The sequence below is a fragment of the Dama dama genome, chromosome 2, assembly GCF_033118175.1.
Source record: "Dama dama isolate Ldn47 chromosome 2, ASM3311817v1, whole genome shotgun sequence".
Taxonomy (NCBI): domain Eukaryota; kingdom Metazoa; phylum Chordata; class Mammalia; order Artiodactyla; family Cervidae; genus Dama; species Dama dama.
The window spans coordinates 13,278,818-13,350,906 of NC_083682.1; the positions used below are offsets into that span (position 1 = coordinate 13,278,818).

The 72,089-nt window shown below is 41.6% G+C and overlaps 1 protein-coding gene and 1 pseudogene across 1 annotated transcript; both read left to right on the top strand.

Annotated features, from left to right (window-relative positions):
- Positions 1-19,284: 19,284 nt before the first annotated feature.
- On the top strand, positions 19,285-28,008 carry LOC133072827 (pregnancy-associated glycoprotein 1-like). Its single transcript, XM_061166366.1, has 10 exons — positions 19,285-19,337; positions 20,387-20,537; positions 21,508-21,625; positions 21,724-21,842; positions 23,035-23,228; positions 24,211-24,321; positions 25,831-25,972; positions 26,057-26,155; positions 26,526-26,538; positions 27,872-28,008. Exons 1-10 carry the CDS (start codon positions 19,285-19,287, stop codon positions 28,006-28,008), a joined length of 1,137 nt encoding a protein of 378 aa, XP_061022349.1.
- Positions 28,009-65,388: 37,380 nt separating this feature from the next.
- Positions 65,389-72,089, top strand: part of LOC133067931 (pregnancy-associated glycoprotein 1-like) — a 16,615-nt pseudogene continuing 9,914 nt past the window's right edge.

Genomic DNA, 72,089 nt, shown 5'->3' on the forward strand with positions numbered 1-72,089 from the left:
GCAAATTAACTCAAGAGACCCAGGACAGTTGGATTAATGTCCTACCCATAGCTTTAATGAGGGCTCAAACTGCCCCCAATAAGGAAGGACTGTCCCTCTTTGAATGTATTTATGGAAGGCCTTTCTTATGCACAGACATTGTTATAGACCCTGAAACCTTGGAATTAACTAGTTATGTAACTCAGCTCTCAGTTTTTCAACAGGTATTAACAGAACTCCAGGAGATGACTCCTGACCCAGCCTCTGAGTCAAGCAAGCCTCTATTTGAGCCAGGAACTGAGGTCCTCATAAAAACATTGGGACCTAGGGGCCCATCCCTCGAGCCCCACTGGAAAGGCCCTTACCAGGTTATTCTTTCTTCTCCCACAGCTGTCAACGTGCCAGGAATTGATTCCTGGGTACAGCACACTCGAGTTAAGAGGTGGCACCCTGACCAGAACTAAGTGACTTCATTTTATGTCTTTATTGTCTATGCTCTGACTTTTTACTTTTCAGATGGGCCTGATAATCTATGTGAGCCTACTTATGCTGACTCCAAAAATCCTGAGTCTGCTGTTTGATTCTCAAGAAAATGCCTTCCTGTCCTGGGCTCACTTCTATGCAGCATTTCACAATCAGTCTAACTGCTGGGTCTGTGGAACACTCCCCTCCTCATCAGTGGAAGGTTTCCCATGGTGGACATCTTCACTTCAAGAAAATACTTTCTCCAAGTCTGCGAATACCTTCGACAACAATCATATGTGATACCTCTTCTTCATATGAAGACATCTAACAACCCTAAAATGGACGTGTACAACAAGTTGTACTTTAACTATGGATATAATGTGACTTTTAATTTTGATTATATATTGCCTCAGTTGAATGACTATTTTGCCACATATAAGGCAAATGGGTCTAGATCTAATGGTTTTTACCTGACGTTTATCAAATATGGGATGAGGTTATATGGTTAACTCCTGAAAAAGGACTTCTAATTTCTATTATTCCTATATGCTGGGAACAAATAGAACCATCCCCAGAAGTTAGTTGGCAACTTAACCATCCTGATTGGAAACACTTGAGATTTTTGCCTCAGGAAATATGCAATGTAATCATTCCCATTTTTTCCAACCCCAATTCAGGTCCTCCCTTTGTCTGGCCAGGCACTGATTGGGACTGGATATCTCAGTCATGCTGGCTTGCTCCAATCGGGATTTATTGGATATGTGGCTCTTACCTATGGGCATGGCTTTCCCCTGGTTGGATAGGGAGATGCACCCTAGGTCTAGCCTTTACTCACGGCTTTATATATTCAGAGCTTCCGGAAAAGCCTGCTAATTTACCCCAACTTAAAAGTCAGTGGGCAAGGCCTGTATTTCACTAGTATGATTATTTGGCTGCAGTGTTTGTTCCCTCTTTGGGAACTACAGACGTTATGCTATGAGTGGATGCTTTGACTAATTTTACTCAACAGGCATTACAAGATTCTCAAAAAGCTATTTCAGCTCTTAATGCTGAACAAGCACAAATTAGAAAGGTGGTTTTACAAAACAGATTAGCTTTAGATATTCTGCCATCTGTGCAAGGAGGAACTTGTGCCATTATTCACACCCAACGCTGTACTTATATACCTGATATGAGCACTAATGTCACTCATTTTACTAAACACATGACCAGGATGATTGGGGCTATGGATACTCCTGAAGCCTCATTGCCTCACTCTGGGAGACATTAACTAGTTCTCCATGGAGGAAAACTATCTTAATGACAATAATTCTGATTGTTCTATTTTTGATGTTTGTTCCCTGCATCTGTAACTGCATAACTGGATTTGTTTCTATTCACATGAAGGCTTTTAAGTTACAAATGGTTGTCTCAGCTCCTTTGAGTGCCACAGCCTCCTCCAACTATTACTTGGGGTCCCTGGGTCAGAGATCCTCAAGATGAGGGTTTGGAGAATATGTTACCTTAACAATTTAGGGACCACACCCCTACACAGCAGGAAATAGTTATGGAATGAAAACAATGCCCCTTTCCCTTGGAAACACAATTCTCCTAAAAGAAAAGCGGGGAATGAGAGAGTCAATTCCTAGGCAGATTGATAAGAAGTCCAGGGGCCCACAAGGAAATAGGAGTCTGGAATTCTCAACGAGGAAGAAAGGACAAACTTTTTTGTCCCTCTACATTCCTTAGGATTATATAACAATAATGTATCCTGCTTGAGGACAGTCTCTGGAAAAAAAGTCTTCTGGCTAATCCTGTTATCTTAAGGTGGAAATTATGGGAGTAGGTCTAGTGAGGTCTTTACAACCTCCATACATTCCTTTGATTCACTGTAATAACTAATTAGAGAGTATAGCAAGGTGATACTCTTTCTGCCCCCTGCTGATGCCTATGTCAGAAGCTTTCTCTATCTCCTTTACACTTAAATAAAACTTTATTATGCAAAAGCTCTGAGCGAACAAGCCTCATCTCTGGCTCCAGATTGAATTCTTCTCCTCTGGAGACCAAGAATCCCAGCATCTTTGCGTGTTTCAGCAACAACCTTTCACTGTCACCTTGCTTATTTAAATTATATGCTGAGTACAACATGCGAAATGTCCAACTGAATGAAGCACAAGCTGAAATTACGATTTCTGGGAGAAGTATCAATAACCTCAGATATACAGATGACACCACCCTCACGGCAGAAAGTGAAGAGGAACTAAAGAGTCACCTGATGAAAGTGACAGAGGAGAGTGAAACATCAGGCTTAAACACCACATTCAGAAAATGAAGATCATAGCATGGGTCCCATCACTTCATGGCAAATAGATGGGGAAACAATGGAAACCATGAGAGACTTTATTTCTTGGGGCTCCAAAATCACTGAAGATGATAACTGCAGCCATGAAATTGAAAGATGCTTACTCATTTGAAGAAAAGTTATGACAAACTTAGACAAAATTTTTTTTAAAAAGAGACATTACATTGCTGGAAAAGCTCAGTATAATCAAAGCTATGATTTTTCAAGTTTTCATATATGGATGTGACAATTGGACCATAAAGAATGGTGAGCAATGAAGAACTGATGGTTTTGAACTGTGGTGCTGTACAAGACTCTTGAGAGTTCATTGGACTATAAGGAGATCCAACCAGCCAATTCTAAAGGAAATCAATCGTGAATATTTATTGGAAGAACCGATGCTGAAGTTGAAGGTCCAATATTTTGGCCAACTGATGTGAAGAACTTACTCACTAGAAAAGACCCTATTACTGGGAAAGATTGAGGGCAGGGGGAGAAGAGGACGACAGAGGATGAGATGGTTGGATGGCATCACCGACTCGATGCACATGAGTTTGAGCAAGTCCAGATGTTGGTAAATGAAGGGGAGTCCTGAAGTTCTGCAGTCCATGGGGTTGCAAAGAGTCTGACATGACTGAGTGACTGAACTGAACTGAACATACCCCATAGCAAATGCTATTTGTAATTGGTGTGTTTCTCCAGCAAGACTGGGTCTCCCCAAGGCCCCAACACACATCCCCAATCAAGTCTGCACCCAGGCACAGAAGTCAGTGCCTAGCATTCTCAAGGCATTCAATGAGTTCTGATTGCAAGGGGACCTCCATTTTAGTCGACATAAAGGAGTAAAGGAGACATTTATCCTCCTGTCTCAAGCAACTCCAAAGTAGACAAGATAAATGAAAGAGCACTTTGTTACATCAAACATCAGGCAGCAGAGAATGGATTCCTGAGCGGGGGAGCAAGCAAGGTGAGTTCTACAATTGCCCCAACTCTAGAAATAATTTCCAACACATCCATGGAAGTGGTATCTAGGCAGAGACAAATGGTCTCCCCAAGAAGAGAGATTTGAGACTCTAGATAGTTAGAGTTCACAGGAGAGAGCTACACACAGAGATTTGTGGCAGTGTACAGGGGATACCCCTCCAGGTTTCAGCAGAGAGTTGATAGTACTTGTCAGTATTATAGGGAGCAATCCTTGAGTCTCAAATTGAGCCAGGTCTAATTGTGTCCCCACTGACTAGTGTGCAAATTACTCATAATCCCCATGACACCAGTATGGCCCTGAAGACAATATTGCCTTGCTAGTGGAGAGTTGTAAACCTGGTCCAAAGGCTGGTCTCATCTCAGCTAAAAAAAAAAACTGAACAGCAAGTCTTCAAAAATACAATTGTTTCCAAGAAATTAACAGTGTTTGCAAACAGTGCCAGGAGTAATTTATGAAAATTAAAAAATATCCAGCATCCAAAGGGTAAAAATGGCCATATCCAATATCCAATTTAAAATTTCCATATGAATTGTGAAAGTGTTTGTCCTAGGTCAGTCACAATATTGTAAAGTAATTATCCTCTAATTAAGATAAATAAAGACATTAAAAAAGAAAAAAAATTCTGATGTGCAAAGAAGCAAGAAAATATCCATAATGAGGGGAAAATCAATTAGTAAAAACACAGTTAAATATACATTACATAATTAGCAGGGAAAGACAGTAAAATACTTACTGGAACAATAATCTTTATATTCATGAAGCTGAAGAATACTGAGTATGTTAAATAGAGACATGGAAAATAGGAACGGAAAGACTTTGGGAGAAAATTAATTGTCCATCACAGAGATTTGAAGCTAAATATATGTAAAATATATGTAAACAATACTAAAATATATGTAAATGGAATCCCACAGGAAGTGAAAGGAGAATAGAGAAAATAACTTCATAATTACTGGCTGAAAATTTTCCAGATATGATGAGAGCTTTAAACCCATTCACACAGAAGCTCACTGAATTCAAGGACAAGAAATATGACAACTATTCAAAGGCACATCATTATTTATTGTTTAAAACAATCAACCAAAGAAATGTAACCAGAAGGAAAAACAGACGAAGTAGAACAGAAAAATGGGAATGACAGCAGATTAGGCATAGGAAACAATGTTAGCCAGAGGACACTGGCATCACATCTTAGAGTGCTGAGAGAAATATAATTGACCCAGAACTCTATACCCAAGAAAAATACATATCAAAAACAAGATAAAATACATTCTCAGGCATACAACAACTACAAGACTGCATCACCACCAACAGACCAATGTAATACATGTTTTATAAAATGTCTCAAGTCAGAATGAATTTGAAAGGAAGTGGAAATCTGGATCTACAAGGAAATGAACAGTACCCAAAATGATGAGCATGTAATATGTGTAGTAAAAGGTAAGTATAAGGACTTCCATGGTGGTCCAATGGTTAAGCAACTGCTTCACAATGCAGGGGATGCTGGTTTATTCCTTTGCCAGAGAACTAAGATCACTGAGTAACTAAGCCTGCATGTCTCAAACAGAGTTTACATGCTGCAAGTACTGAGCTTGCCCTCCTCAAATAGAGAATCCCTACCACAGGGAAGACCTGCATGCTACACTAAGACCCAACACAATGAAAGAAATGACAAATAAATATATAATTTAATAATTATTAATAGTTATCATAATTAATATTGATAGACTGGCAAGTTATAGATGCATACCATGGATCTTATAACTACTTAAAAAACAGTTATTGTTAATAAGTGACAATGGATATAAATGGGAATCACAAAAACTACACAGTCACAAAGAAGTCAGGGATAAAAAGAGAAATGGAAAGAAAGAACATGGGATGAATTGAAGATAAAGAGCAAGATGATAGAATTAAACCCAACTAGAGTTAACCCTCAGATGTGAACCCAGACTGAAGATATAATCCAGGGCCCAGACAGCAACAGATCCCCATACACTGCACCCGGCAGCCAAAACAGAGCCTGCCAGTCTCCAGAACCCCATGTGCCTGGGCATAGAACAGCCCCAAAGGTTTATATGGGACAGTAAATTAGAAGTCTTCCATCATACAAAGTATATGCTCTGTTTATAAAGAAATTGCATTAGAAATCAATGTTCACTGGACAGAAGAAGAATTAGGTGATAGCATAGTGCAGACCTTCCCTGTTTTACTACTCTAATTCTTCTCAGGAGGGAGCAGATAAATTGACAAGACTTATGTCTTTTCAATATTAGACATTCTTGACCTGGGATACATGTTTGATTTTCACAGTTCAGTCTCCTCTCTCTTCTCCTCTCTTGCTCATCTTGGGCAACAGGGACTGCTCCCCTAAGCCAGAGCTGAATCACTACAAATAAATCTGGATGATATTTGCCAAGTCTTTCACATACACCAGTGAAAACTCATTTCCTATTATTTTGCACCTCTGGATCTTTTCAACGAACCATGTCTCTTGTCCCACCTCCTGATATCCATGTCCTCTCTCACTTGCAGTGATGTTCACATACACCAGGCCTCAATTATACTGAATAAAATTCCTACTCAGAGTGGCCAATAATACATGAAAAAGGACAATAACAGGCAGCTCCGTACTCTCCTCTCTTGTTACTTCACTACACACATTCACTGAAAACCTGTGTAGTGAGTCTGTTACATACAACCTTCAAGTTGAAAACTTTCAAACATGTAAAAGTGCATTTGCATGTGCAATCATATCAGTTAGTTCACAGATCTGATACACATTGTCGTGGGCACATCCCAGACAAGTGGGTGTGCTTTGTGTACTTTATTGTACAGAAGTGTATGGAGGACAATAGTGCAGTGTTTTTATTTCAAGCCTACAGTGTCTGAAATGAAGCATAAATGCAGTAGTGATGTAGATGGTACTACTACTCTACTTTTAAAGGTGTGCTTAGTTGCTCAGCTGTATCTGACTTTTGCAAACTATGGACTGTAGTCCAGCAGGCTCCTCTTGCCATGGGGATTCTCCAGACAAGAATACTGAAGGGGGTTGCCATGCCCCATCCAGGTACTGTTTGTTTGGTTGTGTGTTTCTTTTTTTATGTATTGTGTGAAAAGTATCATAAAGCTATTAATCTACAGTAATATATGGCCATTTGTCTTAGTTGGCTACCTAAGTAACTTTGCTAGATTTATGAAGAAATTGTGATTTTTGAACACCCTTTTGAAATGTACCTTGTTCATATACAGGGGACTTACTGTTCTGCTAAGACCTGTGGATGCAAAAGTGAAAACATCCCATCCAGGTCCAAGGAAGTCACATTCTTGGTTGGGATTTTAGAGGAAACATGAGATCTCCATGATTCTAGCCATCTCAGTCTTTCAAAAGACCTTGATCAGGACAAACAAATACCAAAGTAGAAATAGTCATTGTGTTTCTACCCATTTCTAGAAGGTATTGCTAACTCCACAGTACTGAATCTTGCAATGCTGGTGGACTAGATGGAGAAGTGATGTGAATAGAAATAAGGAAGGTGAGACAGGTAGGTCAGAATGTGAGGTAAACAAGACAAGGTATTTAGAAGCTGAAGAATTGAGAGAGATTTGGGAGCTGAGTTGGAAAAGCAGTTTTTGAAACAAATTGGGTCATGTGGCATGTATAATCCTCACTTCAGTCCTTAGAAGATCTCTACTGACCAGTCTATCTCTTTCTTCTGGTGCACAATTCAGATACATCTAGCTGTTTCTCATTGCATCTCCTTCCTCCTGGCTCCCACACTGTGCCCAGTCATTCAGCCTCATGTATTCAGAAAAGTTTTGTACTTTAAGGCAGGCGCTTGTGGCTACCTACAAAATGATCTATTCTCTGCTTCTCTTTTGAAACTGAAAATAGTTTGTTATATAGCCATGATCCCAGAAGTGACAGGACTGCATTTCCTGCCCACCTGTTCTCTTAGTTATGACTGGTGACTTTGAGATGCAATCTGATATAGGAGAGGGATTTCTTGGGAGACTGGTTTCAAGGAGCTGATTTAGCTAAGAGATGAGACTCTTCCCTTCCCAACCTGTTTCCTAACTGTTGTCTGGATTTCAGTTGTGATGGCTGGAACTCCTATAGTTGTATTGAACAATCATATAACCATCGAGATGGATACCACCCAAGCTCTGGCTGGCCCACCTCCAGCTTTGTTTCAGTTGGAGAAAAAAATCAAGTTTATATTGCTAAAATTATGGTTGTTTTCATTTTTTGCAGTGTGCATCCAACTTAATCCTGAAAATACTATGTGTTTAATATGATAAAGCCTTATTAGTTTGTTGGGTTTAGTGAATATATTTATATTTTATATTTCTCATTTTTTATTTTATAATTGATTCATAAACTACAGGTATACCTAATTTGTATAAATGCAAAATTATGATTACAAGCATGCTTTCTTATAGATTTGATTTTTATTCTTTCTTGTCTTCTTTCCTTTCTTGTTTTCTGCACATTTGTACAGCCTGGGACATTTCCTCTCTTACAACCTCATCCTTATCCATATCTGCAAGCCAAAACAGACTGAGAGCTGTGTGAGGAAAACCAAAGAGGAATGAATTACAGGGACATGAATGAAGGTTGGTGGCCCTTGTTACTCATCATGAATGCTCTATTGTAGGAACATATTCCCCTGCCCTTCTGTGGACCCACCATCCCCAGGTTTTCCATGACCATGGAAGATACTTTGGCCAATAATTTGAGTAGAATTGATAAGTCAATTCCAAATGAAAGTATTATTTTCTGTCCCACTACCTGGCATGCAGATATAAAGACGGGAGCTGGAGTAGCCATATGAGACCAAAGGTAAGTAACACAGGTGGAAGATGCGACAAGAAATAAGTGGGTCCCCATCTCTGTGGAGAGACCTGCACTAACATTATATGAAAGAGAATTGAAATTGTATTCTACTTAAGACAATGATATTTAAGGTTTGATTGCAGTAGTTGAACCTGTAACCTGACATTCATAATAGAATAACTGATCTTTGTGTTAGCCTTGTCTTGACTTTAGAGACTAGAAAAATGAGACAATATCTACTGATGTATACTTACAAGTGAATCAAGTGACAGCCCTGCCCTCTGGAAGCTGTGGTCTAGTGTGGGTTTCACAAACTCAAGCAAGAACAAAGCCACATGGCAGGACAGTCAAGATGCTGTAGGAACAGTTGGGAGGGGAATCTAAATCAGTCCTGGTCTCAGGAGGTCGTTTGAAGCAGGGGACAATCCTCTATCAGTCTCCCCATAAATAGGCCATGATGCCAAGTTTCATGTAAAAGTTATGCATTTCTAATTCCTTCCAGAGTGTTTTCCCTTTTGATCCAGTGTTTAAGATATGTGTTTGAGACCTGATTTGGGAAGATCGCAGATGTCCCATGGCAACTAAGCTGCTGGGCCACAACTACTGAGCCCGAGTGCCCTAGAGCCTGTGATCTGCTCAAGAGAAGCACAGGATTGAAAACCTGTGCACTGCAATTACAGAGTAGACCCTACTTGCTGCAAATAGAGAAGTCCTGAGCAGCAATGAAGACCTAGTGTGGCCAAAATTAAATATATATATATATATATATATATATATATATACACACACACACACACACACACACACACACATATATATATATATATATATATATATATATATATATATATATATATATTTCATTCTCCCAGAGAAACCAGTGAGGTCTCATGGGAAGCAGGACTTGAAAAAGGATGAAACCTGTCTGGGTCTGATTTCATGCAGGTCATGGAGAGGGAAGCTACAGCCTGTTTTCACAGGGAATTTGGGACATAAGTTGTGCCTCAAACATGCCCCAACCCAAGGCTAGGGAGCTGGGATTTCACTCTCCTACAGGCACCGCCCTCTCATCCTTCAACTAACACCCAGCTGGTATCTCCAAGCCCTTGTATTAGATCCTCCAAAGACAAATCGAAGGTGACACTAGAACCAAAAGGACGCCAAAGCTCAGGAAAATGCAACATCAGATAATGTCTTGATTTCTGCACCCACTCTGCCATCTCCAGCATCATATCTGGAATCCTGAGAGTCTACAGAACTCCATGGGTCTCTACATGTAAGCATTTTTTTAATTCAGCTTTAAATTTATATAGGAGTATAGTTGATTTACAGCATTGTGTTAATATTAGTTGTATGGGAAATTAATTCCCTTATACATACACATGTATCCATTTTTTCTTAGGTTCTTTTCCCATACAAGTTATTACAGACTATTGAGCAGAATTCCTGTACTGTACAGTAGATCTTTGTTGATCATCTATAAAATAAATTGGTATGCATATATTAATCTCAAACTCTCAATTTATCCCTCTCCCACCTTTCCACTTTGGTAACTATAATTATAGTTTTGATGGAGGGAAGCGTCTAGGCACTTTTTGGATCAGGGTCTGTGCTTGTGAGATTGGAGTGGCCAGGGAAAGCAAGCCTGAGAGAGACTCATTTGAGAAGATGCTAAATGTTGAGAAGGACCCGGCCATGCAAAAAGCTGGGAAAAAAACATTCTAGATGTGGGAAGTAACAACTGCTAAGGACCAAGGTAACCAAGCTTAATAAATGGCTTCCCTTTCGCAGCCAACCTTCCTTCCATGCTTGAAACTTGGCCTACAGGTCAACCACCATGACTTCATCCCATGCATCAGTTATGAGTTACCAGCAATGAGGCATATCAGCCTTCCCAAGATGGATGAACCTGGGGCTATCACAAGGCTAAATAGGCTCTGGTCTCAGTGACATTTACACAAACTGGTTATCACCAGGAGCATCACGTGCCAGGGGCACCACCAATGCCTTGACTATCTCCATGTACTTGTGCTCAGGCATAGAAACTGCAAGGAACTGATAGAGCAAAGAAACAAGTGATCAGTCTTGTTTCAACTTGACCTGTGTGATTCCCATGGCCCTTTGACCACAGTGCTCTTGCCCAAAAACTCTTTCCTCTATTCCTTCTTCAAAGGTGGCTTGAGAATAATATCAGCACCTGACTCTGAGGTCTGTTGGCTGGAACTCAACTCACAATCAGCTGAGACCCAGAGATGTCCAGCCTTGTCCTGTGTTTCTGTCCTTTTTCTCCAACCAGATTAAAAAAGCAAAGTCCCTAAAGAACATAGGTGTGATTGTAATTATCTCAAGGCCTTTGAATCTCCAAGGTCTATTTTGAGCATCAAAGTGGGAAAACATTCCCTGCATCAAGGCTAGTCTCAGACCCCAGCCTCACTCAGCCAGGGGTTCCATGAGGAAACATAAGACACTTATCTAAGTTGCCAGAAGGCTGAGTAGAGAATGCTTCTCTCTGTGAATGCAGGTCCATGTTATCCAGTCACCAAAGGGTCTGTGTTGTGTGAAGGAGGAGCAGGAGCCCTGGGAATGTTGAGTTGGGAGTGAGTCAGTCACCTCCTGCATGACTGCCTCCTGGGGTCACTACAGCTGGGGTCCCTCCACTCTGCCTGGACCCAGAAGAAACAGCCTGCTGTATTGCTTTCCTGCTGCTACAAGAAGGGAGGTTTGCTGATAAAATTAGAACCAGACTTGAGGGGCAATGGGAAAGGAACTTCCACTCTGGTGCCTGCAGAAATCTGAGAGCTCCCCAGCAGTGGATGCAATTGAGCTTTCTCTCATCTTGCCCTTCCTGAAAGTCTCCTAGCCTAGAACCAGAGTTCCTGGGTCCCAAGTCTTCACTATTTTACCTGCTGCCTAAGGTGAGACATACACCCCAGGTTTCAATTTGCCATCTCTTGAATGAGGGAGACTGGACTTGCTCCAGAACACTTGTTCCAGACTGAAGCTCAGTGCCAATCAGTGGAAAAGTGGCTCAGAGGTGCATGTTGCTGAGGATTCTGAGGCTGCCTCTGGTGGGTAGGGGGCTGTAGCTGTCTGGTGATGTTCATGGGTCCTGGGCTCAGGACTGGGAGTGGTAAACCACTTGGCACACAGCTGCTGCAACACCCAGGACATTAGAGGCCTTGCCCACTGGAAGTTACCATCATTTTCATTCTATGTGATGAGATTACGTAGCTATAAGTCAGAATTTACCAATGGGGAAGTTTGTAGCTTCCTCAGCAGAAACCCAAATTAGGCTGATCAATCATCTCTTCTAAAAAGATCTGGTAACTAGATACACCAGGACTCTTGGACAAATTTTGTAGTATTTTAAATACTATTCATAGTAGGTCAGAAATGGCATGGCCCTAACAGAAGCAGAAGATATTAGGAAGAGGTGGCAATAATACACAAAAGAACTATACAAAAAGGATCTTCATGATCCAGATAATCACGATGGTGTGACCACTCACCTAGAGCTAGACATCCTGGAATGTTAAGTCAAGTGGGCCTTAGGAAGCATCACTATGAACAAAGCTAGTGAAGGTGATGGAATTCCAGTTGAGCTTTTTCAAATCGTGAAAGACGATTCTATGAAAGTGCTGCACTCAATATGCCAGCAAATTTGGAAAACTCAGCAGTGGCCACAGGACTGGAAAAGGTCAGTTTTCATTCCAATATCAAAGAAAGGCAGTGCCAAGGAATGCTCAAACTACCACACAATTGCACTCATCTCACATGCTAGTAACATAATACTTAAAATTCTCCAAGCCAGGTTTCAGCAATATGTGAACCATGAACTTCCAGATGCCCAAGCTGGTTTTACAAAAGGCATAGGAACCAGAGATCATATTTCCAACATCCTCTGGATCATCAAAGAAGCAAGAGAGTTCCAGAAAAAACATTTATTTCTGTTTTATTGACTATGCCAAAGCCTTTGACTGTGTGGATCACAATAAACTGTGGAAAATTCTGAAAGAGATGGGAATACCAGACCACCTGACCTGCCTCTTGAGAAACCTGTATGCAGGTCAGGAAGCAACAGTTAGAACTGGACACAGAACAACAGACTGGTTCCAAATAGGAAAAGGAGTACATCAAGGCTGTATAGTGTCACCCTGCTTATTTAACTTATATGCAGAGTACATCATGAGAAATGCTGGGCTGGAGGAAGAACAAGCTGGAATCAAGATTGCAGGGAGAAATATCAATAGCCTCAAATATGCAGATAACACCACCCTTAGGGCAGAAAGTGAAGAAGAACTAAAGAGCCTCTTGATGAAATGGAAAGAAGAGAGTGAAAAATTTGGCTTAAAGCTCAGCATTCAGTAAACTAAGATCATGGCATCAGGTCCCATCACTTCATGGCAAATAGATGTGGAAACAGCAGATGACACTATTTTTCTGGGCTCCCAAATCACTGCAGATGGTGATTGCAACCGTGAAATTAAAAGACGCTTACCCCTTGGGAGGAAAGTTATGACCAACCTAGACAGTGTATTAAAAATCAGAGATATTAATTTGTCAACAAAGGTCCATCTAGTCAAGGCTACGGTTTTTCCAATGGTCATGTATGGATGTGAGAGTTGGGCCATAAACAAAGCTGAGTGCTGAAGAATTGGTGCTTTTGAACTGTGGTGTTGGAGAAGACTCTTGAGAGTCCCTTGGACTGCAAGGAGATGCAACCAGTCCATCTTAAATGACATCAGTCTTCAGTGTTCCTTGGAAGGACTGATGTTGAAGCTGAAACTCCAATACACTGGTCACCTGATGCAAAGAGCTGACTCATTTGAAAAGATCCTGATGCTGGGAAAGATTGAAGGCAGGAGGAGAAGCGGATGACAGAGGATGAGATGGTTGGATGGCATCACCTACTCGATGAACATGGGTTTGGGTGTTCTCTGGGAGTTGATGATGGACAGGGAGGCCTATCATGCTGCAGTTTATGGGGTCACAAAGAGTCGGACACGACTGAGCGACTGAACTGAACTGAACTGAAAGCAGGTCATCTTTTGGATGACCTGCCATTTCCTCTCTGGCTTGCGATGATAGCCACAGTTACAGTGGAATCAAAGGGCTCCTTGGGGAGGCTGTCCCTCTCCCTGTGACTCATTAGAAGTGAGTACAGCTCTCTCCCCTCCTTTCTGGGCCAGGAATTCCAGCAGGAAGGATGTGACCTCTAAGTTTAACCAGAAGACTCAGGTAGATCTGGCCCTCGGGTAGGCACTATTCTTTTTCCAATGCTTCTTCCTTCCTTCCTGGGTCCTGAGCAAGATGCCCACCTCCTGGTTACTGTTTGTGAATTCCTCCACCCTTCTCTTACAAATATCTATGGAGTCCCACTTTTGGCTCCCTCTCTACCCAGGCCCAATCCCTCACCTGCAGATGGCAAAAAAGAAAGGAAAACCAAGGAGGGCCTGCCCAGTTCATTCTTTCTAAAATGGCTGCATTCCTTCTGCTTCCAGACCCTGTCCTGAATCATCAACATTTCCAGCTAGATGACTCAGCTTAGCAGAAGAATGGAGATGCAGATGGGTGTGGGTGGGCAGTAAGGTTGTCAGGTGTGGGGGATGGTTTTCAGATGACGAGACATGAGTTGGAGTAAGGAACATGTGGTCCTCCAATCACTCATTCATTGGGGACCTGCCTGAATCTGCTATCTTGGGCTCCTCAGGATATCACAAAGACAGAAACTTCAAAATGGACTTTCTATAAACTCCTGTAGTAAGAAGTTTTTGTAGTAAAAACAATTTCAAACATAACAAATATAAGAAAGAAGAGTGTCATGAACCTTATCTTTCATCATTTGGCATCAATAACTATAAAACTAACCTCTTAGTCCCACAGGTTGTGATAAACAGGAGACTATGCAATGTCAAGGTGGTGGACAATTGAGTTCTTAGTGAAGATATTCTTGACTTGTATCAGGTCTTTCTCTTCTTGCTATGTTCACACGTGTAGTGGGTGAAGGAAAGGAGGAAGAGGCAGAGAGAAAAAGAGGGAGAGGCTAATCTCATCATGAGGGACCACCATCAAAACCCACCATGTCAATTTGTGTACCTTCCAAAGGCCTTACTTTCTACTACCATCACATTGGGAGTCAAGGGTGGACACAATTCAATCCATAGCAGCTATGCAGATCTCTTTTTTTTTTTTTTTTTTTTGAAAGCTTTTTATTTATTTATTTATTTTTTCTTTTTTTTTTTATTATTATTTTTTTTTCCAGTGGGTTTTGTCATACATTGATATGAATCAGCCATGGATTTACATGTATTCCCAATCCCGATCCCCCCTCCCACCTCCCTCTCCACCCGATTCCTCTGGGTCTTCCCAGTGCACCAGGCCGGAGCACTTGTCTCGTGCATCCCACCTGGGCTGGTGATGCAAATCAAAACCACAATGAGGTACCATTACACGCCAGTCAGGATGGCTGCTATCCAAAAGTCTACAAGCAATAAATGCTGGAGAGGGTGTGGAGAAAAGGGAACCCTCTTACACTGTTGGTGGGAATGCAAACTAGTACAGCCGCTATGGAAAACAGTGTGGAGATTCCTTAAAAAACTGGAAATAGAACTGCCATATGACCCAGCAATCCCACTTCTGGGCATACACACTGAGGAAACCAGATCTGAAAGAGACACGTGCACCCCAATGTTCATCGCAGCACTGTTTATAATAGCCAGGACATGGAAGCAACCTAGATGCCCATCAGCAGATGAATGGATAAGGAAGCTGTGGTACATATACACCATGGAATATTACTCAGCCATTAAAAAGAACTCATTTGAACCAGTCCTAATGAGATGGATGAAGCTGGAGCCCATTATACAGAGTGAAGTAAGCCAGAAAGATAAAGAACATTACAGCATACTGACACATGTATATGGAATTTAGAAAGGTGATAACGATAACCCTATATGCAGAACAGAAAAAGAGACACAGAAATACAGAACAGACTTTTGAACTTTGTGGGAGAATGTGAGGGTGGGATATTTCAAAAGAACAGCATGTATACTATCTATGGTGAAACAGATCTCTTTTTAAATCAAGACAGACCCTCATTTCATTCTCTCTTTTACTCTTTATTCATTTTTCCTGAAGTATTTTAGGGACGAGATGAACATTTCGCAAAATGTACATAATGAGTATTTGTGGTACAATGATAGGATATGAAAAAAAAAGTCCTTTTGTCCCAATAAAATGAACATCTTATATCCAGCCCATGTGCAAATTTCCCTGATTTTGAAAAAGCAGTTGTCTTTTCACAGTTTATTGAAAGAATGTACTCATATGTTGCACTTGGTTGTTCTCCTTTAAGACGAAATACTTGTTCCTCTCCCAATTTTAATGCCATTTATATGCTCAGAAACTGGGAGGAAGCAGGGTGGTTTGTCTTACAGAATGTCCCACTATTGGGTTTAGAGCAGGAGTCCACAGTATCAGCACAGTGGGCCAGGACAAGTACCAGTCCTTGGTCTATTAGGAACCAGACCTCCACAGCAGGAAGTGAGCTTCAGGCCAGTGAGTGAGGCTTCAACTATATTATAGCTGCTCCCCACCACTCTCTTATCACCCCCAGAAGGGGCAGTCTAGCTTGTTTTCCTGGAACTGTTTGTAGTTGCATAACATATGCTTAAAAGAAACAAAAATAACATAAATGCTGATGATTATTTCCTTTCTCAGTGCTCAGAATGGTGAGTTAGTGCCCTAGCAGTCTATCACTGTGACAAATTAGATGCTGCCCATTAACATTTGGACACATTCGGCCAGCTTAAAATTAAATATGAAGAAACTCTGATCATGGGATCCAGCCCTATCCTTCATGGCACATAGAAGGAGAAAAAAGTGGAAGCAGTGACAGATTTCTTCATCTTAGCCTCTACAACCACTATGGATAGTGACTGCAGCCATGAAATCAGAAGATGTTTGCTTCCTGGCAGGAAAGCTATGACAAACATAAACAGTGTGTTGAGAAGCAAAAACATCATTCTGCCCTACAAACTGGTAGATTTTTGGCCTTTTCATTTGGATTCTTAAACTTTCTGTCCAGTTCCCACTGGTCTTTGAAGTCCTTAAGGTTTCTGGTCCTCCAAGACTCCCAAGATTATTTTGTGCATTTCTTTACCCAGTCCTAAAATCAGCCAGCTCTTTAAGATGGTCTGATGGGAAATTATTTAGAAGCTACATGTTAGACCTCAGAATAATCACTATTATCAAGTTGTCATTGCTTCTAGGCTTTACAGCGGTCAGAGGAGGAAGTACACATTTTCCTTAAAAATTAAAATAAAAAGGAATATAATTAATTGGTACAAACATATGATTTCAGTTCAAGATTTAAGGCAGCAGGGTTTTAATTAAACTTCTTCATGTTATGTGTAACCCTCTTTTTCTAGCCACTGAAAGGCTTACTTCAGAACATTAGTTTTAATTATTGACTTGTTTTACCTGTTAGCATACATACCATTCTGTCATAATAACAGAAGCAATATCAGGAACAATAAGTTGTTGCATATAGCTTCAGATTTCTTACCTTTTTTTCTTTTGGTTTTGTTTGGTTTTGTTTTGGATGGGCAGTATTTTTGTTTTTCCTTAGAAGATATTCCACTCTGAATGTAGAGACATAATTCTGAATTTTAAAGCTACTTAAGTAATGTGTTGTAACGGGCAGCTAGTCACCAACTTGATGCAATTAGATTTATCAGTTTTGCTCTCAGTTTGTTCAGTTCAGTTCAGTCACTTAGCTGAGTCTATCTCTTTGCAACGCCATGGACTACAGCATGCCAGGTTTCCCTATCTATCACCAACTCTCAGAGCTTGTTCAAGCTCATGGCCATCGAGTTGGTGATGCCATCCAACCATCTCATCCTCTGTCTTCCCCTTCTCCTCCTGCCTTCAATCGTTCCTTACATCGGGGTCTTTTCCAATGAGTCAGTTCTTCCCATCAGGTAGGCAAATAATTGGAGCTTCAACTTCAGCATCAATCCTTCCAGTGAATATTCAGGACTGATTTCCTTTAGGAGGGACTGGTTTGATCTCTTTGTAGTCCAAGGGACTCTCAAGAGTCCTCTCCAACACCATAGTTCAAAGTGCATATACGTGTGTCATTTGTCAGTGACGTCATATTCCCCTTTTGGGATTTAACCACCAAAACTGAATTTAAACAATATGCAAAAATGAGGATTAAGACACAGTGCCCCATCTATACACACGTGGCAATCAGGAGAGGCTCCTGTTGTATTCAAGGGACAGGCCTGGATAGATCTCATGCAAGAATAGGCCCTGGGAGTCCTGGATGAGTCATTAAACATGATTGTCTTTACTTTGGCTGCCACAGTTGTTTTGTCTTCTTTGATTGGGAAGACCTTTCAAAATTATTTTTTTGTATGTTTGCTTTGGCAGACAAAATTTTTCATGGCATACACCCTATAGGGAAATTTTATCAGAAATATATCCATTTATGTTCAGCAGTTAAATGTGTTGTTTTGTATGTCCCTGATGATCTTTCTTTATAAATAGAAAGGAAACAAACATGTTCAGTATGCATTCAGTCTCTGTAAATCAACCAACTTGAATTAAATTCCTCTCTGTCCCCACTGCACTCCCATCTCTAGGCCAGAAATAAAAACCTGCAGAGACTGAAGGCTGGTTCCAGCACATCATTGTGGGGATTGTGTTCCCACAGTTTTCTTGGGGGAAAAATGTATTTGCTAACATTAAAATCAGTAGATTGTACATAAATATACAACCTTCTGATTCTCTTGAAAACATGGCCAACTGGCCTGCTTTCCAGCATGGTTGAAGTGGAGGAAAGTCTGCTCCCAGTGGTCAGGCCTGTGCTGCCCAGGGTCCAGCACAGCCATCTAGTCCTACTATCATTTCTCTTGCCTCCTGGGGCCATGAGTTTGTGAGAACTAGACTGCTAGCTCATGGAAAGTAAAGATTACTTTTGTCTTGATCAACTTTGACTTTGAAGCCTTTAACCCATAACCCAGCACACACTTCTTCCTTGTACATTTGTTGGATGATATAAAATATCTTGTGGATGTATATGACATTTCTTCCAATACTGAAACCATGCCATTGAACTACTGCTCTGTCCTAAATCTTTGATGCAGACTGGCATCCTAGATGATGCCCCTGATCTCTGCCATTAGACCCACTACCTAAAGCCAGTTGTATCTCCCTGAGCTGCCCCTGAAGTCTTCACCTTACCATGTGACAACTTATCCTCCTAGCAATCTCCTCTCCAATGAAGAAAACAATGCATATCTCATGAAGTGGCTAGGAAGATGACACGAAACCAAGAATGTTGAGCACAGCCCCTAGTTACCATTTTCATGATGTTCTTAGCAGTTGTTTCTCTAAGTAAGCAAAGTTCTCCATCTTCTTAGATGTCCATACAGATCAGTTAGATTTTCCAGCCAAGATTCAAGGAAGAGATTACATTTCAGTTATCTGTATTCTGAGAAGCTTCAAAGTCCACTCACCAAGGACACTGAAGAAGGTAAAGATTTTATCAAGAGCTTTGTATTTTGTTCAGGTCTATTAGTGGCCTAAAGGGGAAAACAAAGGCATGTCAGAGCATATATAACTATGGGCTCCCGGTCACCACTACATGCTAAGAACCTGAACTTCCCTGAGTACTTGGAGCCAGGAAACAGCATGAAGTGGTTTGTGCTTCTCGGGCTGGTGGCCTTATCAGAGTGTATAGTCAAGTAAGTAAGGGGACTGTAAGGTGCATAATCTTCCTCTCTCGGATTTTTCTTTTCATCCGATTCAAGTTTAGATGGGAATGGAATATTTCCCTGACAGTCTTAAAGTTCAACTCTTACTTACTGATAAGTACTTTGCTATAGGAACTGTGGATCCCAAGGGTCTTAGTGTACATTTGCATGGTTGCACAACTCTTGGGGTCCAGCCATCTCATAACCTATTGAAAATGGAACTCCTTTCAATTGTTCAATGCACAGTCTATGCAGATGTAAGTGTGGTCCTGTGGAATAGCACTTTTCTACATTTTTTGTAATATTTCCTCTTTTTCCCTGTCTACTTCAGTGGGCATATGTCTATGTCTGCATCTCTATATCACCATCATTGATCTCTCCATCTCTTTGGAAGTCTCTGTGAGTGTATTTCTCTCTGTGTTGTTTTCTTTTAATTTTTCATTTGACTTATCCTTCCTTCTCAAGCCTCTGAATTTCCCTGAAGTTCCCTATCTCCTGGATTCTTCTTTCAACTCTCTTCTCTTTCAAACTGGAAAAATATACACAGTTTTATATACACTGTTTTATATCTGACAAGCAGTGAGACCACAGCCAACTCAGAAACCTCTTGCATTTCAAATTGCTCCCTTGTAAAATAGGATAAAAGTCCCCCTTCTACCCCATTCTCTGAACTTCTATGAGAAGGATACAGCAGGATGGCATTAGTAATGTTACTGGCTGCCATTGCTGAGACCTTATATCCATCACTTCACTTATACCCAGGATATTCTATTTGGATGGTTTGAATTGTTACATTCCACCATTTCACTGACAGGAAGACTGAGACCCCACATGGTCATATGGTTTATCCCAGATTGCAGGACAGAACCTGTAATCAAACCTATGTCTTTGCCATGGTATATGCATAAAATTCTGATAATAAGGTGACTCATAAAGATGATTGGAAAATACACAGGACCATTACAATGACAGTTATACCTCAACATTGACAGCTAATTGTAGCTTCTTTGTTGTTTTCTTTGTCAAATGCTCAATGAAAGAATACCTCTAACGAGAGTGAAGACCATGAGAAAAATCCTCAGTGAAAAAAATATGCTGAACAATTTCCTGAAGGAACATGCTTACAGACTGTACCAGATTTCTCCTCCTGGCTCAAACGCAACTATTCACCCCCTGAGGAACATCATGGATGTGAGTGTTTTAGGGATGGTGTTCCACAGCACCTCCTGGTGCTCTGGCCTAGCACAGGGGCTCGTCTGGAGATGCCATGTGGGATATTGGGGTTGGGGCTCCTGCCAGAGGTGGAAATCCTAGGCAACAGGGGCCCTACCCAGAGGAGACCACATTCACATCCTCACCTCTTGGTCTTGGTGACTGGGCCCAGCAATTATCAGGTGACAGGTAAAGATCCATTTCTGTGTCAAAGATGTGTCATTAGTTTGAGGGAGGTTTTTCCTTCTGAACTGAGTCACTCAGTTACAGATGAAGAGTGAGCCATCTCTGATCAAAAGGTAGAACCAACCAACTGCAAAACAATGTGAATCCCCAGGCAGAGGAATTCAGTTTCAACAGATGCAAAAACCACAGCAGGAAAAAGTTACTGAACCTATCTTCCGTGTAAGGCCAAAAGAATCGAACACTGTGGTTACTGTTTTTAGATTAGAAAAAGGGCTTATATTATCTTCAAGAATGTCCACACCAGCCTGAGAGATAGGAAAAGAGTAAATACATGTCATGAGAGGGTCATCTGTGTGGTGTTGATTGGATGTGGTCTGAGTTTAGAGGGAGTGGCTAGTGTTGATCAAGAAGGACCTCCTGGAGAAGGGGGTGCTGAGGCTGGGTTTGAAGAGACTACAGAGCTTTTCAAATGAAGGTGCCAGGACTTCCCTGGGTGTCCAGGGGTCCTGGAGGTCCAGGGGTTATGACTCTGGGCTTCCAATGCAGGAGGTACCACTTCAACCCCTGGTCATAGAGTCAATATCCTGCATACCAGGTAGCATAGAAAAGAAATATCAAATGCAAGCACCTCTGTGATCAAAGGCTGTGAGCTGCACAGTGGTTCAAAAGTGATCTCAAGAGATATGTGACACCCAGAGGGAGGCAGTGTGGGAATAGAGGGTAGCCACTTCTGTAATAACCCACTCCCTCCCTTTCCCTGTAGATGCTCTATGTGGGTAAAATCACCATTGGAACACCCCCTCAGGAATTCCAAGTTGTCTTTGACACAGGCTCATCTGAGTTGTGGGTGTCCTCCCTCTTTTGCCCCAGTCCAGCCTGTTGTGAGTATAGACACCCGGTTCCTGGACCATCTTTCCCTTGCCCTGCCACCCTGTTTTCCACCCTTGGCCCTGATGACATTCATCTCTTGTGTCTGCAGCTACACACGTTAGGTTCAGACATCTTGAGTCTTCCACCTTCCGTCCTACCAAAAAGACCTTCAGGATCACCTATGGATCCGGGAGCATGAAGGGATTTCTTGCTTATGACACCGTCCGGGTAATGTGTAAACAGAAGCTGAGGCAAGACTGGCTATGGAGTGACCACTGCTTACAAAACAGATGCAGGACCATCAGGCAGGACCCTTTCTAGCCTAACTCCCATTGATATTGGCCATATTACCCATAGGATCCTGTACCTGGGGAGGCAATGCCCATGTTGACACACGAGCACAGATTAGCTAACCCAGAGTGCTTTGAGATGGGGACTTGCAGCTCTTCTGCCCATGAGCAGTTCAAGGTTCATTTTGCTGGGAGAGAGAAGACGGGAAAACATCACCCACTTATATACTCTGAGACACTGTTCCAGGCATTTTCAGGTAATAACTGGTTTAGTCCTGCAACAACCCCACAGAGCAGTTACTCTGACTAGCTCATGAGACATATGAGGAAACTGAGGTGCAGACAGCAAGGGCCTTGCTGAGGTCACACATGTGGTAAACAGTGGAGCTAGGCCTGCTTTTCAGGACTGCAGGTGCTGTGGGGTTTTTGGGATAGGATAAAACTAATCTAGCGACCCTGGGGATAGTAAAGTGCTCAGGTATCCAGACTGGGAAACTGCAGGCCTGAGATGTCAGGGGCCTGATAAATGAGTTCTCATTCTAGAGGACCCTCGAGAGTCTAATAAACTTATGGCCTGCCTCCCAAAAGTAGTTGAGTAGTTCCCCTGTCTCTCTTTTTCTCTCTCATACACACTCACACAAAGACACACATATCCCCAAAAGTGAATTCCGCAGGCAGTAATTTCATAGATCCCTGCAAGCAAGATTGTGTTTTTGGCTTCTGTCTTCTTGGACAGATGCAGAATCCACAGTACCTTACAGAGAATGCAGTCCATTCCTGTCATTAGGTCACAGTGATGCCAAAGAGAAGGCTACCTTGCTCTCGACTCATTTTGTCCACAAGGGGGAACTGATGGGACCTGGCCTGACTCGGTTGCCCCACCTGTACAGAAGCCACGAGGCCAATTGACTCACTCAGTTGGTGTTTTTCAGATGGGCAGATGTTTTAAAATTTATAGCCTCTCACAAATGGAACCCAAATTCCCCTCCCAGCTTGGTCTAACCATCTGAGGCCCACCAAAGACACAGCCCAGCTCAACTCTTCCCTGAGGATCTAATGGCAATGCACCCCAGCCCAGTCCTAGCCCCAATTCACATATCTGTAAGTGGGAACACTCTTCTCTCCCACAGATTGGGGACCTTGTAAGTACTGATCAGCCATTTGGTTTAAGCTTGGCAGAACACGGGTTTGAGGATGCACCTTTTGATGGCATCTTGGGCTTGAGTTACCCTGACATATCCCTCACTGGAGGCATCCCCATCTTTGACAACCTGAAGAAACAAGGTGCCGTTTCTGAGCCTGTCTTTGCCTTCTACTTGGGCAAGTAAGTCTGAGATGGACAATCCTTTTCTCCAAATTAACTGTAAAGCGCTTTCAGTCCCATGAAAATTATAGAACACTTGAGAAAGAAGTGTCCTGAGAGATAATCTAATCCAGGGTAACTATGGCCCCAGGGCCATACCTGGCTTCACCGCTGGCTTTTATAAATAATGTTTTTGTTTTTTGGGTTTTTTGGTTTTGTTTTTTTTTGTTTTTTTTTTTTTTGGGAGCACAACTGTGCTCCTGGGCTCAAGACCATTAACGTGGTCTAGGGGGGTGAGTAAGAAGGAAGCCTAATGGAAGGCAACAGGAAACAAGTTGGAGGTAAAGGCAATAGGATTTGCTTATGAATTTGATAAGGAAGGAAGGAGAAGGATGGTGGATATCTTTCCTTCCTCATTAGCATTTCACTGGTAACCCAGGACCAGCTACACAATTTGCAGGAGCCAGTGAGAAATGAAAGTGTGGGACACAAAACAAATGTGTGGGACACCTTGTTCAAGAAGTATTAGTCATTTTATGTCAGGGAGGACAGAGGTGGGTTCCCTTCTGATTGTGGGGCTGTTTGGACAGTAGAGATCACAGGCCAGCAGAGCCAACTCTGGGTGACCTGTACCCACACAGTTAGCATTCCCAGGCCTTGATTTTCCTGAATAATGACAAGCTGGACAAGGGGAAAGTCAAAATGCTACAGCACCCTATCCTCTGAGGGTGTCTGAGCACTCAGATCACAGGAGGTCCAGGGCATCTTCAGAAGACATAGTGGGTGGAGCCCAGCCAGGTGACTCAGCTTCTAACCTCCTCTATGCCACTCATTAGCCAGTAACCGACCTCAGTCTGTTTCTCAATTACTCCTAGCCTCGACTTCTGCATCTGTAAATGGGAACCTTATTAGGGCCTTGATGGGTAGACAAGCACAGCTCTCAGACAGTGCTGTTGTTACCATCCTCCAAAGATCCCCTCCTCTCTTCTCTCTACACATGCAGGACGAAGGGCAGTGTGGTGATGTTTGGTGGGGTAGACCACCGCTACTACAAGGGAGAGCTCAACTGGGTACCATTGACACAAGCAGGTGACTGGCGTGTACACATGGACCGGTAAGCCTCTCCCTCTGAGGGTCAACCCAAGGGATGCTCCCACTACTGTACATGGACACTGGCAGGCACACACAAATGGATTCTCAGACACATAGTCACACAAACATATACACCATCCACACTGACACAGACAGACACACAGACATATGGAAACACACAAGCAGACACATATACACAGAGACACATATAAACATGCATAGCTCATCAACGACACACAAGCACAAATAGAGACATACAAACACACAAGCACATAGATACACAAACAGCCCATGAGTTCATAACCACCCCAGGCCTCCTGACCGGGGCTCTACCCAGGGTCCTCACAGTGTCCAGAGAGGTCTGTGCAGCTGGGAGAGTGCTGCACCCGCTGCCCTGTGAGGCGGGGAGCATGGTCAGAAGACTCTGCAGTGTGGTGAACAGAATCAGGGAGGACTTCACCAGCCTGGACAGCATTATAAGGTGACCAACTGTCCAGGGCTACCTGGGACCAAGCAAGTTCTCAGTACAGATAAATGTCAGTTTACAAACAGGGAAAGTCCTGAGAAAATAGGGAAAACTGGCCTCCTTATGGAGAAGCTACCCAACAGTGGAGAGAGGTTGGCTGCAGTCTTAAGACGTGAAAGCAACTAATAAAAAGACAGCCCACAGCCTTGGGCACAGAGTGGGGCAGGGGCTATAACAGAGAATCAGAAAGGTGGGATCCAGGAGTGACCTGAGGACAAGAGGCAATAACTGATAGAATTCTGTGTGATACCCTCAGACAAAAGCTGACCTGTCCTTTGGAGTTTCCATGGGCTAGTCATGTATTTCCTGGCCAGGGTCTCAGGGTCTGAGCTGGTTGTAGGAGTAGTGATGGGAGACACCCTCTCACAGAAAAGCCCCTCTCTCCCACCACTCTGAGAATCTGCTGCCCCCATGAATCTCCATCTTCACTCTGCAGTTGACCCATTATTTGTTCCCCACCAGATACAACTCTCTGATGTTTCTCATTCATTATTTTCACAGTCTTCATCCACTCATTCAACACACAAGCATTGTGCATCCACTGTGTGCCAGGCACTTTAGTGAGGCAATGAGAATAAAACTCACTCTCACATCTAAGAAGGCAGATGTACAAGAAATGACTCACATACATAGTGAATTTTCATTTTGGTGCATGCTAGATATGAGGAAGGGTCTACAGAAAGTGACTAAGACAGGAGACTGATAAACACTGGGGGAAAGACTTCCCTGAAAACAATACAGTTAAGCTGGAATCTGGAAGATGAGAAGAAATTTGCTAGTCAAAGAGAAGGGGCTCTTCTAGGAAGGAATACCAGTTGTGTCAAGGTGCAAAAGAGCCTGATGTATTCAGGTACTGCATTCAAGGATGTCAAGAAAGATGCTGTGTCTAGAGCAAAGTAAAAAAAGGCAAGAGACAAAGGGATGTTTAGGAGACAGTTGGGAAGGGGGTCACTCAGGGGAGAATCAGAGTGACCTTGATACCCATTTTGTCACACTGTCTCTCAGCATCTCCATGAAAAGAAAGGTTATTGCTTGTTCTGGTGGCTGTGAGGCTCTTCTGGACACTGGGACATCACTGATCATTGGCCCAACAAGACTGGTGAAAAACATCCAGAAGCTCATCGGCGCCACACCACGGGCTTCCGAGGTGAAATGTGACTCCAGGGTCACTCCCAGTCTCCACACCAACAAGGATCTCCAGGGCCAACCTCTCTCCCTCTCTCTTTAACAGCACTATGTTTCTTGTTTTGCGGTCAATATCCTGCCTTCTATTATCTTCACCATCAATGGCATCAACTACCCAGTGCCAGCTCGAGCCTACATCCTCAAGGTGAGGGGAAAACCCTGAGGGTTGGTTCTCAAATAGGAACTTGCAGGAACACTGGGCTGCTTCTGGGAGGAGAGTGCCTTCTTCAGGCTATGTCACACCATTGCAGATGCTGCTGAGCCCCTGAGCCCCTGTGCCTGGGCCAGAGCCTGCCAAAAGACCAACCTCTTGAAAGTAAAGGGCACTCTGGGACATTGGTCATCCTGAAATAAATGTGGAGATGCCACACCATGCTGGCATGGTGGGAGTCACAAGGAGAGGGAAACACTAAGGTCCTCAGTCCTCAAAGAGCTTCAGTTCAATCTGAACCCTCAGATGCAAGAATATGGAAAGTCAGCTCTAGCAGTCCCTGAATAGGCCATGTGACAGTGAGAATGCCCGGGACAGTCCCAGTGTGATGTCCCACAGTAGGGATTAACAGTCTTCTTTCCCTTCTCTAAGTTTTCCTGGTTTGGATGATAAATTACATGGTCACCCTAGTTCTCGGCTGCTTCTTCCTCTTGCTCTGGCCAGGTGTCCCCTCTGTGAGTTGGGATACCGACTCCTCTGTGGGGAGGTTGGATGCTAAGGTGAATAAAGGGTGCACAGTCACTGATCAGCCCTGGCATAGGGTGGAAGCTTCATGTCAGCTCCCTGTGGGAGTACGTAGCAGGCTGATGGGCTCAAAGAAGGCTTTGTGGAACAGAGGGAATTTCAGGAATTCTAAAACAACAAACTCATGGAACCATATGGAGGGTTGCTTGGTTCTAGGCAACACTGCCCTGGATTCCATGCAAAAGACATCCCAAGGTGCTCTGCATTGGGTCACTGGGGACTTACTAGGGGTGATGAGGGCTATGGAATGATCGGTAGTAATGGGGAACCAGAGTAAGTTACCCAACCAAGCCTGGAGTTGTCAAAGAGGGTAAGTGTTGTCTGAAGGAGGCTTCCCAGAGTTCCTGAGTTAAGTCTTCAAGATCTTGTTGTGGGCACTGTTATATTCAAGATGGATAACCAACAATGAGTTACTGTGTAGCACAGGCAACTCCGTTCAGTTATATGACAGCCTGGATGGGAGGGGTATCTTTGGGACCAGGATATATGGATACATGAGGTTGAGTCCCTTTACTGTCCATCTGAAACTCAGAATATTGTTAATCAGTTATACTCCAATAAAAAATAAAGTTTTTTAATAAAATATGGATTGTGGGGATGCAGGAGGAGAACTGACATTCTCTATAGAGAAAACAAGGAGCAGGAGTCAGAAGGAAAGAAACAGGGAGTGAGGAGAGCCAGGGGACACTCTTGTTCCTTTCTAAAAATTGTATTGAAGTGTGGCTGATCTTCAGTGTCGCCTTAAGTTCTGCTGCACAGCAATGTGACTCAGTTATACACATAAAAAATATACATTCTTTTTCTTATTTGCCTTCAAGTGGTTTATCACTGGATATTGAATATAGTTCCTTACTCTCTACATTAGGACTTTGTCTTTTATCATTCCTCTGTATCCCCAACTCCCAGTCCTCCCCTCCCCGACACCCTTCCTCATGGCAACCTCATATCTTGGCCCTTTTTGGTTTGGATGAACTTTCATATCCCCTGCTGCTGAGAAAATCCCTTGATACTTACCAAAAGAGGGAAATAAGACCAAGAATTGTGCTGGGTTGGATATTGGCGGGAGTCTCAGGTAAGACCTCAGGCTGACTGGTGTGTGTCTCTGGCTCCCACAGGATTCTAGAGGCCACTGCTACACTGCCTTTAAAGAGAACACAGTGAGATCTCCAGAGACTTGGATCCTGGGTGACGTCTTTCTGAGGCTGTATTTCTCGGTGTATGATCAAGGAAATGACAGGATTGGCCTGGCAAAGGCATCGTAAATGCTTGCAGTGGTTCAGGAATCAGTAAGGCCACTTTTAACACACACTCACTCACGCTTAGGGCACTCCTGCCCAGGATGGTGATGAACTGTATTTGGTGGTCTGCAAATCATATTCTCAGTAAAGAATAAAGGGTTTCACTCTTAATGGTGCTGTGAAACAAATGGGTGCCTATGTTTGAGTCTGGGAGGTGTACAATGATCAGGAAGGATCTAAAACAAAGTCTGAATCACAGTTGAGAGGAGACCACTCCAACTGGATTTACGGAAAGTGGAGACTCATTGAAATGATTCTGGGAATCCAGGACACAAGAATCAGAGCAAATAAAAAATCTCAGTGACTGGAACCAAGAAATTAGAAGTCATCAGTTCTCTCTTTTTCACCCTCAGTCTTTCCTTTCCCTCTTCTTTGATGGTCTTAGCCTGACAACTTTCTTCCTTAAGGCTTCTACACCTAGTGAGGGATTCCAAGCTACCTGCCTTGGGCTTTATATCCCGAAGGCATCACCTAGTAAGGAAAGAAGCTCCAGCCCCAAATCAGCCATCCTGGCAGGGCCATGGGGTCCTATGACTGGTTTTACATGGTCATTGGCCCTGACCCAGCAGCACACATGATTGTCAGTTTCCTCCAGAACTACATGACTGAACCTGGGGAGAGGCAGCCCCAAGGATAGCGACTGGGGGATGGTCTAGGCCATGGAAGAGTTCGTGATGACCCACCAACTCTACCACCTCCTCACTCAGAGGAATTCTAAGGGGTAATGAAATAGACTCTCTTTGTCACATCTCAGAAGATCTTATCACTGGGCTTCTCCAGGGTAGTTTGGGAGAGGTACTTCATGCAGAGCTGGTTCCCTCTTGTTCCCACACCCCAGTCACCAGCTCTCTACCACATATGCCTGCTCTGTCCTTTCCAGTACTACTTGGTAAGTGATGGCCCCAGTGGATCCCTGAGCCATCCTCCTCCTCCATGGCCCAAAATGCCCCTTCCTTGGCCTCCAATGCTGCTGGGGAGAATGCAGTGCATGGATGGGGGAACCCAGGGTACACAGAGCCTTCAGCCTTTCTGAGCTTCCTCCAGGGGTGGAGCTACAAACTCTTTGCTTGGAGCTGCCATGTTTAGGCACTTTTGCAGTGGATGCATCGGTTCTTCTCACCTGGAGGCCCTCAGTAGATGCCTCAGCTGAGACAGCAAGGGTCAGAGGTTGATTTCCTTTCAGATTGACTGGTTTGATCTCCTTGTTGTATAAGGGACTCTCAAGAATCTTCTCAAGCACCACAGTTCAAAAGCTCAATTGTTTGGCATTCACCCTTCCTTATGGTCCAGATAGCACATCTGTACATAATTACTGGAAAAATCATATCTTCGACACTACAGACTTCTGTAGCAAAGTGAGTCTCTGCTTTTATTACACTGTCCAGGTTTTTCATAGCCATTCTTCCTTCCAAGGAGCAAATGTCTTTTAATTCTACGGCTGCAGTCAAGGTCCATAGTGATTTTGGAGCCCAAGAAAATAAAATCTGCCACTGTTTCCACTTTTCCTCATCTATATGCCATGAACTGTGGGACTGGATGCTATGAATGTTGAGGGGTTTTTTTGTGAATAGTTTTTTGAATGTTGAGTTTAAGCCAGGTTTTGCATCTCCTCTCCTCATTAAGAGGCTCTTTAGTTCCTCTTTGCTTTCTCTTTTAGGGTGGTATCATCTTCATATCTGTGGATGTTGATATTTTTCCCAGCAATCTTGATAGCATCTTGGGATTCATCCAGTTCCACATATTGAATGATGTATCCTACATATAAGTTCAATAACCAGAGTGACAATGTATACCTTGTCATGCCCCTTTCCCAATTTTAAATCTTTCCGTTTCTCCATGTCTGATTCTAACTGTCACTTTTTGACCTACACACAGACTTTCAGGAGACAGGTAAGGTGATCTGGTACTCCCATTTCCTTAAGGATTTTCCACAGTTTGTTGTGCTTCCCATAGTGAAAGGCTTTAGCATAGTCAGTGAAGCAGATGTAGATATTTTTCTGGAAATCCCTTGCTCTCTCTATGATCCAGTGCATGATGTCAATTTGATCTCTGGTTCCTCAAACCAGTTTGTACATCTGAATGTTCTCAGTTCATGTACTGTTGAAGCTTAGCTTGAAGAATTTTGAACATTACCTTGCTAGCAAGTGAGATGAGCGCAATTGCATGATAGGCTGAACATTCTTTGAAATTGCCTTTCTTTTGGATTGGTTGAAAACTGACCTTTTCCTGCACTGTGGCCACTGCTGAGTTTTCCAAGTTGCTGACATATTGAATGCAGCAGTTTTACAGCCTCATTCTTTAAAATGTTTTAAACAGCTTAGCTGGAATTCCATCACCTCCACTAGCTTTGTTTGTAGTGATGCTTCCTAAGGCCCACTTGACTTCTTGCTCCAGGATATCTGGCTTTACATGAGTGACCCCAGCATCATCCCTATCCTGGTCTTTATGACCATTTTTGTACAGTTCTTCTGTGCATTCTTGCCACCTCTTCTTAATCTCATCTGCTTCTGGTAGGTCTTTGACTTTTCTTTCCTTTATTGTGCCCATCTTTGCATAAAGTGTTCCTATGTTATCTCCAACTTTCCTGAAGAGATCTATACTCTTTACAATTCTATTATTTTCCTCTAATTCTTGCACTGTTCACTTACAAAGACTTTCTTATCTCTCCTTGCTTTTCTCTGGAAGTCTACATTCCACTGGGTATATCTTTGTCTTTCTCTTTTAGCATTATCTTCTCTTATTTCTCAGCTGTTTTTAAGGCTTTCTCAGGCAACCACTTTGCCTTCTCACATTTGTTTTTCTTGGGGATGGTTTTGGTGACCACCTCCTGTACAATGTTATAAACCTCCATCCATAGTTCTTCAGGCTAACAGACCTAATCCCTTGAATCTAGTTTTCATCTCCACTGTAAAATTATATGGGATTTGATTTAGGTCAGAGTTGAATGTTCTAGTGGTCTTCTATACTTTCTTCAATTTATGCCTGAATATTCCTTTCTTCTGCCTAAGCATTGGTGCCAGATTAGCACCCACCACTCCCAGTGGGTGTGGAGTAAAAACACACAATTTGAGGACTGTTGCCTTGGATTTGTGCTTGGTTTTTCACATTCATAGGTGTGTGACCTAGATCAAGTCCCTTCAGCTCAGTTTTCTCATTTGGAAAATGGGCACCATGATGATAATTCCACCTTCTAGATTGCATGTGTGCCTGCTAAGAACAAGTGGCCCTTAATGGGCTTTCTGGGTACCTGAGTCTGGACAAATATGAATTATTCTCCTACATGGGGAGAAGGAAATCTTCTGTTTAGAGGTTATGGCTGCAATCCCCAAGGCTAAATATTGCTGCAAGCCAAATGACATCTATTTCTGAACCATGACACAGAACTCTAACTGATCTGTTGCTTCTGTTTTCTGGGTTCCAACAAGAGCTAATGATTATTGGCTCAGATTACTCCCTTCCTCAGCCTTACCAGTCAGCCCTTCCTTGTCAACTACTTCTAGCCTGGAATTACACTGCAAGGAGAGTTGTAAGGTTTTGGTCTCTTGTTGGTTTCCCATATCTCCAGCATAGCAACAAGTATCTGTTATGGCTACTTGTCATAGCAACAACTATGGCAATCTGTACAGTCCAATCTCAGCCTGTTAAATGAAACTGTCCCCATTTGGCCCTTCATGATTAAAATACCTATAGTTGCCTTAGTAACCTTCCTTTGCCTGCTGTTTAACAAGGAAATATATGTGGACCTCATCTAGTTTTCTTTCCCAAGCACGATTCCATCCATGTAATGAAGTAACCATTGAGTCATCTAAGTACCCACAGGAATTGACAAAAGCAAACCACCCATTGTGCATTTCTCGCTTATCTCAAAACATTGAAGTGATCTGCTGCAACAATCTGATACATTGGCATGTACACTCCAGATGGGACACTTTATCTCTGAATTCATTTTTCACCAGTTCCCTTCCATATCCCTCAGTAAAACCTAGAGGACAAACTCAGTCAAATCTCTCACTCCTGCAGAAAACAGTTTTCTGCTTTTTAGAAAGCAATCTTTGGTAACACATTCAAAATTTTGTGCTGATTGCCTTGGATTCAAGGACCTGTACCAGAGGATGAGAAGCCTCCCCTTCCACCTAAATCTTTCTGCACTCCCACCAGGGCCAGAGGCTTCACTGGAACCTCTGTTCTCTTTGGTATCATTCAGTTGCTAAGTCATGTCTGACTCTTTGTGATTGTATGGCAACAAAACAGGCTTCCCTGTCTTTCACTATTTTGCGGAATTTCCTCAAACTCATGTCCATTGAGTTGGAGATGCCATCTCACCATCTCATCTTTTTGACCCCTTTCCATCTGCCCACAATCCTTCCCAGCATCAGGGTCTCTTCCAATGAGCTGGCTCTTCACATAGGATGGCCTAAGTGTTGGAGTTTCATCTTCAGCATTAATCCTTCCACTGAATATTACTCTACCACTTCCAAAACAAAACTCATGTTTCCAATCACTGAACAATATTGAGCATTAATAAAGTTTAATAGAACAGGGATCTTATCCTCTGAGAAATCTCAGCACTGCTTCCCTGCCTTTCTCTTACCATTCTCTCCACCTGGCATAGAATTGCTTCCCTACAGCTTCTCCAGCTTGAAATTGCCTGCTGACCCATCATAGTCAGCTATCCAGGAATTGTTCCTTCCTCCTTCCCCAAAGACTTCTGCCTGCTCCCTGATTGTCCTCTATACATCAGTTCAGTTCAGTCTCTCAATCATGTCCAACTCTTTGCTATATCATGGGGTGCAGCACGCCAGGCTTCCCTGTCCATCACCGCCTCCCACAACTTCCTAAAACTCATGTTCATCAAGTTGATGATGCCACCCAACAATTTCATCTTCTGTCTTCCCCTTTGCCTCTTGCCTTTAATCTTTCCCAGCATCGGGGTCTTTTCTAATGAGTCTGTTCTTCCCACCAGGAGGCTAAACTATTGGAGGTTCAGCTTCAGCATTTGCTCTTACAAAGAATATTCAGGACTGATTTTCTTTAGGATGGACTGGTTGGATTTCCTTGCAGTCCAAGGGATTCTCAAGAGTCTTGTCCAACACCACAGTTCAAAAACATCAGTTCTTTGGTGCTCAGCTTTCTTTATGGTCCAAGTCTCACATCCAATCATGACTTCTGGCAAAACCATAGCTTTGACTATACAGACCTTTGCTGGTAAAATAATGTCTCTGTTTTTTACTATGTTGTCTAGGTTTTTCATAGGTTTTCTTCCAAAGAGCAAGCATCTGTTTTTCAAAGCTGGAGTCACAATCTACAGTGATTTTGGAGCCCAGGAAATTAAAGTCTGTCAATGTTTTCATTGTTTATCCATCTATTTACCATGAGGTAATAGAATTGGATCTGTGTTTTTTGATCTGTTGGAGAAATAAATGGCAGCCCACTCCAGTACTCTTGCCTGGAAAATCCCATGGACAGAGGAGCCTGGTGGGCTAAAGTCCATGGGGTCACAAAGAGTCGGGCACAACTGAGCAACACCACATTCTCTTTCCACTTTCTACTACATCAAGACCATCCCCAAGGGGGGGAAAAATGCAAAAAGGCAAAATGGATATCTGAGGAGATCTTACAAATAACTTAGGAAAGAAGACAAGCAAAAGGCAAAGGAGAAAAGAAAGACATACCCATCTTAAAGCAGAGTTCCAAAGAATAACAAGGAGAGATTTAAAAAAAAAAAAAAAAAAAAGCCTTCTTAAGTGATCAGCGTAACAATATAGAGAAAAGCAACAGAATGGGAAAAGCCAGAGAGCTCTTCAAGAAAATTAAAGATAGGAAGGGAACATTTCATGCAAAGATGGGCACAATAAAGGACAGAAATAATATGGACCTAACAGAAGCAGAAGCTATTAAGAAGAGGTTGAACAAACACATAGAATAACTGTACCAAAAAGATATTAATGACCCAGATAACCATGATGGTGTGATCATTCACCTATAGCTAGACATCCTGAATTACAAATCAAGTGGACCTTCAGAAGCATCACTATGAACAAAGCTAGTGGATGTCATGGAATTGCAGTTGAGTTATTTCAAATCCTTAAAGATGATGCTGTTATAGTGCTGCACTCAATATGCCAGCAAATTTGGAAACCTCAGCAGTGGCCACAGGACTAGAAAGGTCGTTTTCATTCCAATACCAAAGAAAGGCAATTTCAGAGAATGTTCAACAACCAAACAGTTGCAGTCATCTCACATGCTACCAAAGTAATTCTCCAAGCAAGTCTTCAACAGTACTTGAACTGTGAAATTCCGTAAGTTCAAGCTGGATTTAGAAAAGGCAGAGGAAGCAGAGATCAAATTGCCAATATCCATTGGATCATAGAAAAAGCAAGAGAATTCTAGTAAAACACCTACTTCTGGTTTATTGACTATGCAAAAGCCTTTGTGTGGATCAAAACCAACTGTGAGAAAACTGTTACAGTGATGAGAATACCAGACCATCTTGTCTGCCTTCTGAGAAATTCTTATGTAGGTCAAAACCAAAAGTTAGAATTGAATATGGAAAAATGGGCTGGTTCCAAATCAGGAAATTAGTATATCAAGTCAGAATAATGTCACCATGTTTATTTAACTTATATGCAGAATACATCATGAGAAATGCCCAACTGGCTGAAGCACAAACTGGAATCAAGATTGCCAGGAGAAATATCTATAACCTCATATATGCAGGTGACATCACCCTCATGGCAAAAAGCAAAGAGGAACTAAAGAGCCTCTTGATGAAAGTGGAAGAGGAGAGTGAAACATCTGGCTTAAACTCCACATTCAGAAAATGAAGGTCATTGCATTTGGTCCCATCACTTCATGGCAAATAGATGGGGAAACAATGGAAACAGTGAGAGACTTTATTTTGGGTGGCTCCAAAATCACTGCAGATGATGACTTCAGCCATGAAATTAAAAGATGCTTGCTCATTTGAAGAAAAGCTATGATAAACCAAGACAGCGTTTTTAAAAGCAGAGAAATTACTTTGCTGAAGAAGTTCAGTATAGTCAAAGTTACATGCAGGTCAGGAAGCAACAGTTAGAAATGGACATGGAACAAAAGACTGGTTAAAACTAGGAAAAGGAGTACATCAAGGCTATATATTGTCACCCTGTTTATTTAACTTATATGCAGAGTACATCATGAGAAATGCTGGGCTGAAGGAAGCACAAGCTGGAATCAAGATTGCTGGGAGAAATATCAATAACCTCAGATATGCAGATGACACCACCCTTATGGCAGAAAGTGAAGAAGAACTAAAGAGCCTGTTGATGAAAGTGAAAGAAGAGAGTGAAAATTTTGGCTTAAAGCTCAACATTCAGAATACTAAGAGCATGGAGTCTGGTCCCATCGCTTCATGACAGATAGATGGGAAAACAGTGGAAACAGTGACTGAATTTATTTTTCTCAGCTCCAAAATCACTGCAGATGGTGATTGCAGCCATGAAATTAAAAGATGTTTACTCCTTGGAAGGAAAGTTGTGACCAACCTAGACAGCATATTAAAAAGCAGTGACATTACTTTGTCAACAAAGTTCCATCTAGTCAAGGCTATGATTTTTCCAGTGCTCATGTAAGGATGTGAGAGTTGGGCTATAAAGAAAGCTGAGCACTGAAGAATTGATGCTTTTGAATTGTGATGTTGGAAAAGACTCCTGAGAGTCCCTTGGACTGCAAAGAGATCCAACCATTCCATCCTAAAGATGATCAGTCCTGGTTGCTTATTGGAAGAACTGATGTTGAAGGTGAAACTCCAATACATTGGCCACTTGATGTGAAGAGCTGCCTCATTTGAAAAGACCCTGATGCTGGGAAAGATTGAGGACAGGAGGAGATGGGGACAACAGAGGTTGAGATGGTTGGATGACATCATCAACTTGATGTACATGGGTTGGGTGGACTCCAGGAGTTGGTGATGAACAGGCAGGCCTGGTTTTCTGTGGTTCATGGGGTTACAAAGACTCAGATATGACTGAGCGACTGAACTGAACTAAATCAAATCTATGAGTTTTCCTATTGTTATGTATGGATGTGACAGTTGGACCATAAAGAATGCTGAGTGGTGAAGAATTGATGCTTTTGAACTGTGGTGTTGGGCAAAGCTCTTGAGAGTCCTTTGGACTACAGGGAGATTCAACCAGTCAATGCTAAAGGAGATCAATCCTGAATATTCATTGGAAGGACTGATACTGAACCTGAAGCTCCAATACTTTGGCCAACTGATGTAAAAAACTGACTCATTAGAAAAGACCCTGTTGCTGGGAAAGATTGAAGGCAGGTGGAGAAGAGGAGCAGCACAGAGGAGCTTCCCCACATCTGAGGTCGGGGCGGTGGCTGCACGGGTGCAGGAGGGCTGAGAGGAGCTACTCCACATTCAAGGTCATCAGGGGCAGCCGTGAGAAGATACCCCTTGTCTAAGGTAAGGAGCAACGACTGCGCTTGGCTGGAGCAACTGTGTAGAGATACCCCAAGTCCAAGGTAAGAGAAACCCAAGTAAGACGGTAGGTGTTGTGAGAGGGCATCAGAGGACAGACACACTAAAACCATAATCACAGAAAAGTAGCCAATCTGACCACAGGACCACAGTCTTGTTTAACTCAATGAAACTAAGCCATGCCATGTGCGGCCACCCAAGATGGATGGGTCATGGTGAGGAGGTCTGAGAGAATGTGGTCCGTTAGAGAAGGGAATGGCAAACCACTTCAATATTCTTGCCTTGAGAACCCCATGAAAAGTATGAAAAGGCAAAATGATAGGATACTGAAAGAGAAACTTCCCAGGTCGGTAGGTGCCCAATACGCTACTGGAGATCAGTGGAGAAATAACTCCAGAAAGAATGAAGGGATGGAGCCAGAGCAAAAACAATATCCAGTTGTGGATGTGACTGGAGACAGAAGAAAGATCTGATGCTGTAGAGAGCAATATTGCATAGGAACCTGGAATGTTAGGTCCATGAATCAAGGCAAATTGGAAGTGGTCAAACAGGAGATGGCAAGAGTGAATGTTGACATTCTAGGAATCAGGGAACTAAAATGGACTGGAATGGGTGAATTTAACTCAGTTCAGTTAGTTCAGTCGCTCAGCCATGTCCAACTCTTTGCGACCCCATGAATCGCAGCACACCAGGCCTCCCTGTCCATCACCAACTCCAGGAGTTTACTCAAACTCATGCCCATCGAGTCGGTGATGCCATCCAGCCATCTCATCCTCTGCCGTCCCCTTCTCCTCCTACCTCCAATCCCTCCCAGCATCAGGGTCTTTTCCAATGAGTCAACTCTTCACATGAGGTGGCCAAAGTATCGGAGTTTCAGCTTCAGCATCAGTCCTTCCAATGAACACCCAGGACTGATCTCCTTTAGGATGGACTGGTTGGATCTCCTTGCAGTCCAAGGGACTCTCAAGAGTCTTCTCCAACACCACAGTTCAAAAGCATCAATGTTTCGGTGCTCAGCTTTCTTCACAATCCAACTCACACATCCATACATGACCACTGGAAAAACCATAGCCTTGACCAGACGGACCTTTGTTGGCAAAGTAATGTCTCTGCTTTTTAATATGCTATCTAGGTTAGTCATAACTTTCCTTCCAACGAGTAACTGTCTTTTAATTTCATGGCTGCAATCACCATCTGCAGTGATTTTGGAGCCCAAATAATTAAAGTCTGACACTGTTTCCACTGTCTCCCCATCTATTTCCCATGAGGTGATGGAATTTAACTTGGGTGACCATTATATCTACTTCTATGGGCAGGAATCCCTTAGAAGAAATGGAGTAGCAATCATCGTCAACAAAAGAGTCCAAAATGCAGTACTTGGATCCAATCTCAAAAATGACAGAATGATCTCTGTTCATTTCCAAGGCAAACCATTCAGTATCACGGTAATCTAAGCCTATGCCTCAACCAGCAACTCTGAAGAAGCTGAAGTTGAACAGTTCTATGAAGACCTACATGACCTTTTAGAACTAATATCCAAAAAAGATGTCCTTTTCGTTATAGGGGACTGGAATGCAAAAGTAGGAAGTCAAGAAACACCTGGAGTAACAGGCAAATTTGCCCTTGGTGTACAGAATAAAGCAGGGCAAAGGCTAATAGAGTTTTGTCAAGAGAATGCACTGATCATAGCAAACAACCTCTTCCAGAAACACAAGAGAAGACTCTACACATGGACATCACCAGATGATCAACACCGAAATCAGATTGATTATATTCTTTGCAGCCAAAGATGGAGAAGATCTATACAGTCAGCAAAAACAAGACCGGGAGCTGACTATGGCTCAGATCATGAACTCCTTATTGCCAAATTCAGACTTAAACTGAAGAAAGTAGGGAAAGCCACTAGACCATTCAGGTATGACCTAAATCAAATCCCTTATGACTATACAGTGGAAGTGAGAAATAGATTTAAGGGACTAGATCTGATAGTCAGAGAGCCTGATGAATCATGGATGGAGGTTCGTGACATTGTACAGGAGACAGGGATCAAGACTATCCCCATGGAAAGGAAATGCAAAAAGGCAAAATGGTTGTCTGAGGAGGCCTTACAAATAGCTGTGAAAAGAAGAGAAGCAAAAAGCAAAGGAGAAAAGGAAAGATATTCTCATTTGAATGCAGAGTTCCAAAGAATAGCAAGGAGAGATAAGAAAGTCTTCCTCAGTGATCAATGCAAAGAAATAGAGAAACAACAGAATGAGAAAGACTAGAGATCTCTTCATGAAAATTAGAAATACCAAGGGAACATTTCATGCAAAGATGGGATCGATAAAGGACAGAAATGATATGGACCTAACAGAAGCAGAAGATATTAAGAAGAGGTGGCAAGAATACACAGAAGAACTGTCCTAAAAAATCTTCACAACCCAGATAATCGTGATGGTGTGATCACTCACCTAGAGCCAGACATCCTGGAATGTGAAGTCAAGTGGGCCTTAGAAAGCATCACTATGAACAAAGTTAGTGGATGTGATGGAATTCCAGTTGAGCTATTTCAAAGCCTGAAAGATGATGCTGTGAAAGTGCTGCACTCAGTATACCAGCAAATTTGAAAAACTCAGCAGTGGCCACATGACTGGAAAAGGTCCGTTTTCATTCCAATACCTAAGAAAGGCAATCCCAAAGAATGCTCCAACTACATCACAATTGCACTCATCTCACACGCTAATAAAGTAATGATCCAAATTCTCCAAGCCAAGCTTCAGCAATACGTGAACCATGAACTTCCAGATGTTCAAGCTGGTTTTAGAAAAGGCAGAGGAACCAGAGATCAAATTGCCAACATCCACTGGATCATCAAAAAAGCAAGAGAGTTCCAGAAAAACATCTATTTATGCTTGACTACACCAGAGCCTTCAACTGTGTGGATCACAATTACCTGTGGAAAATTCTGAAAGAGGTGGGAATACCAGACCACCTGACCTGCCTCTTGAGAAATCTGGATGCAGGTCAGGAAGCAACAGTTATAACTGGACATGGAACAACAGACTGGTTCCCAATAGGAAAAGTAGTATGTCAAGGCTGTATATTGTCACCCTGCTTATTTAACTTATATGCAGAGTACATCATGTGAAATGCTGGGCTGGAGGAAGCACAGGCTGGATTCAAGATTGCCAAGAGAAATATCAATAACCTCAGATATGCAGATGACACAACCCCTATGGCAGAAAGTGAGGAAGAACTAAAGAACCTCTTGATAAAGGTGAAAGAGGAGAGTGAAAACGTTGGCTTAAAGCTCAACATTTAGAAAACTAACATCATGGCATCTGGTCCCATCACTTCATGGCAAATAGATGGGGAAACAGTGGAGACAGTGGTTGACTTTATTTTTATGGGCTCCAATATGACTGCAGATGGTGATTGCAGCCATGAAATGAAAAGATGCTTACTCCTTGGAAGGGAAGTTATGACCAACCTAGACAGCATATTAAAAAGCAGTGACATTACTTTGTCAACAAAGGTCTGTCGAGTCAAGGCTATGGTTTTTCCAGTGGTCATGTATGGATGTGAGAGTTGGACTATAAAGAAAACTGAGACTCGAAGAATTGATGCTTTTGGACCGTGGTGTTGGAGAAGACTCTTGAACGTCTCTTGGATTGCAAGGAAATCCAACCAGTCCATCCTAAAGGAGATCAGTCCTGGGTGTTCATTGGAAGGACTGATGCTGAAGCTGAAACTCCAGTACTTTGGCCACCTTATGCAAAAAGTTGACTCATTGGAAAGGATTCTGATGCTGGGATGAATTGGGGACAGGAGGAGAAGGGGACGACAGAGGATGAGATGGCTGGATGGCATCACTGACTCGATGGACATGGATTTGAGTAAACTCCGGGAGTTAGTGATGGACAGGGAGGCCTGGCGTGCTGCAATTCATGGGGTAGCAAAGAGTCGGACATGACTGAGCGACCAAACTGAACTGACTAGAGAACAGGACGATAGAGGATGAGATGATGGATGGCATCACCCCCTTATGGACATGAGTTTGTGCAAACTTCAGGAGTTGGTGAAGGACAGGGAGGCCTGGGATGCTGTAGTTCATGGGTCTGCAGAGTCAGACGTGACTGAGCGACTGAACTGAACCGAACATACCACATAGCAAATACTATTTGTAACTGGCATGTTTTTCCAGCAATACTGGGGCTCCCCAACACCCCAACCCATATCGCTGATCAAGTCTGCGTCCATGCACAGAAGTCAGTGCCTAGCATTCACAAGGCATTCAGTGAGTTCTGATTGCAGGGGGACCTCTATTTTGGTTGACATAAAGGAGTAAAGGACAAATTTATTCTCCTGTCTCAAACAACTCCAAAGTAGACAAGACAAATGAAAGAGCATTGTTTTACATCAAACACATGGCAGTAGAGAATGGATTCCTGAGGCGGGTAGCAAGCAAGGTGAATTCTGTAATTGCCCCAACTCTAGAAATTGTTTCCAACGCATACAAGGAAGTGGTATCTAGGCAGACACAAACAGTCTCCCCAAGAAGACATATTTGAGACTCCAGATAGATAAGTTCACAGGAAAGAGCTACACAGATAGATCTGTGGCAGTGTACAGGTGATACCCCTCCAGTTTTCAGTGGAGAGTTGATAGTACTGGTCAGAATTATAGGGAACAATCTTTGAGCCTCAAATTGAGCCAAGTCAAATTGTGTCTCCACCCACTAGAGTGGAAATTACTCATAATTCCCATGACATCAGTAGGACAGACACAAGACAATATTGCCTTGCTAGTGGGGGATAATAAACCTGGTCTAGGAGGAGGAGCCAAGGTGGTGGAGGAATAGGATGGGGAGACCACTTTTTCCCCTACAAATTTATCAAAAGAACAATTCAACCCAGAGCGAACTTCACAGAACAACTTCTGATCACTAGCTAAGGACATCAGGGGCCCAGAAAAGCAGCCCACTGTCTTCGAAAGGAGGTAGGACAAAATATAAAAGATAAAAAGAGAGATAAAAGAGCTAGGGATGGAAACCCATCCTGGGAAGGGAGTCTTAATAGAGGAAGTTTACAAACACCAGGAAACCCTCGCACTGGCGGGTCTGGGGGAAGTTTGCGAATCTCAGAGGGCAACCTAACCGGGAGGAAAATAAATAAAACCCACAGTTTATGTGCGTAAAAGCAACTCCCAGCAGAAAAGTACCCCAGATGCCCGCATCCACCACCAGGAAGTGGGGGCAGAACGAAGAGGAGCCAGCGGCATTGCTTAGGGTAAGGACCGGACCTGAGTGCCCTGAGGGCAATTGGAGGGAGCTTTTGTGAGAAACCAACTTAAACTGTGGGACAGCAAAAGAGAGAGAGAAAATTAACTGCCCCGAACACACTGCCGGCTGTTCACAGAACAAAGGGTCTGAGCAAGTCCAGAGGAGCTAGCTGGCTGCGGACCGGCCCAGCCCCAACCAGAGGCAGGAGGCAGGGGGGAGGGGAAAGAAGCAAACTCAGCCCCAGAGGTGGCATCCCCTACCAAACTGCAAACAGGCCTCCAGTTTCTAACCAAGGACTTCCTGAGATTCTGGATGGTCGTGGCTAAACACAAGCTGCACGCACCCAACTGGTGCGGGCGGAAACTGAGGCTGGGGCCGCAGAGGGGAGAAGGCACACTGCACCCGGGGAGAATGCCCCTGACAAGCTCCTGGCTGCCTGAGCTGCTCGGCCGGGGAAGGCACAAAACGCAGGCACAACCGAATCTGCACTTTTGTGGAGTACCCGGAAACTGGAACCGAATGCAATGCAGGGCATGCTCTATATGAGCAGCCGGGAGCCTGAGCAGCATAGAAGGGGAAAACAGCGCCCACCCCCCACCCCTCGCAGCGTGACGGAACTAGGGAACCTGAACAAAAGACCACCTCCGCCCGCCTGTGTAAGGGCGGAAATTAGACACTGAAGACACCGGCAAAGAGAAGCCAAATAAACAAAGGGAACCACTTCAGAAGGGACCGGTGCAACAGATTAAAATCCCTGTAGATAACACCGACGACACCGGAAGGGGCCTATAGATATCCAGAAGTGTAAGCTAGAACGAGGAGCTATCTGAAACTGAACTGAACCCACACTGACTGCAACAGCTCCAGAGAAATTCTTAGATATATTTTTAACTTTTTTTTAATTAATTTTTTTTTCTTTTCTGTTCTTTTTTATTTTTTCTCTTTTATTTTCTTTTAAAATTCCCTATTACTCCCCCATTACTCCTTAACTTTCATTTTCACATATTTTTACGATTTTTTTAATTAGGGAAAAATTTTTTTTTCTTTTTATCTTTTTTTTTTGTTTGTTTGTTTTTTTTACCTTTTTTTCTTTTTTGCTTACCTCTACTCTAGATTTTTAATCTTTGTTTTTCAGTATGTGATATAAATGTTGGACACTTAAGAATCCAATATTCAGTTCCAATTTTTACTCAGGAGTGTGTTGATTACTCTCTCCCGCTTTTGACTGTCCATTTTCTACCTCAGAACACCTCTACTTCCTCCATTCCCTTTCTCTTCCCAATCCAATTCTGTGGATCTTTGTGGGTGTCTGAGCTACAGAGAACACTTTGGGAACAGACAACTGCGTAGATCTGTCTCTCTCCTTGTGAGACCCCTTTTTCTCCTCCTGCTCATCTCTGTCTCCCTCCTCCCTCTCCTCTTCTTCATGTAACTGTGTGAATGTCTCTGGGTGTCCCTCGCGGTGGAGAATCTTTTCACCATTAACCAAGAAGTTTTATTATCAGTCCTGTATAGTTGGAGAAGTCTTGAGACTACTGGAAGAATAAAACTGAAATCCAGAGGCAGGAGACTTAAGCCCAAAACCTGAGAACACCAGAAGACTCCTGACTACAGGGAACATTAAGTAATAAGAAATCATCCAAAAGCCTCCATACCTACACTGAAACCAACCACCACCCAAGAGCCAGTAAGTTTCAGAGCAAGACATACCACGCAAATTCTCCAGCAACCCAGGAACATAGCCCTGAGCGTCAATATACAGGCTGCCCAAAATCATATATAACACATAGACCCATCTCAAAACTCATTACTGGACACTCCATTGCACTCCAGAGAGAAGAAATCCAGTTCCATGCACCAGAACACCGAAGCAAGCTTCCCTAACCAGGAAACCTTGACAAGTCAATCGTCCAACCTCACCAACTGGGTGAAACCTCCACAATAAAAATGAACCACAGACTTCCAGAATACAGAAAACCCACTCCAGACACAGCAATCTAAACAAGAGGAAAAGGCAGAGAAATACCCAACAGGTAAAGGAACATGAAAAATGCCCACCAAGTCAAACAAAAGAGGAGGAGATAGAGACTCTATCTGAAAAAGAATTTGGAATAATGATAATAAAAATGATCCAAAATCTTGAAAACAAAATGGAGTTACAGATAAATATCCTGGGGACAAATATTGAGAAGATGCAAGAAATGTTTAATAAAGACCTAAAAAAAATAAAAAAGAGTCAATGAGAAATGAATAAGGAAATAAATGAGATCAAAAACACTCTGGAGGGAACCAAGAGTAGAATGACGGAGACAGAAGATAGGATAAGTGAGGTAGAAGATAAAATGGTGAAAATAAATGAAGCAGAGAGGAAAAAAGGAAAAAGAATCAAAAGAAATAAGGACAATCTCAGGGACCTCTGGGACAATGTGAAATGCCCCAACATTCGAATCATAGGAGTCCCAGAAGAAGAAGACAAAAATTAAGGCCATGAGAAAATACTCAAGGAGATAATAGCTGAAAAGTTCCCTAAAATGGGGAAGGAAATAGCCACCCAAGTCCAAGAAACCCAGAGAGTCCCAAACAAGATAAACCCAAGGCGAAACACCCCAAGACACATATTAATCAAATTAACAAAGATCAAACACAAAGAACAAATATTAAAAGCAGCAAGGGAGAAACAACAAATAACACACAAAGGGATTCCCATAAGGATAACAGCTGTTCTATCAATAGAAACCCTTCAGGCCAGAAGGGAATGGCAGGACATACTTCAAGTAATGAAAGAGAATAACCTATAACCTAGATTACTGTACTCAGCAAGGATCTCATTCACATATGAAGGAGAATTCAAAAGCTTTACAGACAAGCAAATGCTGAGAGAATTCAGCACCACCAAACCAGCTCTTCAACAAATGCTAAAGGATCTTCTCTAGACAGGAAACACAGAAAGGTTGTATAAACGTGAACCCAAAACAACAAAGTAAATGGCAACGGGACCATACCTATCAATAATTACCTTAAATGTAAATGGGTTGAATGCTCCAACCAAAAGACAAAGACTGGCTGAATGGATACAAAAACAAGACCCCTATATATGCTGTCTATAAGAGACCCATCTCAAAACAAGATACACATACAGACTAAAAGTGAAGGGCTGGAAAAAAATATTATACACAAACAGAGAACAAAAGAAAGCAGGAGTCGCAATGCTCATATCAGATAAAATAGACTTTCAAATAAAGGTTGTGAAAAGAGAAAAAGAAGGGCACCACATAATGATCAAAGGATCAATCCAAGAAGAAGATATAACAATTATAAATATATATGCACCCACCATAGGAGCACCGCAGTATGTAAGGCAAACGCTAATGAGTATGAAAGAGGAAATTAATAGTAACAAAATAATAGTGGGAGACTTTAATACTCCACCTACAACTATGGATAGATCAACTAAACAGAAAATTAACAAGGAAAAACAATCTTTAAATGACACAATGGACCAGCTAGACCTAATTGATATCTATAGGACATTTCACCCCAATACAATCCATTTCACCTTTTTCTCAAGTGCACACGGAACTTTCTCCAGAATAGATCACATCCTGGGCCATAAAGCTAGTCTTGGTAAATTCAAAAAAATTGAAATCATTCCAGTCATCTTTTCTGACCACAGTGTAGTAAAATTAGATCTTAATGACAGGAAAAATGAAATTGTTAAAAATTCAAACATATGGAGGGTAAATAACACACTTCTGAATAACCAACAAATCATAGAAGAAATCAAAAAAGAAATCAAAATATGCATAGAAATGAATGAAAATGAAAACAAAACAAAACCTTTTGGGACACTGTAAAAGCAGTGCTAAGGGGAAGGTTCATAGCATTACAGGCTTACCTCAAGAAACAAGAAAAAAGTCAAATAAATAACCTAACTCTACACCTAAAGCAACTAGAGAAGGAAGAAATGAAGAACCCCAGGGTTGGTAGAAGGAAGGAAATCTTAAAAATTAGGGCAGAAAAAATGCAAAAGAAAGTAAAGAGACCATAGCAAAAATCAACAAAGCTAAAAGCTGGTTTTTTGAAAAAGTAAACAAAATTGACAAACCATTAACATGACTCATTAAGAAACAAAGGGAGAAGAACCAAATTAACAAAATTAGAAATGAAAATGGAGAGATCACAACAGACAACACTGAAATACAAAGGATCAAAAGAGACTACTACCAGCAGCTCTATGCCAATAAAATGGAAAACTTGGAAGAAATGGACAAATTCTAAGAAAAGTATAACTTTCCAAAACTGAACTAGGAACAAATAGAAGATCTTAACAGACCCTTACAAGCAAGGAAATCAAAACTGTAATCAGAAATCTTCCAACAAACAAAAGCCCAGGACCAGATGGCTTCACAGCTGAATTCTACCAAAAATTTAGAGAAGAGCTAACACCTATCTTACTCAAACTCTTCCAGAAAATTGCAGAAGAAGGTAAACTTCTAAACTCATTCTATGAGGCCACCATCACCCTAATTCCAAAACCAGACAAAGATGCCACAAAAAAGAAAACTTCAGGCCAATATCACTGATGAACATAGATGCAAAAATCCTTAACAAAATTCTAGCAAACAGAATCCAAAAACATATCAAAAAAATTGTACACCATAACCAAGTGGGCTTTCTCCCAGGAATGCAAGGATTCTTTAATATCCACAAATCAATAAATATAATACAACACATTAACAAATTGAAAGATAAACACCATATGATTATCTTAAAAGATGCAGAGAAACCCTTTGACAAAATTCAACACCCATTTATGATTAAAACTCTCCAGAAAGCAGGAATAGAAGGAACATACACCAACATAATAAAAGCTATATATGATAAACCCAGAGCAAGCATTACCCTCAATGGTGAAAAATTGCAAGCATTTCCCCTAAAATCAGGAACAAAACAAGGGTGCCCACTCTCAACACTACTATTCAACATAGATTTGGAAGCTTTGGCCACAGCAATCAGAGCAGAAAAACAAGTAAAAGGAATCCAGATAGGAAAAGAAGAAGTGAAACTCTCGCTGTTTGCAGATGACATGATCCTCTACATAGAAAACCCTAAAGACTCGACCAGAAAATTACTAGAGCTAATCAACAAATATAGTAAAGTTGCAGGATATAAAATTAACACACAGAAATCCCTTGCATTCCTATACACTAACAAGGAGAAAACAGAAAGAGATATTAAGGAAACAATAACATTCACCATTGCAACAAAAAGAATAAAATACTTAGGAATACATCTACCTAAAGAAACAAAAGACCTATACATAGAAAACTATAAAACACTGATGAAAGAAATCAAAGAGGACACAAACAGATGGAGAAACATATCGTGTTCATGGATTGGAAGAATCAATATTAGTCAAAATGGCTATTCTACCCAAAGCAATCTATAGATTCAATGCAATCCCTATTAAGCTACCAACGGTATTTTTCACAGAACAAGAACAAATAATTTCTCAATTTGTATGGAAATACAAAAAACCTTGAATAGCCAAAGTAACCTTGAGAAAGAAGAATGGAACTAGAGGAATCAACCTGCCTGACTTCAGGCTCTACTACAAAGCCACAGTCATCAAGACAGTATGGTACTGGCACAAAGACAGAAATATAGATCAATGGAGCAGAATAGAAAGTCCAGAGATGAATCCACGAATCTATGGACACCTTATCTTTGACAAAGGAGGCAAAGATATACAATGGAAAAAAGACAACCTCTTTAACAAGTGGTGCTGGGAAAACTGGTCAACCACTTGTAAAAGAATGAAACTAGAACACTTTCTAACACCATACACAAAAAATAAACTCAAAATGAATTAAAGATCTAAATATAAGACCAGAAACTATAAAACTCCTAGAGGAAAACATAGGCAAAACACTCTCTGACATAAATCAAAGCAGGATCCTCTATGACCCACCTCCCAGAATATTGGAAACAAAAGCAAAAATAAACAAATGGGACCTAATGAAACTTAAAAGCTTTTGCACTACAAAGGAAACTATAAGCAAGGTGAAAAGACAACCCTCAGGTTGGGAGAAAATAATAGCAAACGAGGCAACAGACAAAGGATTAATCTCAAAAAATACAAGCAACTCCTGCAGCTCAATTCCAGAAAAATAAATGACCCAATCAAAAAATGGGCCAAAGAACTAAACAGACATTTCTCCAAAGAAGACATACAGATGGCTAACAAACACATGAAAAGATGCTCAACATCACTCATTATCAGAGAAATGCAAATCAAAACCACAATGAGGTACCATTACACGCCAGTCAGGATGGCTGCTATCCAAAAGTCTACAAGCAATAAATGCTGGAGAGGGTGTGGAGAAAAGGGAACCCTCTTACACTGTTGGTGGGAATGCAAACTAGTACAGCCGCTATGGAGAACAGTGAGGAGATTTCTTCAAAAACTGGAAATAGAACTGCCATATGACCCAGCAATCCCACTTCTGGGCATACACACTGAGGAAACCAGATCTGAAAGAGACACGTGCACCCCAATGTTCATTGTAGCACTGTTTATAATAGCCAGGACATGGAAGCAACCTAGATGTCCATCAGCAGACGAATGGATAAGGAAGTTGTGGTACATATACACCATGGAATATTACTCAGCCATTAAAAAGAATTCATTTGAATCAGCTCTAATGAGATGGATGAAACTGGAGCCCATTATACAGAGTGAAGTAAGCCAGAAAGATAAAGAACATACAGCATATTAACACATATATATGGAATTTAGAAAGATGGTAATGATAACCCTATATGCAAAACAGAAAAAGAGACACAGATGTACAGAACAGACTTTTGGACTCTGTGGGAGAAGGTGAGGGTGGGATGTTTCAAGAGAACAGCATTGAAACATGTATATTATCTATGGTGAAACAGATCACCAGCCCAGGTTGGATGCATGAGACAAGTGCTCGGGCCTGGTGCACTGGGAAGACCCAGAGGGATTGGGTAGAGAGGGAGGTGGGAGGGGGGATCGGGATGGGGAATACATGCAAATCCATGGCTGATTCATGTCAATGTATGACAAGACCCACTGCAGTATTGTAAAGTTATTAGCCTTCAACTAATAAAAACAAATTAAAAAATAAATAAATAAATAAAACGTTCCCAAACTTTGAAAAAAATAAAAAATAAACCTGGTCTAAAGGCTGGTCTCATCTCAGCTTAAAAAACTCAACAGCAAACCTTCAAAAATACAATTGTTTCCAAGAAAATAACAGTGCTTGCAAAAATGCCAGGAATAATTTATAAAAGTTAAAAAATATCCAGCATCCAAAGGGTAAAAATTACCACATTCGACATCAAATTTAAAATTTCCATATAAATTGTGAAAGTATTTGTCAGTATATTGTAAAGTAATTATCCTCTAATTAAGATGAATAAATTTAAAAACAAAAAAAATTACAGATGTGCAAAGAAGCAAGAAAATTTCCATAATGAAGGAAAAATCGATTTTTAAAATCACAGTTAAAAATATACATTACATAATCAGCAGGGAAGGACATTAAAATGCTTACTACAACAATAATTCTTATATTCATGAAGCTGAAGAATATTGAGTTTGTTAAATAGAGACATGGAAAATATTAATGGAAAGACTGTGGGAAAAAATTTAATTGTGCATCGTAGAGCTTTGAAACAACTTTAAGAATACTAAAATATATGTAAATGGAATCTGACAGGAAGTGAAAGACAGCAAAATAGAGATAAGAACTTCATAATTCCTGGCTGAAATTTTTACAAATATGCTGAAAGCTTTAAACCCATTAATACAGAAGCTCAATTAACTCAAGTTCAAGAAATATGAGAACTATACAAAGACATATCATAATTCATTGTTTTAAAAAATCAACCAAAGAAATGTAACCGGGAAAAACAGAAATAGTAGAAGAAGAAAAATGAGAATGACAGCAGATTAGGCATATGAAACAATGTTAGCCAGAGGACACTGGCACCACATCTTAGAGTGCCAAGAGAAATATAATTGACTCAGAATTCTATACCCCAGAAAAATACATATCAAAAGCAAGATAAAATACTTTCTTAGATGAGCAACAACTACAAGACTGCATCACCACCAACAGACCAATGTAATAAATGTTTTACAAAAAGTGTCAGGTCAGAAGGAATTTGAAAAGAAGTGGAAATCTGGATCTACAGGAGGAATGAACAGTACCCCCAAATGATAAGCATGTAATATATATTAAAAGGTAAATATTGGGACTTCCCCAGTGGTCCAGTGGTTAAGGATCTGCTTTGCAATGCAGGGGATGCTGGTTTGTTCCTTTGTCAGAGAACTGAGATCCCACATGCCACTGAGTAATTAAGCCTGCATGTCTCAAACAGAGTTTACAGGCTGCAAGTATTGAGCTTGCCCTCCTCAAATAGAGAGTCCCTACCACAAGGAAGATCCTGCATGCCACAGTAAGACACAACAGAGCCAAAGAAAAGATAAATAAATAATTTAATAATTATTAATATTTATCATAATTAATAATGATAGACTGGCAAGTTAAAGATGCATACCATGGATCTTAAAACTACTTTTAAAAAAAGTTACAGGTAATAAAGTGACAAAGGATATAAAAGGAAATCATAAAATCTACTCAGTCTCAAAGAAGTCAGGGATGGAAAGAGAAATGGGAAGAAAGAGCATAGGACAAACTGAAGATAAAGAGCAAGATGATAGAATTAAACCCAACTAGAGTTAACCCCTCAGATGTGAACCCAGATTGAAGACATAACCCAGGCCCCAGACGACAGCAGATCCCCATATGCTGCACTTTGCAGCCAAAACAAAGCCTGCCAGGCCCCAGGGCCACAAGTACCTGGGAACAGAACAGCCCCAAAGGTTAATCAGTTCAGTTCAGTTCATTCACTCAGTAATGACCAACTCTTTGTGACCCCATGAACCACAGCACGCCAAGCCTCCCTGTCCATCACCAACTCCTGGAGTTTACCCAAACTCATATCAATTGAGTCAGTGACACCATCCAACCATCTCATCCTCTGTTGTCCCCATCTCCTCCTGCCCTCAATCTTTCCCAGCATCAGGGTCTTTTCAAATGAGTCAGCTCTTTGCATCAGGTGGCCAATGTATTGGAGTTTCAGCTTCAACATCAGTCCTTCCAATGAACACCCAGGACTGATCTTTAGGATGGACTGGTTGGATCTCCTTGCAGTCCAAGGGACTCTCTAGAGTCTTCTCCAACACCACAGTTCAAAAGCACCAATTCTTCAGCGCTCAGCTTTCTTTATAGTCCAACTCTCACATCCATACATGACCACTGGAAAAACCATAGCCTTGACTCGACAGACCTTTGTTGACAAAGTAATGTCACTGCTTTTTAATATGCTGTCTAGGTTGGTCATAACTTCCCTTCCAAGGAGTAAGCATCTTTTAATTTCATGGCTGCAGTCACCATTTGCAGTGATTTTGGAGCCGAGAAAAATAAAGTCAGTCACTGTTTCCACTGTTTCCCCATCTATTTGCCATGAAGTGATGGGACCAGATGCCATGTTGTTAGTTTTCTGAATGTTGAGCTTTAAGCAAACTTTTTCACTCTCTTCTTTCACTTTCATTAAGAGGTTCTTTAGTTCTTCTTCACTCTCTGCCATAAGGGTTGTGGCATCTGCATATCTGAGGTTATTGATAACTCTCCCAGCAATCTTGATTCCAGCTTGTGCTTCCTTCAGCCCAGCGTTTCTCATGATGTACTCTGCATATTAGTTAAATAAGCAGGGTTACAATATACAGCCTTGACATACTTCTTATCCTAGTTGAAACCAGTCTGTTGTTCCATGCCCATTTCTAACTGTTGCTTCCTGGCCTGCATACAGGTTTCTCAAGAGGCAGGTCAGGGGGTCTGGTATTCCCATCTCTTTCAGACTTTTCCAGAGTTTGTGGTGATCTGCACAGTCAAAATCTTTGCCATAGTCAATAAAGCGGAAATAGATGTTTTTTTCTGGAACTCTCCTGCTTTATCAATGATCCAGTGGATGTTGGCAACATGAACTCTGGTTCCTCTGCCTTTTCTAAAACTAGCTTGAACATCTGGAAGTTCATGGTTCACATTTTGCTGAAGCAAAAGTTTATATGGAACAGTAAATTAGAAGACTTCAATCATATAAAGTACATCCTTTGTTTATAAAGAAATTGCATTAGAAATCAATCTTCACTGGACAGAAGAAGCAAAGGTGACAGCATAGTGCTGACCTTCCCTCTTTCACTACTCTAATTCCTTCCAAGAGCCAGCAGATAAACTGACAGGACTTACGTCTCTTCAATACTAGACATACTTGACCTGGAATACATGTTCAGTTTTCACAGTTCAGTCTCTTCTCTCTTCTTCTCTCTTCCTCACCCTGAGCAACAGGGACTGCTCCTCTAAACCACGGCTGAATCACTACAAACAAATCAGGATGATATTTGCTGAGTCTTTCACAAACACTAGTGAAAAATTGCTTCCTCCTATTTTGCACTTCTGCCTCTTTTCAATGAACCATGGCTCTTTTCCCACCTCCTGGGATCCTGGTCCTCTCTCACTTGGAGCAATGTTCCCATACACTGGGCCTCAATTATGTTCAATGGAATTCCTATTCAGAGTGGCCATAATACATGCAAAAAGGGAAAGAACAGGCAGATCCTTACTCTCCTCTCTTGTTCCTTCACTACATACATTCACTGAAAACCTGTGTAGTAAGTCTGTACATACAAACCTTCAAGTTGAAAATTTTCAAGCATGTAAAAGTGCATTTGCATGTGTAATCAAGTCAGTTAGTTCACAGATCTGACATACATTTTTGTGGGCATTTCCCAGACAAGTGGTTGTGCATTTGTGTACTTTACTGTACAGAACTGTATGGAGTACAATAGTGCAGTAGCTTTATTTCAAGTCTATGCTGTCTGAAAGGAAGCATAAATGCAGTGGTAATGTAGATGGTACAACTGCTCTATTTTTAAAATTGTGCCTAGTTACTCAGCTGTGTCCAACATGGCAACATATTGACTGTAGTCTGACAGGCTCCTCTTGCCATGGGGATTCTCCAGACAAGAATACCGAAGTAGGTTGCCATGCCCTATCCAGGTAATGCAAGATTTAAAATGTTTGTTTTATTGTTTGTGTTTGTTTTTTATGTATTACTTGTGTGAAAAGTATCATAAAGCTATTAAACTACAGTAATATATAGCCAATTGTCTTAGTTGGCTACCTAAGTAACTTTGTTGGACTTATGAAGAAATTGGGATTTTTGAATACCCTTTTGAAATGTAACTTGTTCATATACAGGGTACTTACTGTTCTGTTAAGACCTGTGGATACAAAAGTGAACGCATCCCCTCCAGGTCCAAGGAAGTCACATTCCTGGTTGGGATTTTAGAGGAAACGTGAGATCTCCATAATTCTAGCCATCTCAGTCCTTTCAAAAGACCTTGATCAGGACAAACAAATACTAAAGTAGAAATAGTCATTGTGTTTCTACCCACTTCTAGAAAGTGTTGCTAACTCCTCAATACTGGATCGTGTAATGCTGGTGACTGAATGGAGAACTGATGTGAACAGAAATAAGGAAGGTTAGACAGGTTTGTCAGAATTTGAGGTAACAAAGACAAGGTATTTAGAAGCTTAAGAATTGAGAAAGATTTGGGACCTGAGTTGGAAAAGCAACTTTCAAAGCAAATTGGGTCATGTGGGATGTATAATCCTCACTTCAGTCCTTACACTGAACTACTGACCAGTCTGTCTCTTTTTTCTGGAGCACAGTTCAGATCCATCTAGCTGTGTCTCATTGCTGCTCCTTCCTCCTTGCTCCCACACTCTGCCCAGCCGTTCAGCCTTATGTATTCAGAAAAGGTTTGTTCTTTAAGGCAGATGCTGCTGGCTACCTACAAAATGATCAATTTGCTTCTCTTTCAATACTGAAAATAGTTTGTTATACAGCCATGAGTCCAATAGCTACAGGACTGCATTTCCTACACACCCATGCTCTTAGTCATGACTAGTGGCTTTGAGTGCAAGCAGACCTAGAAGAGGGATTTCTTGGAAGACTGCTTTCAAGGAGTTGATTTAGGTGAGAGGTGGGCTCTTCCCTTCCCCACGTTCTTCCTAACTGTTGTCTCGATTTCAGTTGTGATAGCTGGAACTCCTGCAGTTGTATTGGAAAATCATATAACCTTGGAGATGGATACCACCCAAGCTCTGGCTGGCCCACCTCCAGATTTGTTTCAGTGGGAAGAAAAATCAAGTTTATCTTGCTAAAATTATGGTCGTTTTAGTTTTGAAATGTTCATCCAAGCTTAAATCTGATACTATTATGTGTTTAATGTGGTATAGCCTTATTATTTTGTTGTGTTTAGTGAATATATTTATATTCTACATTTATCTTATTTTTTATTTTATAAATTGATTCATCAACCATTATACCTAAATTGTATAAATGCAAAATTATGATTACAAGCATACCTTCCTATAGATTTTGAAGTTTTATACTTAAAAAAATTTTTTTTGCATTTATTAGGTTCGAGGATAATTATTTTAAAATATCGTAGTGGTTTTTGCCATACGTTGATATGAATCAGCCATGGGTTTACACGTGCTCCCCATCCTGAACCCCCTTCCCACCTCCCTCCCCATCCCATCCCTCTGGATCATCCCAGTGCACCAGCCCTGAGCACTCTGTCCCAAGCATCGAATCTGGACTGGTGATCTGTTTCATATATGATAATATACATGTTTCAGTGCTATTCTCTCCGATCATCCCACCATCGCCTTCTCCCACAGAGTCCAAAAGATTGTTCTATACATCTGTGTCTCTTTTGCTGTCTTGCATATAGGGTTATCATTACCATGTTTCTAAATTCCATATATATGTGTTAGTATACTATACTGCTGTTTTTCTTTCTGGCTTATTTCACTCTGTATAATATGCTCCAGTTTCATCCACCTCATTGGAACTGATTCAAATGCATTCTTTTAATAGCTGAGTAATATTCCATTGTGTATATGTGCCACAGCTTTCTTATCCATTCGTCTGCTGATGGACATGTAGGTTGGTTCCATGCCCTGGCTATTATAAACAGTGTTGCAATGAATATTGGGGTACACGTGTCTCTTTCAGTTCTGGTTTCCTCGGTGTGTAAGCCTAGCAGTGGGATTACTGTGTTTTATGGCAGTTCGAGTACCAGTTTTTTAAGGAATCTTCACACTGTTTTCCATAGTGGCTGTATTAGATTGCATTCACACTAACAGTGTAAGAGGATTCCCTTTTCTCCACACCCTATCCAGCATTTGTTTATAGGCTTTTGGATAGCAGCCATTCTGACCGGCATGAGATGATACCTCATTGTGGTTTTGATTTGCATTTCTCTGATAATGAGTGATGTTGAGCATTTTTTTTTTCATGTGTTTGTTAGCCATCTGTATGTCTTCTCTGGAGAAATGTCTATTTAGTTCTTTGGCCCATTTTTTGATTGGGTCATTTATTTTTCTGGAAATGAGCTCAATGAGTTGCTTGTATATATTTTATATTAATTTTTAGTCAGTTGCTTCATTTGCTATTATTTTCTCCCAGTCTGAAGGCTGTCTGTCCCCTTTGCTTATAGTTTCCTTTGTTGTGCAAAAGCTTTTAAGTTTCATTAGGTCCCATTTGTTTATTTAGCTTTTGCTTCCATTACTCTGGGAGGTGGGTCATAGAGGATCCTGCTGTGATTTATGTCGGAGAGTGTTTTGCCTATGTTTTCCTCTAGGAGTTTTATAGTTTCTGGTCTTATGTTTAGATCTTTAATCTATTTTGAGTTTATTTTTGTGTATGGTGTTAGAGAGTGTTCTAGTTTCATTCTTTTACAAGGGGTTGACCAGTTTTCCCAGCATCACTTATTAAAGAAGTTGTCTTTTTTTCCATTGTATATCCTTACCTCCTTTGTCAAAGAAAAGTTGTTCATAAGTGTGTGGATTTATCTCTGAGCTTTCTATTCTTTTTCATTGATTTATTTCTGTCTTTGTGCCAATACCGTACTGTCTTGATGACTGTAGCTTTGTAGTAGAACCTGAAGTCAGGCAGGTTGATTCCTCCAGTTCCATTCTTCTTTCTAAAGATTGCTTTGGCTCTTCATGATTTTTTGTATTTCCATACAAATTGTGAAATTATTTGTTCTAGTTCTGTGAAAAATATCGTTGGTAGCTTGATAGGGATTGCATTGAATCTATAGATTGCTTCAGGTAGTATACTCATTTTCACTATATTGATTCTTCCAATCCATGAACATGGTATATTACTCCATCTATTTGTGTTCTCTTTGATTTCTTTCATCAGTGTTTTATAATTTTCTATATATGGGTCTTTCATTTCTTTAGGTAGATTTATTCCTAAGTATTTTATTCTTTTTGTTGCAATGGTGAATGGTATTGTTTCCTTAATTTCTCTTTCTGTTTTCTCCTTGTTAGTGTATAGGAATGCAAGGGATTTCTGTGTGTTAATTTTATATCCTGCAACCTTACTATATTCTTTGATTAGCTCTAGTAATTTTCTGGTCGAGTCTTTAGGGTTTTCTAAGTAGAAGATCAAGTCATCTGCAAACAGTGAGAGTTTTACTTCTTCTTTTCCAATCTGGGCTTCTTTTATTTCTTTTTCTGCTCTGAGTGCTGTGGCCAAAACTCCCAAAATTATGTTAAATAGTAGTGGTGAGTGTGGGCACCCTTGTCTTGTTCCTGACTTTAGGGGAAATGCTTTCAGTTTTCCACCATTGAGGATAATGTTTGCTTGGATTCGTCATATATCGCTTTTATTATGTTGAGGTATGTTCCTTCTATTCCTGCTTTCTGGAGAGTTTTTATCTTAAACCGATGTTGAATTTTGTCAAAGGTTTTTTCTGCATCTATTGAGATATCTTTCAATTTGTTAATGTGGTGTATTACATTGATTGATTTGTGGATATTAAAGAACCCTTGCATCCCTGGGATAAAGCCCACTTGGTCATGATGTATGATCTGTTTAATATGTTTTTTGTTTTCTGTTTGCTAGAATTTTGTTAAGGATTTTTGCATCTATGTTCAACAGTGATATTGACCTGTAGTTTTATTTTTTGTGCATCTTTGTCTGGCTTTGATATTAGGGTGATGGTGGCCACATAGAATGAGTTTGGAAGTTACCTTCCTCTGAAATTTTCTGGGAGAGTTTGAGTAAGATAGGTGTTAGCTCCTCTCTAAATTTTTGGTAGAATTCAGTGAAGCCGTCTGTTCCTGGGCTTTTGTTTGCTGGAAGATTTCTGATTACAGTTTCGATTTCCGTGCTTGTGATGGGTCTGTTAAGATGTATTTCTTCCTGGTTCCATTTTGGAAAGTTATACTTTTCTGAGAATTTGTCCATTTTTTCCAAGTTTTCCATTTTATTGGCATATAGTTGCTGGTAGTAGTCTCTTATGATCCTTTGTATTTTTATGTTGTCTGTTGTGATTTCTCAATTTTCATTTCTAATTTTGTTGATTTGTTTATTCTCCCTTTGTTTCTTCATGAGTCTGGCTAATGGTTTGTCAGTTTTACTTATCTTCTCAAAGAACAAACTTTTAGCTTGTTGATTTTTGCTATGGTTTCTTTTGTTTGTTTTGCATGTATTTCTGCCCTAATTTTTAAGGTTTCTTTTCTTCTACTAACCCTGGGGTTCTTCATTTCTTCCTTTTCTAGTTGTTTTAGGTGTAGAGTTAGATTATTTCTTTGACTTTTTTCTTATTTCTTGAGGTAAGCCTGTATTGGTATGAACCTTCCCATTAGCACTGTTTTTACAGTGTTCCATAGGTATTGGGTTGTTGTGTTTACATTTCTATTAGTTTCTTTGCATATTTCAATATCATCTGTTATTTGTTGGTTATTCAGACGTGTGTTGTTTAGCCTCCATATGTTGGAATTTTCCCTTGTAATTGAGATCTAATCTTACTGCATTGTCATTAGAAAAAATGACTGGAATGATTTCAATTTTTTTTTAATTTACCAAGGCTAGATTTATGGCCCATGATGTGATCTATCTTAGAGAAGGTTCCGTGTGCACTTGAGAAAAAGGTAAAATTCATGGTTTTGAGGTAAAATGTCCGATAGATATCAATTAGGTCTAGCTGGTCCACTGTATCTTTTAAATTTTGTGTTTCCTTGTTAATTTTCTGCTTAGTTTATTTATTCATTAGTGTGAGTTGGGTATTAAAATCTCCCAGTACGGTTGTGTTATTGCTAATTTCCCCTTTCATACTTGTTAGCATTTTCTGTACATATTGTGGTGCTGGTATGTTGGGTGCATATATATTTATAATTGTTTTATCTTCTTCTTGGATTGGTCTTTTGATCATTATGTAGTGTCCTTCTTCGTCTCTTTACACAGCCTTTATTTTAAAGTCTATCTTATCTGATATGAGTATTGCTACTCTGGCATTCTTTTGGTCTCCGATTGTGTGAAATATCTTTTTCCAGCCCTTCACGTTCAGTCTGTATGTGTCCCTTGTTTTGAGGTGGGTCTCTTGTAGACAGCAGATACAGGAGTCTTGTTTTTGTATCCATTCAGCCAGCCTTTGTCTTTTGGCTGGGGCATTCAACCCATTTACATTTAATGTAATTTTTGATTAGTGTGGTCCTGTTACCATTTACTTTGTTGTTTTGGGTTTGAGTTTATACACCCTTTCTGTGTTTCCTGTCTAGAGAAGATCCTTTAGCATTTGTTGAAGAGCTTGTTTGGTGGTGTTGAATTCTCTCAGCTTTTGCTTGTCTGTAAAGCTTTTGAATTCTCCTTCATATCTGAATGTGATCCTTGCTGGGTACAGTAATCTGGGTTATAGGTTTTTCTCTTTCATCACTGTAAGTATGTCCTGCCATTTCCTTCTGGCCTGAAGAGTTTCTATTGAAAAATCAGCTGGCATCCTTATGGAAATCCCCTTGTGTATTATTTGTTGTTTCTCCCTTGCTGCTTTTAATATTTGTTCTTTGTGTTTGACCACTGTTAATTTGATTAATACATGTCTTGGGGTTTTTCACCTTGGGCTTATTCTGTTTGGGACTTTCTGGGTTTCTTGAACTTGGGTGACTATCTCAGCATTTTAGGGAAGTTTTCAACTATTATCTCCTTGAGTATTTTCTCAAGGCCTTTCTTTTTGTCTTCTTCTTCTGGGACTCCTATGATTCGAATGTTGGAGTATTTCACATTGTCCCAGAAGTCCCTGATGTTGTCCTCATTTCTTTTAATTATTTTTTTTTCCTCTCTGCTTCATTTATTTCTACCATTATGTATTCTACTTCACTTATCTTATCTTCTGCCTCAGTTATTCTACTGTTGGTTCCCTCCAGAGTGTTTTTTATCTCATTTATTGCATTATTCATTATTAAATGACTCTTTTTTATTTCTTCTATGTCCTTGTTAAACATTTCTTGCATCTTCTCAATCCTTGTCTCCAGGCTATTTATCTGCAACTCTATTTTGTTTTCAAGTTTTGGATCATTTTTATTATCATTATTCTAAGTTCTTTTTCAGGTATACTCCCTATATCCTCCTCTTTTGTCTGGTTTGGTGGGCATTTATCATGTTCCTTTACCTGCTGAGTATTTCTCTGCCATTTCATCTTGTTTAGGTTATTATGTTTGGGGTGGCCTTTCTGTATTATGGCAGCTTGTGGTTCCTCTTTATTGTAGAGGTTCCTCCCTGTGGGTGGGTTGGATGAGTGGCTTGTCAAGGTTTCCTGGTTAGGGAAGCTTGCGTCAGTGTTCTGGTGGGTGGAGCTGGATTTCTTCTCTCTGTAGTGCAATGAAGCATCCAGTAGTGAGTTTTGAGATGTCTATAGGTTTTGCGTGACTTTGGGCAGCCTGTATATTGAAGCTCAGGGCTATGTTCCTGCATTCCTAGAGAATTTTCATGGTATGTCTTGCTCTGGAACTTATTGGTTCTTGGGTGGTGCTTGGTTTCAGTATAGGTATGGAGGCTTTTGGATGATCTATTATCAATTAATGTTCCCTGTAGTCAGGAGTTTTCTGGTGTTCTCAGGTTTTAGGCTCATGCCTCCTGCCTCTTGTTTTCAGTCTTATTCTTACAGTAGCCTCAAGACTTCTCCATCCATACAGCACTGATAATAAATCCTCTAGGTTAATGGTGAAAATATCCTCCACAGTGAGGGACACCCAGAGAGGTCCACAGAGTTACATGGAGAAGAGATGATGGAGGAGGGAGATAAAGGTGACCAGGTGGAGAAGAGGGGGAATCACAAGGGGAGAGAGCAATCTAGCCAGTACTAGACAGCTCCTCACTGTCTGGAACCCTCAGAGTGTTTCACAGAGTTACATTGAGAAGAGAAGAGGGAGGAAGGTGATAGAGGTGAGCAGGAGGAGAAAACGGGGAACCAAAAGTAGAGAGTTAGATCTAGGCAGTGCTCTGTTACCTAAGTGTTCTCCACAGCCTGGAACACCCACAGAAATTGACAGAGTTGGGTTGAGAAGAGAAGGGGGAGGGAGGAGATAGAGGTGACCTGGGGGAGAAAAAGGAGTGTTGAAAGAGGGAGAGAGTAATAAAGCCAGTAATTACATTCCTAAGTAAGAATGGGTACTGAAGACTGGATTCTTAAATGTACAAAATTGAAAACAAATACTATAAAGCAAAGAATAAAAATCTAGAGTGGAGGTTAGACTCTGAAAAATGCAATATTTTTTTTTTAAATCACAAACATTATAAGAAATATATATGAAGTTTGCTTGATAAGTCAGGTCTTTTTTTTGCAAGGTAATAACAGGTTATAAAAATGAAAATTAAAGGAGTAGTAGAGGACTTTAAAAAAAGAAAAAAATTTTAATTTAAAAAAATGATAATAGTAAAAATATATCTGGGAATTTCTCTGAAGTTGTTGCAGCAGAGTGCGGTCAGCTCAGTTTCCGATCATTCCTTGTTCCAGCTTGTACTTCTCAAGATCTATAGGCCCCTTCCAATGTAGTCAGTTGGGGCCTGACTACACGGGTTTTAATCTGTTGCAGCTGTCACTTCCAAAGTGGTTCCCTCTGTTTATTTGGCTTCTTCTGTTTGCAGATGTCTTCAGTGTCTAATTTCTGCCCTGACACAAGGGGGTGAAGGTGGTCTCTTGTTTAGGCTCACCTGTTCAGTCATGCTATGGGGAGGGAGGAACACTGCCAACAAATATCACTGGTGTGTGTGGGGAGCGCTCGCACTGTCTCAGCCACACTGGGTTTGCCCCCGCTCACAGCATGTGTGCTTTCCCAGTGTACACTGTTCAGACTTCAGGTTGCTCTGCAGGGAACGGGCTCTGGGTTGCAAGCATTTCCCAGGTCTAAGCTGCTCAGGTTCAGAATCTTGAGTACTCCACAAAGGTGAGGACTCAGTTGGGCCTGCGTTTTGTGCCGTTCCCCAGTCCGGGCAGCTCCGGCGACCAGATGCTTGGCAAGCGCACTCTCCTCAGGAGCAGTGCATCTTATCGCCTCCCTGGTCCCAGCCGCTCAGTTTCTAGTCACGCCCATCTCCGGGATGCCATGTGTCTCTTCTGGGGAGCTGATCTCTAGCTGCGACCCTCCCTGCGGCTGTCAACCATCCAGAATCTCAGGAAGTCTTTGGTTAGAAACTGGAAGCCTGTTCACAGTTTGGTAGGGGATGCCCTCTCTGGGGCCTAATTTGCCCCTTTCCAGCCCTGGCTGGCACCTGCCTGCCTCCTACCTCTGGCAGGGAATAGGCCGGTCTGCAGCCAGCTAACTCTTCTCTGGTATTGTCTCAGTCCTTTGTTCTGTGAGCGGGGCCGGCAGTGCCTTGAAGTGAAGTGAAGTCACTCAGCCGTGTCCGACTCTTTGCGACCCCATGGACTGTAGCCTGCCATGCTCCTCCATCCATAGGATTTTCCAGGCAAGAGTACTGGAGTGGGTTGCCATTTCCTAAGGTTAGGGTTTTTTGCAAGACAGTTCTCTTGCTCTCTCTCTCTGGCTATCCCACAGTTTAGGTTGCTATCTCATGTTAGCTGCCTCAGATTGCCCTTAGGGCATTCAGGCCCAGTCCTTAGCCTAAGCAATGCTGCCCACTACTCTCCGTTCAACCCCCACTTGCTGGTGGTGGATGCAAGCATCTGGGGTACTTCTATGCTGGGAGTTGCCTTCAGGCAGGTAATCTGTGGGTTTTATTTATTTATTTTTCTTCCCAGTTATGTTGCCCTCCAAGATTCAAAAACTTCCCCAGACCTGCCGGTGAGAGGGCTTCCTGGTGTTTGGAAACTTCTCCTCTATTGAGACTCCCTTTCAGGGATGGATCTCTGCCCCTAACTCTTTTGTCTCTCTTTTATATTTTATATTGTATATTTTATCTTTTATATTTTGCCCTACCTCCTTTCAAAGACAATGGGCTGCTTTTCTGGGTGCCTGATGTCCTCTGCCAGCATTCAGAAGTTGTTTGGTGGAGTTTTCTCAGTGTTCAAATGTTCTTTGGATGAATTTGTGGGGGAGAAAGTGGTCTCCCTGTCCTATTCCTTTGCCATCTTAGGAACGCCCCCCCAAATTTTGATACTTTCTTATCTTCTCTCCTTTCCTGTTTTCTCCATATCTGTCTGGGCCATGTCCACTCTTATAAACCCATCCATATCCATATCTGCAGGCCAAAACAGGCTAAGAGCTGGGTGGGGAGAACCAAAGAAGAATGAATTACAGGGACATGAATGAAGGGTAGTGACCCTTGTTACTCATCGTGAATGTTTTGTAGTAGGATCACATTCCACTGCACTTCTCTGTACCCACCACCCCCAGGTTTGCCATGACCATGAAAGATACTTTGGCCAGTGGAGTTTGAGTAGAGATGATATGTCACTTCCAAATGGAAGTATTATTTTCTGTCCCATTAGCAGAAATGCAGCTGGAATGACAGGAACTGGAGCAGCCAGGCTAGACCAGAGGTAAGTAGCACAGGTAGAAGAAGTGACAAGAAAGAAGTGGGTCCCCAACTCTGTGGAGAGACCTACACTAACATTATATGAAAGAGAATTGAAATTGTATTGTATTTAAGACAATGTTATTTAGAGTTTGATTACAGTAGTTGAACCTGTAACCTAACACTCAGAATAGAATATGTGATTTTGTGTTAGCCTTGTTTTGACCTTAGAGTCTGGTATAATGAAACAAGATCTATTTACGTATATTTAAAAGTGAGTCAAGTGACAGCCCTGCCCTCTGGAAGCTGTGGTCTAGTGTGGGTTTCAGAAACTCAAGCAAGAACAAAGCCACATGGCAGGACAGTCAAGATGCTGTAGGAACAGTTGGGAGGAGAACCTAAATCAGTCCTGGTCTCAGGAGGTCGTTTGAAGCAAGGGACAATCCTCTATCAGTCTCCCCATAAATAGGCTATGATGCCAAGTTTCATGTAAAAGTGAAGTATTTCAAATTCCTTCCAGAGTGTTTTCCCTTTTGATCCAGTGCTTAAGATATGCGTTGGAGACCTGGTTTTGGAAGATTGCAAATGCCCCAGGGCAACTAAGCTGGTGAACCACAACTACTGAGCCTGAGTGCCCTAGAGCCTGTGATCTGCTCAAGAGAAGCACAGGATTGAAAAAACAGTGCACTGCAATTACAGAGTAGCCCCTGCTTGCTGTAAATAGAGAAGTCCTGAGCAGCAATGAAGACCTAGTGCGGCAAAATTTAAAAAAAAAAAAATTCTCCCAGAGAAACAAGTGAGGTCTCCTGGGAAACAGGACTTGAAAAAGGATGAAACCTGTCTGGGTCTGATTTCATGCAGGTCATGGAGAGGGAAGCTAGAGCCTGTTTTCACAGGGAATTTGGGACATAAGTTGTGCCTCAAACATGCCCCAACCCAAGGCTAGGGAGCTGGGATTTCACTCTCCTACAGGCACCGCCCTCTCATCCTTCAACTAACACCCAGCTGGTATCTCCAAGCCCTTGTATTAGATCCTCCAAACACAAATGAAAGGTGACACTAGAATTAAAAGGACACCAAAGCTCAAGAAAATGCAACCTCAGATAATGTCTTGATTTCTGCACCCACTCTGCCATCTCCAGCATCATATCTGGAATCCTGAGAGTCTAAAGAACTCCATGGGTCTCTACATGTAAGCATTTTTTTTAATTCAGCTTTTAATGTATTTAGAAGTATAGTTGAATTACAGCATTGTGTTAATATTAGTTGTATGGGAAATTAATTCCCTTATACATACACATGTATCCATTCTTTCTTAGGTTCTTCTCCTGTACAAGTTATTACAGACTATTGAGCAGAATTCCTGTACTGTACAGTAGATCTTTGTTGATTATCTACTAAGTAAAGTAGTATACATATATTAATCTCAAACTCTCAATTTATCCCTCTCCCACCTTTCCACTTTGGTAACTATAATTATTGTTTTGATGGAGGGAAGTGTCTAGTTACTTATTGGATCAGGGTCTGTGCTTGTGAGATTGGAGTGGCCAGGGAAAGCAAACTTGAGAGAGACTCATTTGAGATGATGCTAAATGTTGAGAAGGACCCGGCCATGCAAAAAGCTGGGAGAAAAACATTCTAGATGTGGGAAGTAGCAACTGCTAAGGGCCAAGGTAACCAAGCTTAATAAATGGCTTCCCTTTCACTGCCAACATTCCTTCCATGCTTGAAACTTGGCCTACAGGTCAACCACCATGACCTCATCCCATGCTTCAGTTGTGAGTTACCAGCAATGAGACATATCAGCCTTCCCAAGATGGATGAACCTGGGGCTATCACAAGGCTGAAAAGGCTCTGGTCTCAGGGACATGTATACAAACTGGCTATCACCAGGAGCATCAGGTTCCAGGGGCACCACCAATGCCTCTGACTATCTCCATGTACTTGACTCAGGCGTAGAAACTGCAAGGAGCTGATAGAGCAAAGAAACAAGTATTCACTCTTGTTTCATCTTGCCCTGTGTGACTCCCATGGTGCTTTGACAACAGTTCTCTCTGCCCAAAAACTCTTTCCTCTATTCCCTCTTCAAAGGTGGCTTGTGAATAAGACCAGCATGTGACTCTGAAGCCTGTTGGCTGGAACTCAACTCACAATCAGCTGGGACCCAGAGATGTCCAGCCTTGTCCTGTATTTCTGTCCTTTTTCTCCAACCAGATTCATAAAGCAAAGTCCCTAAAAAGCATAAGTGTGATTCTAACCCTCTCAAGGCCTTTGATGCTCTAAGGTCTATTTGGAGTATCAAAGAGGGAGCACATCCCCTTCATCCAAGCTAGTCTCAGACCTCAGCCTCACTCAGCCAGGGGTTCCCTAAGGAAACAGCAAGACACTCTATCTAAGTTTCCAGAAGGCTGAGAAGAGAATGCGTCTCGCTGTGAATGCAGGTCCATGTTACCCAGGCAGCCAAGGGTCTGTGTTCTGTGAATGAGGAGCGGGAGCTCTTTGGATTCTTAAGTTGGGAGTGAGTCAGTCACCACATGCATGACTACCTCCTGGGGTCACTACAGCTGGGGCTCTCCCACTGTACCTGGAACCCAGAAGAAACAGCCCTCAATGTTGCTTTCCTGCTGCTACATGGAGGCAGGTCTGCTGATGAAATTGGAACCAGACGTGAGGGGCAATGGGAAAGGAACTTCCGCTCTGGTGCCTGCAGACATCTGTGAGCTCCCCAGCAGTGGGTGCAATTAAGCTTTCTCTCATCTTGCCCTTCCTGGAGGTCTCCTAGCCTGGGAACCAGAGTTCCTGGGTCCCAAGTCTTCACTATCTTACCTTCCACCTTATGGTGAGAGATACACCCCAGGGTTCAGTTTGCCATCTCTTGGATGAGGGAGACTGGACTTCCTCCAGAACACTTGTTCCAGACTGGCGTTCAGTGCCAATCAGTGGACAAGTGGCTCAGAGCTGCATGTTGCTGATGATGCTGAGGCTGCCTTTGGTGGGCAGGGGGCTGAAACTGCCTGGTGATATTCATGGTCTTGGCCTCAGGGAGTGATAGACCACCTGGCACACAGCTGCTGTGACACTGAGGACCTTAGAGGTCTTGCCCACAGGAGCTTACCATCATTTGGGTTCTGCGGGATGATATCAGGTAGTTATAAGTCAGAAGTTACCAGTGGGGAAGCTTGTAGATTCCTCAGCAGAAACCCAAATTAGCCTGATGGATCATCTCTCCTATACTCTGGGGACAAGATATGCCAGGACTCTTAGACAAATTTTGTAGTATTTTAAATAGTATTTAAAGTAGGTCATCTTTTGGATGACCTGCCATTTGCTCTCTGGCTTGGGATGATACCCACATTTAGAATGGAATCAAAGATCTCCTGGGGGAGGCTGTCCCTCACCCCATGACTCATTTGCAGTGAGTACAGCTCTATCCCCTCCACATCTGGAGCAGGAATTCCAGCAGGAAGGACGTGACCTCTAAGTTTAACCAGAAGACTTGGGAAGGTCTGACCTTCAGATAGGCACTATCATATTCCCCGTGCTTCTTCCTTCCCTCCTGGGTCCTGTGCAAGCTGCCCACCTCCTGATTACTGGGTTCTGAGTTCCTCCTCCCTTCTCTTGCAGATATCTATGCAGTTCCACTTGTGGCTCCCTCCATATCCAGGCCCTCTCCCTCACGTGCAGATGGCACTAAAGAAGGGAAAACAAAGGAGGGGTCTGCCCAGTTCATTCTTTCTAAAAATGTCTGCATTCTGTCTGCTTCCAGACCCTGTCCTGAATCATCAAGATCTACAGCTAGATGACTCAGTAGCTTAACCGGGAAGTGGAGATGCTGATGGGGTGGGGGTAAAGTTGTTAGGTGTGAGTGGGATAGTTTTCAGATGACAAGAGAAGCATCGGAGTGAGGAGCATGTGTTCCTCCAAGCACTCACTCATTGGGGACCTGCCTGAATCTGCTATCTTGGGCCATCAGGGTAACACTAAAACAGAAACTTCATTCCATAAACTTCTTACTACAAAACAATTTCAAACATAACAAATATAAGAAAGAGTGTCATGAACCCTATCTTTCATCATTCAGCATCAGTAACTATAAAACTAATCTGTCAGTCCCACAGGTTGTCATAGACTGGAGACTATGCAACATCAAGGTGGTGGGCAGTTGAGTTCCCTGTGGAGACATTCTTGACTTGCATCAGGTCTTTCTCTTCTTGCTTTGTTTTCACATGTGGTGGGAAAAGGGAAGGAAGAAGAGGGAGAATAAGAAAGAAAAAGAGGGAGAGGCTAATCCCATCATGACGGACCACCATCAAAACCCCATGTCAACCTGCATACCTCCCAAAGGCCCTGATTCCTACCACCATCACATTGGGAGTCAAGGATTGACACAATTCAATCCATAGCAGCTATGCAGATCTGTTTTTAAATCAAGACAGACTCTCATTTAATTCTCTTTTTATTCTTTATTCATTTTTCCTGAAGTATTTTAGGGACTAGATGAACATTTCATAAAATATACGTAATGAGTATTTGGGGTAAAATGATAGGATGTGAAAAAAATGCTCTTCTGTTCCCCATCAAATTAACATCTAATATCCACTCATGTGCAAATTTCCTTGATTCTCAAAAAGCAGATGTGTTTTCACAGTTTATTGAAAGAATGTAATCATATGTTGCACTTGGTTGTTCTCCTTAGGAGTAAATAACTGTTCCTCTCCCAATTTTAATGCCATTTATATGTTCAGAAACTGGGAGGAAGCAGGGTGGTTTGTCTTACAGAATGTCCCACTATTGGGTTTAGAGCAGGAGTCCACAATACCAGCACAGTGGGCCAGGACCAGTACCTGTTCTTGGTCTATTAGGAATCAGATCTCCACAGCAGGAGGTGAGCTGCAGGCCAGTGAGTGAGGCTTTATTTGTGTTATAGTTGTTCCCCATCACACTTTCATGACCCCCAGAAGGGACAGTCTAGCTTATTTTCCTGGAACTGTTTGTAGTTACATAATATATGCTTAATAGAAACAAAAATAGCATAAATATTGATGATTATTTCCTTTCTCAGTGCTTAGAATGGTGAGTTTGTGCCCTAGCAATCTATCACAGTGACAAACTGGATGTTGCCTATTAACATTTGGACACATTTGGCCAGCTTAAAATTAAATATTAAAAAGCTAAGATCATGGGATCCAGCCCATCCTTCATGTCAAATAGAAGGAGAAAATGTGGAAGCAGTGACAAATTTCTTCATCTTAGGCTCTAAATTATCTGTGGATGATGACTGCACCCATGAAATCAGAAGTTTGCTTCTTGGCAGGAAAGCTATGACAAACATAAACAGCGTGTTGACAAGCAGGAATATCATTCTGCCCAACAAACTGGTAGATGTTTGGCCTTTTCATTTGGATTTCTAAACTTTCTGTTCAGTACCCATTGGTCTTTGAAGTCCCTCAGGTTTCTGGTCCTTCAAGACTGCCAAGATTATTTTGTGCATTTCTTGACCCAGTCCTGAAATCAGCCATCTCTTTAAGAATCCATGGAGTGTCTGATGGGAAATGTATTTAGAATCTACATGTTAGACCTCAGAATAGTCAGTGTTATCAACTTGTCATTGCTTTTAAGCTTTACAGTGGTCAGAGTAGGAAAAACACATTTTCCCTAAAAAATAAAATAGAAAGGAATATAATTAATTGGTACAAACTTATGATTTCAGTTCAAGATTTAAGACAGCAAGGTTTTAATTAAACTTCTTTATATTATGTGTGAACCTCTTTTTCTAGCCACTGAAAGGCTTACTTCAGAATATTAGTTCTAATTATTGACTTCCTTTTACCTGTTAACATACATATGATTCTGTCACAATAACAGAAGTGATATCAGGAACAATAAGCTGTTGAATATAGTTTCAGATTTCTTTCCTGTTTTTCTTTTGGTTTTCTTTGGTTTTTTTTGCATGGGCAGAATTTTTGTTTTTCCTTAAAAGATATTCCACTCTGAATGTAGAGTCATAATTCTGAATTTTAAAGCCACTTAAGTAATGTATTGTTATGGGCAGCTAGTCACCAACCTGATGCAATTAGATTTATTAGTCTTTGTTCTCAATTTGTTCAGTTCAGTTCAGTTGCTCAGTCATGTCCATCTCTGCAACATGATGGACTGCAGTATGCCAGGCTTCCCTATCCATCACCAACTCCCAGAGCTTGCTCAAGCTCATGTTCATGGAGTTGGTGATGCCATCCAACCATCTCATCCTCTGTCTTCCCCTTCTCCTCCTGCCTTCAATCTTTCCTAACATCAGGGTCTTTTCCAATGAGTCAGTTCTTCCCATCAGGTGGGCAAATAATTGGAGCTTCAACTTCAGCATCAGTCTTTCCAGTGGATATTCAGGACTGATTTTTTATAGGATGGACTGGTTTGATCTCCTTGCAGTCCAAGGGACTCTCAAGAGTCCTCTCCAACACCATAGTTCAAAGGGCATATATGTGTGTCATTTGTCAGTGACATCATATTCCCCTTTTGGGATTTAACCACAAAAACTGAATTTAAACAATATGCAGAGGATTAAGACACAGTGCCCCATCTATACACATGTGGCAACCAGGAGAGGGCCCTGTTGTATTCAAGGGACAGGCTTGGATAGATCTCATGCTGAATAGGCCCTGGGAGTCCTTGAGTCATTAAACACGATTGCCTTTACTTTGGCTGCCACAGTTGTTTTGTCTTCTTTGATTGGCAAGACATTTCATAATTATGTTTTTGTATGTTTGCTTTGGCAGACAAAATTTTTCATGGTATAGACCCTACAGGGAAATTATATCAGAAATATATCCATTTATCTTCAGCAGTTAAATCCGTTGGTTTGTATGTCCCTGATGATCTTTCTTTATAAATTGAAAGGAAATAAACATGTTTAGTATGCATTCAGTCTCTTTGTAAATCAACCAACTTGAACTAAATTCCTCTCTGTTCCCACTGCACTCCCATCTCTAGGCCAGATATAAAAACCTGCAGACACTGAAGGCTGATTCCAGCACATCGTTGTGGAGATTGTGTTCCCACTGTTTTTTCAGGAAAAAAAAATTAGTTGCTAATATTAAAATCAGTAGATTGTACATAAATATCCAAACTCCTGAATTCTCTCCAACTGGCCTGCTTTCCAGCATGGTTGAAGTGGAGGAAAGTCTGCTCCCAGTGGTCAGGCCTGTGCTGCCCAGGGTCCAGCATGGCCACCTAGTCCTACTATCATTTCTCTTGCCTCCTGGGGCCATGAGTTTGTGAAACTAGACTACTAGCTTGCCGAAGATAAAGACTACTTTTGTCTTGATCAACTTTGACTTTGAAGCCTTTAACCCAGAACCCAGAACACACTTCTTCCTTGTGCATTTGTTGAATGATATAAAATATCTTGTGGATGCATATGACATTTCTTCCAATACTGAAACCATGCAATTGAAGTACAGCTCTGCCCTAAATTTTTGATGCAGACTGGCATCATAGGTGCCCCTGATCTCTGCCATTAGACCCACTACCTAAGGTCAGTTGTATGTCCCTCAGCTGTCCCTGAAGTCTTCACTTTGCCATTTGACAAATTATCCACCTAGCAATTTCTTCTCCAATGAAGACAGCAATGCATGTCTCATGAAGTGGCAAGGAAGATGACATGAAACCAAGAATGTCGAGCATGTTCCCTAGTATCCATTTTCATGATGTTCTTAGCAGTTGTTTCTCCAAGTAGGCAAGGTTCTCCATCTTCTTAGATGTCCATGAAGATCGGTTTGATTTTCCAGCCAAGATTCAAGGAAGAGATTACAGTTCAATTGTCTATATTCTGAGAAGCTTCAAAGTCCACTCACCAAGGACACTGTTGGAGGTACAGATTTTATCGAGAGCTTTGTGTTTTTTCAGATCTATTAGTGACCTACAGGGGAAAACTTGGGCATGTCAGAGCATATACAACTACCAGCTCCCGGTCACCACTACATGCTAGAACCTGAACTTCCCTGAGTACTTGGAGCCAGGAAAGAAGCATGAAGTGGCTGTGTTCTTCGGGCTGGTGGCCTTCTCAGAGTGCATAGTCAAGTAAGTATGTGGACTGTAAGCTGCATCATATTGCTTTCTCAGATTTTGTTTTTCATCTGATTTTTCTTCCACCCATCAGGTTTAGAAGGGAATTGAATATTTCCCTAACAGTCTTAAAGTTCAACTCTTACTTATTGATAAGTACCTTGCTATAGGAACTGTGGGTCCCTAGGGTCTTAGTGTACATTTGCATGGTTGCACAACTCTTGGGGTCCAGTCATCTTATGACCTATTGAAAATGGAGCTCCTTGCAATTGTTCAGTGCACAGTCTATGTACATGTAGGTGTGGTCCTGTGGAATAGCACTTTTCTAGATTTTATTCAACATGTCCTCTTTGTTCCCTGTCTACTTCAGTGTGTATATGTCTATGTCTGCATCTCTGTATCACTATCAATTATCTCTCCATCTCTTTGGAAGTCCCTGTGAGTGTATTTCTCTCTGTGTTGCTTTAATTTTTCACTTGACTCATCCTTCCTTCTTGAGCCTCTGAATTTCCCTAACTTGTTCCCTATCTCATGTATTCTTCTTTCAACTCTCTGTTCTCTTTCAACTTGGAGAAAGAGTGGGATAGCTACTTATATATTGTTTCATATCTGACAAGCAGTGTGACCCCAGCCAACTCACAAACCTCTTGCATTTCAAATTCCTCCCTTGTAAAAAAGGATAAGAATCCCCCTTCTACATCCTTCCCTGAGCTTCTATGAGAAGGATACAGTGGGATGGCAACAGCAGTGCCAATGGCTGTCACTGTTGAGACTTCCTATTTATCAGGTAACTTATATCCATCACCTCTCTTATCCCCAAAATATTCTATTTGGAGTTCTGAATTGTTACATTCCACCATTTTACTGAGGGGAGACTGAGACCCCCACATGGTCATATGGCTTACCTAACATTACAGAACAGACCTGTAATCAAACCTATGTCTTTGCCATGGTATATGCATAACATTCTCATAATAAGGTGACTCATAAAAATGATTGGAAAATACACAGGGCCATTACAATGACAGTTATACCTTAACACTGACAGCTAATTGTTGCTTCTTCTTTGTTTTCTTTGTTGCTTTGTTTATTTGGTTAGAATACCTCTAACCAAAGTGAAGACCATGAGAAAAACCCTCAGTGAAAAACCCATGCTGAACAATTTCCTGAAGGAACATGCTTACAGACTGTACCAGATTTCTTCTCCTGGCTCAAATATAATGATCCACCCCCACCCCCCAAACCAGGAATGTCATGGATGTGAGTGTTTTGGAAGGATGGTGCTCCCAGTTCCCCCTTGGTGCTCTAGCCTAGGAC

Coding starts and splice junctions, on each gene's coding strand:
- LOC133072827 (XM_061166366.1), top strand. CDS start 19,285: ATGAAGTGGTTTGTGCTTCTCGGGCTGGTGGCCTTATCAGAGTGTATA. Junction 20,538..21,507: donor CCCTGAGGAACATCATGGAT/GTGAGTGTTTTA, acceptor CTTTCCCTGTAG/ATGCTCTATGTGGGTAAAAT. Junction 23,229..24,210: donor TTTGCCTTCTACTTGGGCAA/GTAAGTCTGAGA, acceptor CTACACATGCAG/GACGAAGGGCAGTGTGGTGA.